We start from the raw sequence: 72089 nt of genomic DNA, 5'->3' as shown, positions 1-72089 counted from the left end.
TCTTGCCATTCCCCTCCGGCGTCCCTGGACCGGCTGGACGCTACGCTCCACCATGTTTCCCAGCAGCCTAAGGGCGCGCGCGTGGCATGGCCCCGAATCAAGTACCAGCAGTGGCGCGAACCTCAGGGGCGTCCCCCTGAGGTGACGTCATCCTCACCGGATATTTAAGGTCTCTGAAATCGCTAACGAATTGAGTTAGCAAAGGTTTACCGGGCTTTCCTCCAGGTATCGGCAGATGGGATTCACTCTCCGCATACCTTGCTACTCTGCCTCCTCGGACTTACCAGGGGTACCCGCTCCTCAGGGGCCTCGCTTTCTCTTTTGCTTTTCAGATCGCAGTCTGGAACCGGTACTTGCTCCTCGAGGGACCTCGTTCCCGGACTTCCTACTGAATACTACTTCTGCCAGGAAGTCATCACTGCCTACAACATCAGTGAGTTACCATCTCTTTCTCAGAGTGTTCCCTGGAACCAGGTACTCGCTCCTTGAGGGCCTACTTCATTCCAGCCCCTGGGCTGCTTCTAAGAGATTATTGTGTGAGTGTTACCATCAAGGTTCTGTTCCTGAACTCATTATATTCAGTTTCTTTACAGCTCAGTTATCCAGGATTGCTGTTACAGTATCTGAGGGACTACAGCCCAGCCGGGCACTTCAGCTCACTACTGTCACCTCTGATGTTTAGATATACTGTTTAATAAAAGAACTAGTGTATGTCTGTCTCCGTACTCTGAGCTTGACCGGTGGTCCCTCTCGGGATCTTCCCCCGGGGCGAGGTCATCTGCTACCGGCCCAAGGATCCACCACAACTACCACGACCACTAACAGCCACCTCTTCTCCAAGCTGAAAAGTCCTAACCTCTTTAGTCTTTCCTCATAGGGGAGCTGTCCCATCCCCTTTATTATTTTGGTCGCCCTTCTCTGTATCTTCTCCATCGCAACTATATATTTTTTTAGATGCGGCGACCAGAATTGTACACAATATTCTACAAATACATTTTTCTGAATAAGTTATTTATTATCTAACTAAGTGACTCGTTTCCTAAGGTGCATTTGGCCATTTACCACAAGGTAAACTGTTTTTGGTATGGTAAATGGGATAATGCACAGTATTAAAATACTCCACGTTATTCAAAGTGCGGTCTCACCACGGAGTGATATAGAGGCATTATGACATTTTCCATTTTATTCACCATTCCCTTTCTAATAATTCCCAACATTGTTTGCTTTTTTGACTGCCGCAGCACACTGAACCACTATGATGCCTAGATCTCTTTCTTGGGTGGTAGCTCCTAATATGAAACCTAACATTGTGTAATTATAGCCTGGGTTATTTTTCCCTATATGCATCACCTTGCACTTATCCACATTAAATTTCATCTGCCATTTAGATGCCCAATTTTCCAGTCTTACAAGGTCTTCCTGCAATTTATCACAATCTGCTTGTGATTTAACTACTCTGAACAATTTTGTGTCATCTGCAAATTTGATTACCTCACTCATCGTATTTCTTTCCAGAACATTTATAAATATATTGTAAAGTATGGGTCCCAAAACAGATTCTTGAGGCACTCCATTGCCCACTCCCTTCCACTGAGAAAATTGTCCATTTAATCCTACTCTCTGTTTCCTGTCTTTTAGCCAGTTTGTAATCCACGAAAAGATATCGCCACTTTTTATTTTTCCTAGAAGCCTCGTATGAGGAAATTTGTCAAATGCCTTCTGAAAATCCAAATACACTACATCTACTGGTTCTCCTTTATCTACATGTTTATTAGCTCCTTCAAAAAAGTGAAGCAGATTTTTCCTTGGGTAAAGCCATGCTGACTTTGTTCCATTAAACCATGTCTTTCTATATGTTCTGTGATTTTGATATTTAGAACACTTTCCACTATTTTTCATGGCACTGAAGTCAGGCTAACTGGTCTGTAGTTTCCCAGATCGCCCTGGAGCCCTTTTTAAATATTGGGGTTACAATGGCCACCCTCCAGTCTTCAGGTACAATGGATGATTTTAATGATAGGTTACAAATTTTTACTAATAGATCTGAAGTTTCATTTTTGAGTTCCTTCAGTACCCTAGGATGCATACTATCCGGTCCAGGTGATTTGCTACTACAGGTTCACATGCGCGTGCCAATGCGTACACGTTATAAAATTGGCGCGACCATGTGCTCACCAGGAACTGTGCACACATGGACGCACGTGCGCATCTTTTAAAATCTACCCCTTATCCTCCCTGAAAATTGACTCCCTTTTAGCCTGCATTTCTTTAATAGTTTATTTTATTTTATGATTCTTACAAACACATACATAAAGGCGACCAGGGCGACCAGGAAGGTGGAGGATCTTCATCGGATGACGTACGAGGAGAGATTGAAGAATCTAAATATGTACACCCTGGAGGAAAGGAGGAGCAGAGGTGATATGATACAGACTTTCAGATACTTGAAAGGTGTTAATGATCAAAAGACAACGACAAACCTTTTCCGAAGGAAAAAAATCAGCAGAACCAGGGGTCACGATTTGAAGCTCCAGGGAGGAAGATTCAGAACCAATTTCAGGAAGTATTTCTTCACGGAGAGGGTGGTGGATGCCTGGAATGTCCTTCCGGAGGATGTGGTGAAGACCAGAACTGTGAAGGACTTCAAAGGGGCGTGGGATAAACACTGTGGATCCATAAAGTCAAGAGGCTGCCAATGAAGAGTGGGTGACTCGCCAGAATGATGGCTACTGCCTGGAGTCAATACCCTTATTAAATAAACATACACAGGCTTACGGTGACTCCAACATCGCTCTAAGCTTCAACAGCAAGAGGAAATGTGGAAAAAAGGATTCACACTCACAAAGAGGGGAGTAGCTGGCTTGTTACGGCGGTTACTACCCCAAATCAAATAAGCCTGATACTTCACTTTCAATGCATATACAGCAAAGTTCTCTGATTCAACGGCAGGGGAGAAGAAAAACTGATACTTCACACATCCAGCAGAGCTCTCTGCTTCAACGGCAGGGGAGAAGAAAAGAGGGTTCGCACTCACAAAGCGGGGAGTAGCTGGCTTGTTACGGCGGTTACTACCCCAAACCAAATGTGCCTGATACTTCACTTTCGATGCACATCCAGCATGGCTCTCTGCTTCAACGGCATGGGAGAAGACTTATACGTCATGCATATCCAGCATAGCTCCCTGCTTCAACGGCAGGGAAGAAGAAAAACAACCAATAAGGGCTAATAACATAGTCTGGGTAAAACAAATAAGCATGGGTGCAGCTTGCTTATTGCAGCGGCTACTAGCCCTAACGAATCAAGCTAGATATTTCACTTGGATGCAGCTCCATCACTGCTCTCTACATTAAAGGTGGGGGTGGAAGGGAAATAGAACCAAGAGCTAAGAGAAACAGATAAGTATGAGAGAAAATATGTGTGAAGCTTGCTGGGCAGACTAGATTTATTTATTTTTATTTATTTAACGTTTCTTTTATACCGATGACCGTTCGCACATCGCATCGGTTTACAGTGAACACAAAACCATTGGGCGGGGCCCTTACATAAAACAGATAATATACTGAACTAGGAAACATATAAATTGAAATTAGGGGGGAGCCCTTACATCAAAACTATTTACATCAAAACTATATACAGAATTAGTGCACAGTACCAAATCGACAAGCATAGAGGTGGTCATATCAGGAAATCCGAGTAAGGGTAAGGGTAAGGGTAAGGGTCGGAGGGGGAGTTATGTAATAGGGGGTGTGATGGAGTAAGCTTGTTGGAAGAGCCAGGTTTTAAGTTTCTTTTTGAAAGTGGGGGTATAGGTCTCAGTGCGAATATCATGGGGCATAGAGTTCCATATCGTGGGGCCGGCCAGAGAAAAGGCTCTGTTAATAGTGGAGGAAAGCTTAAAGGATTTAATAGATTGGGCTTGGAGTGTTCCTTGGGGTGCTGGGCGTGTAGGTCTCTTGGAGGTACGGGGTACGAGGGGGGGGTTGAGCCAGTTGAGGTTGGAGTTTAATAGACTTTTGTGTATGATTGAGAGAGTTTTATAAAGAATTCGTGACTGTATAGGGAGCCAGTGTAGTTCCATAAGTGCGGGGGTGATGTGATCTCTTTTCTTTGTGTTTGACAGGATGCGAGCGGCGGCATTTTGTAGAAGTTGGAGTGGTCTAGTGTGAATTGCGGGAATGCCAAGTAAGAGCGCATTACAGTAGTCAATCTTTGAAAAGATAATAGCTTGAAGGACTGTACGGAAATCATTGAAATGTAGCAAGGGTCTGAGCTTCTTTATTGTTTGCAGTTTAAAGTAGCAGTCCTTTATAATGGATTTGATGAATGGTTTGAAAGAGAGGTGATTATCAATAATAACTCCTAGGTTGCGAGTGTGAGGTGGGAAGTTAGTAGCAGAGTAGGCAGGGGGGATGACCGGGGGTGGCTGCTTATTCGATATGACTAAAAGCTCAGTTTTGTTGGAGTTAAGCGCTAGGTGCATGTCCTTTAGGAGCTGGTTGATAGAGGAAAGACAGGATTCCCAGCTGTGTAGAGCGCTAGGTGCATGTCCTTTAGGAGCTGGTTGATAGAGGAAAGACAGGATTCCCAGCTGTGTAGAGCCGTTTGGATGGTGTCCGAGAAGGGGAAAATGATTTGTACATCATCAGCATAAATAAAATGCTTGATGTGTAGATTAGTGAGGAGCGTAGTAAGGGGGAGCATGTAAATGTTAAATAAGGTAGATGAGAGTGAGGAACCTTGGGGAACACCTTGGGGGAGACTGATGGGGTCAGATTCATTATTGTTCATAGTGACAGTGAAAGTACGATTTTGGAGATATAATTGAATCCAATCAATGGCCTTGCCAGTGACCCCAATATTTCTGAGTATGCTGAGGAGGACATCATGATTAACTGTGTCAAACGCAGCTGAGATGTCAAGTAATGCGATAAGATAGGATGATCCTGAGTCAGTTCCTTTGATAAGGGTATCGTGTAAGGAGAGGAGCAAGGTTTCAGTACTTAAGTGCTTCCTGAAACCATATTGGGTAGGAGGGAAGATGTTATTTTGTTCCAGGTGATCAGATAGGCGTGTGTTCACGAGCTTTTCAAGCACTTTAGCTAGTAGGGGTAGGTTGGACACTGGTCTGTAATTAGAGAGGGTGGTGGGGTCAAGGTTGGGTTTTTTGAGGAGTGGTTTCACTATGGCTTGTTTCAGAGCATTGGGGACAATGCCATGTTCTAGGGAACAGTTAAGAATATTTGAGAGGGGTTTGGCGATCACATTGTGTATAGAAAGTAGGAGTTTAGAGGGGATAGTTTCAGAGGGGTGAGTGGAAGGTTTCATTTTCTTAAGTATGCTTTCTACTTCCAGGGAAGATGAGGACTCAAAAGAATAAAGGGAGCTAGGGGAGTTGATGATGGGAAGAGAGATATTGAGGTTGTTGTGTGAAAATTGAGCTGTGATGGACGATACTTTGTTTTTGAAAAATTGCGCTAATTCATTACAGCGGTTTGTGGAGGGTGTAGCTGATTGTTGTGTGTGTATGGGAGAAGTAAGGTTAGCGACCATAGAGAAAAGAGCCTTGGGGTTGTATTGCAGCCCATTTATTTTATTGGCGTAGTATTTTCGTTTTGAGTGTTGAATAGAGTTTCTATAATCATGCATACGTTGATAGTAGAGAGTTTTGGTTGCGGGGGATTGGAGTTTGCGCCATGACCTTTCCGTGGCTCTGAGTTGGATTTTGAGATTTCTAAGGAAAGGAGTGTACCAGGGTTTCCTATTCTTTCTGTAAGGGTTGATTGTTTTTGTTATCAGGGGGCAGTGCACATTGGCAATGCTGCGTGTGCAGTTCACCCATGAGGATAATGCGTTATCTGGTGAGGATAGATCAATTTGTTTGTCTAAGTCAGAGCATGCTAATGCAATGGTTTCTACATCGCATGCTTTGCTGAATCTAAGGGAAATAGGCTGTCTGGGCGTGGATAGAGGGCTTTGAGGGAGCGATAGTTTGGTCTCAATCAATGAGTGATCAGACCAGGGTACTGATGTACATAGGGGGGGACTGTTCACACTGATGGGCGAGTTTATAAAAATCAAGTCAAGGGTGTGGCCAGCCTTGTGTGTGGGGGAGTTTACTATCTGTTGGAAGCCCATAGCTTCGAGCGAGGCCAAGAAAGCTTCACAGGCCGGTGACTGTGGTGAGGTATCTACGTGTAAATTGAAATCTCCTAGGAGGACTGTGGGTAGGTCTGGCGAAAGTGAGTTTGTGAGGAATTCAATCAAAGGAGATGAATCTTTCTCTAGAAGACCAGGGGGTGTGTATATAAGACAGAGTTGGAGTAGTTTAGATTTGAAATATCCAATTTCGTATTGATGGGGGATGTCACATCTATGAGACACTAGGTGGAGGTCCTTTTTTATAGCCAGGAGTAGGCCGCCTCCTCTCTTCTTCTTCCTCGGGATTGAGAAAATATCATAAGTATCTATGGGTAACTGGTTGATAAGGGGAGTGTCATGTTGCTTGAACCAGGTTTCAGTGATTGCGCATATTTCGGGATTAGAATCAGAGAGAATGTCATGTAGAAGATGGGTTTTCTTTTGAAGAGATTGTGCGTTAAAGAGGATGATAGAAATGAGAGATAGGCTGATAGCTTGAGTGCGAGTGATGGTGCGTATAGGTATGAGTCTTCTGTTTTTGTGATTGTTTTTATGGTTTGGGGTTTGCTGCATGGATGTAGTGGGACTGTAAGGGTAGAATACTGTTTGATATGCTACAGCACAATGCTCGATGAAAGGAGGCATTGTGGTCCAAAAGTGTAAGGCTAGTAGAAGGGTTAGAGGAATACAGGGATGGAGGTAGAGACAGGGTTAGAAGCGTACAGGAATGGCAGAAATACAGAATAGCATTCAGGGTTACAGAATAGCATTCAGGGTTACAGAATAGCATTCAGGGTCCAACAACGATACATATATAGGTATGAGTATCGTTACGTGAGCAACGGCAACAGTAAGGCACCAATAACATACAGAGTACACAATCAATCTTGTTAGAGAGACAACCAGGCTAGCGCAGGGAAATATATGCTGTTATCCTGACTACTGTAGGGGGAGGGAGGAGAGGGGTGGTTCAGCGGGAAAAGTGGAACGGGAATTTAGCCAAGCGGGGAGGTCTGATCTAGACAGATATATACTTCAATATTTCTTACACTCTGACTGCTTAGAAGCGTCACCAGTAGTTGGGCTGGTCATCTGGGAGATAGCTTGTGGGTTCCAGTACAGTAGCGATGCAGACACAACGTAGTTGTAGACAGGTTGAAGCCGTTCGGGCACACTTATATATCATATGTTCTTCTGGGCTGCCTGAAGGTGCTGCTCGAAGGGGCGCTCAAAGGGGCAGGCCCCTTTGTCGCGCTCCTTCGGCGCGCGACGCTGGAGCGTCTGTAAGTTTAAAGGGCCTCTGTGCCCTTTCCTATTGGCTGCCGGTGAGTATGGGTAGGCGGGCCTTCCGCGCGTGTTTTTTCCGGTCGGGACGGCGGCAGGACGGAGCGGCAGGCCGCGTGGTCGGCCTCGGACCCGGCGGGGGCAAGGGAGAAATTGAGTGGCCTTACCCCGATGGGTCTGAGGCGCCGATCGCGCAGGCCCTCCCTCTCTCTGGATGCCGTGCTGTGGAGCAGGTCTCTGCTGGAGCTGCTTGCTGCGCCGAAAAGAGGGAGATCGCTGGAGCGTCTGTAAGTTTAAAGGGCCTCTGTGCCCTTTCCTATTGGCTGCCGGTGAGTATGGGTAGGCGGGCCTTCCGCGCGTGTTTTTCCGGTCGGGACGGCGGTAGGACGGAGCGGCAGGCCGCGTGGTCGGCCTCGGACCCGGCGGGGGCAAGGGAGAAATTGAGTGGCCTTACCCCGATGGGTCTGAGGCGCCGATCGCGCAGGCCCTCCCTCGCTCTGGATGCCGTGCTGTGGAGCAGGTCTCTGCTGGAGCTGCTTGCTGCGCCGAAAAGAGGGAGATCGCTGGAGCGTCTGTAAGTTTAAAGGGCCTCTGTGCCCTTTCCTATTGGCTGCCGGTGAGTATGGGTAGGCGGGCCTTCCGCGCGTGTTTTTCCGGTCGGGACGGCGGCAGGACGGAGCGGCAGGCCGCGTGGTCGGCCTCGGACCCGGCGGGGGCAAGGGAGAAATTGAGTGGCCTTACCCCGATGGGTCTGAGGCGCCGATCGCGCAGGCCCTCCCTCGCTCTGGATGCCGTGCTGTGGAGCAGGTCTCTGCTGGAGCTGCTTGCTGCGCCGAAAAGAGGGAGATCGCTGGAGCGTCTGTAAGTTTAAAGGGCCTCTGTGCCCTTTCCTATTGGCTGCCGGTGAGTATGGGTAGGCGGGCCTTCCGCGCGTGTTTTTTCCGGTCGGGACGGCGGCAGGACGGAGCGGCAGGCCGCGTGGTCGGCCTCGGACCCGGCGGGGGCAAGGGAGAAATTGAGTGGCCTTACCCCGATGGGTCTGAGGCGCCGATCGCGCAGGCCCTCCCTCGCTCTGGATGCCGTGCTGTGGAGCAGGTCTCTGCTGGAGCTGCTTGCTGCGCCGAAAAGATGGGCCATTTGGTCTTCTTCTGCCGTCATTTCTATGTTTCTATGTTTCTATGATAGTCACCAAATAATTTAAATTTTAGAAAAAGGAAAGAAGGCTCCAGGTCTATCTGCATTGCTCTCCCCTCAAATAACTTTTGAGTGTAATATCTCGTCCTACCTCCTCCTTGATCCTTGGCAGTTATCTTTCCCTCCGTCTCTCCAGGTCCATAGTGGCCCTTTATCCCTCCCTCTCTTGCTACCTCTGTCCAGCATGATTCCTGGGGGTTCTATCCTTCTCTCCCCTGATAGGCTGCCATCTATTCTCACTCCCCTGTCTTCCTCTTAATCCTTTTCTTCTTTCATTCCTATCTCATTCCTTCTGCCCTCTGTCTTTCCCCTCATACTGTTAACCCCAGTCTCATTTCCTCCTTTCATCCTTTGAGTCATTCTACTCACTTTTTTGGTGCAGCTCTCCTCTCCTCTCTCTTTGTCAGGCTAGGGCAAAGCACATGGCAGTAGTGGGAAATGTTTCTCACTGCTGTGATAGCCCAGCTTTCCTCAGTATACAGAGGCTGAAAAGGTTCTGATAGCCGCATTTGGCCACTCTCTTCCCCACATCCTCATGAAGTGCAGCAGTGTGGTTTACAACCTGTCTCTCTCTTCCCCATCTCTGCTAATCATGTGGGTAGTATGGTTTGAGACTTCTCATGGGTGTAAACAGCCCCTCTCTCTACTCCTGGTCTGCAACAATGTGGGGTAAAGGTTTGGGGACATAATATTAATATTATTCAAAAACAGAAAATTTCTAATTCTCCATTAAACCCCTGTTCTGGCTCATTATTTAAATCTTTGGGCCCTTTAGTCAGCAGCTTTCTATGTAATCTGGTTAATCAATCTCTCAATGAAGGTTTTTTTTCCCGACAGCTTGAAACAAACTGCTATCTTACCCATCCCAAAGAACAAATCTAAAAACCTTTCAGATGTTACTAATCTCAGACCAATTGCCCTCCTACCTTCTTTAGTGAAACTAATAGAATCTATAATTGGTAACTATCAATGGATCTCTGTTTGGTTTAAGGAAGACTACAATTTTGGCTTCATTGAAGTGAGGAGCCGCAAAACAGTGTCCTGCATGGCAGAGTATAGAGGATCCAAATGAGGGAGGAACGGAGAGGCAAAGGCTTTGTATAATACAACCGATAGCCCATCCAAGCCCGGTGCTTTCCTGGACTGGAGTGAGGATAAGGCGAGTTGTATTTCAAGTTGGGTGATCGGTTTGTCAAGCATTTCTCTATTCTCTGGTGTTAGAGATGGGTGATTTAGGGAAGAAAGAAAATTGGATATAAGAGAGGGATCTTTATGGGACTCTGAGGCCTAGATGGACAGGTAGTAATACTGAAACTCTTGAAGAATTTTAGCTTACATGGAGAGCATTGTGCCAGTTTTAGACTTGAGAGCTACAATTCGTTGGTGATCTTTGTGGGTCAGGAACAACATTTTACAAGGTTAGGATGTTGACATGTCAGCAATATTTCTAGGGGTCAGTGGCTGTTTCAGCAACAAAATGAAAACTTATAGGAAGAGATGTGAGGAGATGAAGTTTTAAGCAGCCATCTTCCTTGGTGCTCACTAGCACCTCTCCCCCACCCAAAGATTGTTTAGATGTTGGCATATTCAAGTAGCATCAGCTTAGAGATGTATAGGAGGTAATTCTCAAAAGCCTGCATTGTTGCAAGGTACATGTGCAGTTTAGTACACACCACATCTACAGTGTATGTGCATACAAAACAGCCATCCACTTTGCACCTGCTAGTTTTACTGACTGCTGATTGGGCTTGTATATATTTTGAAATTAAATGTACATTTGCTGTTTTTCTTACCCCATTTAAATGAAGTCCCGGGAATCCCTGTTTTTAATCCAGATGAAAGAACACACATTGGGAAAGCCTGAGTGTAATTTTAGCTACTCTGAAGGGGAGTGGGCAATTTCCAGTCATGACGATCTACTCGGCCAAATAGCTATTTATTTGGGTAAATGTCCTTGCAAATTGTCCTCATAGAGGGCAATCTTCAAATAGCCTGTATAGTTTTAAAGTTCAGGGGGGGAGGGCTTTCAGCATGCATACTTTTGAAAATGCCATTTACATGCACTGTCTTCCTCCCCCAACCTAAAACATTGCTCCAGGAAAGACTCCTCAGGATTCCTCTAAAAGTATGCATGTTGTGAAAAACAACACTTTTTTTTATCTGGCTATTAGAATTTGGCATTGGAAGCATTTGCTTATGTGGCCTATGCCTAAATCCGGACCTGGTTATCCATTTCAATGCAGCTAGATGTTTTAAAAATTGTTATGAGAACCGGCTGCGGAGGCCCACGGCCGGCCTCCTTCACTCACCAGGGGTGAGTGATCCTGGCCAATCCCGGCTGATCCTGGCTGATCCTGGCCGATCCGGGGCAGACGCATCCTGCCCCGTGCTGAGTTTCTGCCGCTTGTGCGGCCTTCCCAGCACAGCTAGGGCTGTCCGGCTTCCTCTGCTTCCCGGCAGCCTTAGGCGCACGCGTGAACACTCATTTACCTTTAAAGGGACACCCCCTGGGCAGAGTTTTCCCATAACTTGCACCACTGCACTGCAACCGTAGCTTCGCCCTTTCAAATAGTCTACAGGAAACAGCCATTTCTGCACTTGCCTCTGCCTCTGGCCGTTCCTTCTCTGGCTGCCCAGATGATGGCGGAAAAATTAAAGGAGCTTTGGACCCACACCCAGCAAATGATCCAAGAGGCTGCCCAATCGGCCAAGAAATTCACCAATCATCACTGTCGACTGGCACCTCAATTCCGCCCAGGAAAGAAGGTATGGCTTAGCACCCACCACATTCGACTGAGGGTTCCGACCATGAAATTGGCTCCGCGCTTCATTGGGCCCTTTCCCATTCTCCGACAACTAGGACCTGTCACGTACCAGCTTCGCCTACCACCCTCTCTGAAAGTCCACAGCTCCTTCCACGCGCTCTACTAAAGCCTTTGGTGTTGTCATGGCTCTCTCGGAAGCCTCCCAAGACAACTGCAGTCTCCGTGGAAGAGGAGACTACATACCAAGTCTGAGAAATCCTGAACATCAGGAGAAGAGGCCGAAGATGGGAGTACTTGTTATCTTGGGAGGGATTCGGCCCAGAAGAGAACTCCTGGGAGCCCTCAACCAATATCCTTGACAAACGCCTACTCATTCAATTCCTCGCGGATCACCCTGACAAACCTCAACTCTCGGGAAGGGGGCTTAGAGGAGGGGGTACTGTTATGAGAACCAGCTGTGAAGCTGTCCACGGCCAGCCCCCTTCACTCACTGGCTTTGCACTGGCATTCTGGCGGTCTGGGAACACTGGTGGTGGCTGCGGGCCACAGCAGACGCATCCTGCCCTGGGTCAAGCTTTCGCCACTGGCACGGCCTTCCCAGCGCAGCCGGGGCCATACGGCTTCCTCTGCTCCCGGTAGCCATAGGTGCACTCGTGCCACTCATTTACATTTAAAGGGACACCGCTGGGAGGTGCCCCAGCTCCATCCCTGACCTCAGCCTATATCTAGGCAAGGCCTGCTAGTCCTTGCCATGGCTTCCTGGCTCCTGCTCCAGTTTGAAGGATCTTGTTATCTTGTTCCAGTTCTTGTTACTGACCCGTTGTATCCTTGCTCAGATCCTTGAACCTTGCCTGGACCACTGACCTCGAGATTCGCCGCCTGCCCTGACTCATGCTTGGACTACGAGACTTGCCGCTTTCCCTGACCCATGCTCGGACTACGGATTACGAGATTTGCTGCCTGCCCTGACCCACGCTTGGACTACGGAGTACGAGACTTACCACACCTGAGACCCCCATGTAAGTCCAGCCGGCCCCGGTACCCAAGGGCTCAACCTGCGGGGAACGAGGGTTGGTAGTGTTGAAGCCCCAGCGGGGTCTCAGGCTCTCCCTGGCCTCGCCAGGTAGGGACCTGTGGGGCTCCTCCTCACAGGTGGTGCCAATGCCCCTTTGGCCCAGGGATCCATAATCATAACAAAAATTGTCCTCCTTGATTCTAAATGGAAAGTATAATAAACATTCAAGACTAATCAGAGAAAATTCTTTTCACTCAATGCACAAATAAGCTCTGGAATTTGTTGCCAGAGGATGTGGTTAGTGCAGTTAGTGTAGCTGGGTTCAAAAAAGGTTTGGATAAGTTCTTGGAGGAGAAGTCCATTAACTGCTATTAATCAAGTTTACTTAGGGAATAGCCACTGCTATTAATTGCATCAGTAGCATGGGATCTTCTTAGTGTTTGGGTAATTGCCAGGTTCTTGTGGCCTGTTTTGGCCTCTGTTGGAAACAGGATGCTGGGCTTGATGGACCCTTGGTCTGACCCAGCATGGCAATTTTTTATGTTCTTATGCTCTTATAGAGCTTGATATTCAAAATTATTTATCCAGATAACTCACCAGTTATCTTGATAAATGCTGATTTTTTAAAATAGCCAGCACTTCTCCAAATACATTTTTCTGAATAAATTATTTATTATCTAACTAAGGGACTCATTTCCCTGCTGCATTTGGCCATTTACCACAAGGTAAACTGTTTTTGGTATAGTAAATGGGATAATGCACAGTATTTAAAATACTCCACGTTATTCTGCCCTGGCACCATGAGTGCTAATCAGCTCATTAGTAACCTAATATATGCAAAACAAACAACGCAGCTTGCCTCAAAAATCACAAGAGACTTTATTTGATTCCAAGTTAGTTAAAACCCAGGAGCTTTGGGTCCTAATGCTCCTGGGTCCATGTCTTAAAAAAGGGGACAAATCACTCCAAGTCACACCCTAGTGTGAATAAGACCCCTGCCACCCCTGGAGGTAGCCAAAGTTGCCAAAAATGTCTTCTTTTTTAGAACCCCCAGGTGCAGGCCCCATCTCCAAACCTATTATACTTGCCCTGGTGGTCTAGTGGTGGCCGAGAACACCCACTAGGCTTCAGACCTGGCAGTGGCCATTTTCAAAATTGGTGCTGACTAGCTGATAGCTAGTTCTATCACAGGAAGTGGCAGTCAATGCCATTTTGGAAAATGGCCACTGCTGGGTCCTGAGCATAAGGGGCACTCCTGGCTCCCACTAGACCACCAGAGCAAGTTTGGTAAATCCAGGGTTGGTCAGGAGGTGGGCTAGGGTGGGGGGAGCAGTATTTTGTCAAAGGGGATGGGTTGGGGGTTATGGGCAGGGCCTTCAATGGAGGTTCTAAAATTGAACTTATTTTTTAGAAATTTTGGCTACCTCCAAAGGCTGTGGGGAGGGTGGAACTGTGGGTCTACAGAGACTTCTGGGGTCTTATCTACACACTTGGTGCCAATAATCTCCTATAAGTCAATAAGTTGGTTACACAGTCTAGGGGTCACCATTGTGTAAAATGTTAAGCTGCAGCTGAGCTGTGGTATTTTTCCCAGTGGCATTTTATCAATGGGGAAAATGTCGTGGGGCTTACTAAGCTAAGATAGTGATTTCCACAGCTTAGTAAACTCCACAGTATTTTATCCTCTAAGAAAAATCACTGCTTAATAAAAGAGAACCTGCGTTAGCTGGATAGTAACTCTGTCCTAAATTACTTCTGCCCCATCACCAACTTATCTGACTAACATTTAGCCAGAAAACATTGGAACCGGTTAAATGCAGGCCGCTGAGCACTTCTGGATATTTAAATGGTGCCATTTGTCCGGCTAAGTCCATACTTAACCAAACAAATGGTGCAGAATAATGAGCTCTATAAAAATATAATAATCAATATAACATAAATACAATATAAAACAAAATAAGGGGATGATTTTATTCTATTTAAATAGCATTGGCACATTAATAAATTTGACACAGAAGTGAATCAAGCAAATCTCAGCCTGGTTTGCTTCCATGAATCTGCTGTATTTGTGGGAAAAATTCTACTGCCATTCTACTGTTTTGTTACTTTAGGCATATAAATTGTTTATGCATGTAAAATCATATTTATGTGCATAAAATTTATTTTCCTTGTAAATGGGCTTTTTGAAAATTATACCATGGGATATAGGCTTAAAAGTGTGCTTGAAAGTGATTTGGTTCACACTCTCAAAAGCAAGTACATAAATTGCATATGGGCACAATTACACCTAAATGGATGTAAACGTGTGTGCATATGCCACATGAGGATATGCACATACCCATTAATTAAATTTTCATACAGGTGTTACAGCAATAAGTCTGCTTCAGACTACATGAATTGTTATAAAATTACCCTCTTTTGGCATACACAAAAGCATACATATAAAAATGTATTTGAGGAGGGTAATTTTCAATAGCTCAGCACCTTGCCACAAAGTAGGTGCACCAAATATTATGCCTGTACTTTATAAAATGTGCACAGAAACTGCACAATTTATAATTTAACACATATCTTTACTCCAAAAGTACACACAATGAGGTGAATTTTAAAAGCACGGCTTGTGCCAAAATCAGGAAATGTGCGTGCACATATGACATGCATGCATCGGGCAGATTTTAAAAACTGCCTACATGCGTGCGCATCTCCCGATGCACGAATATTTCACTATGATTCAAAAAGGTGTGTGGCATGGGCATGGTTTTGTCAGGGCGTGGGCATTCTGGGGTGGGGCCAAGAGATGTGTGCACAAATATTTACGCAGCTGGGCGCGCACGCAAGTGCAGTGCCATGTAACTCTACTTCTGCTATGGAGGAGGTATAAGTCTTAAAAAAAATACCATCCCTGAGGGGTTTAAAGGGACTGGGGTAACTGGTGTGCATGCAAGCCTGTTGCAACCGTTGCTGCCCGACGGCTTCACTCCACCTACCTTTCTTTTTCTGCGACTCCTCCTGCTCCCTGTGGACGTCTGGCTGCTGCGGCATCTGCTTGCCGTCCTATCCGGCGACCCAGACCGACTTGGGCGCTGCTTCCCACCGTGCTCCTCAGGTTCCTTAGGGCGGGTGCGCTGCATGGCCCTCAGTCTTATTTCCTCTATGGCGCGAATCACAGGGGCATGCCCCTGTGATGAGGTCACGCTGCCCGGATATTTAAGCCTATCGTTGTTTGCTAGCCGTTGAGTTAGCAAGGGAATCCCTACGGATGGGATTCGCTCTCCATACCCAGCTACTCTGCCTCCAACTTCTATTGGACTCTTTACTGCTAACGAGGTACCCGCTCCTCGGGGCCTCTCTGCTTCTTTCAGGTGCTATCAGGAACCGGTACTCGCTCCTCGAGGGCCCATGTTTCCTGACTCGCTGCCTGCATCTACCATCTTTTCTACTTGGAAGACTTCACTAACAGTTTCCATCTGTGAGTACTACTACCATCTACTCCTCAGAGCTGTTTCCCTGGAACCAGGTACTCGCTCCTCGAGGGCCTGCCTCCGTTCCAGTGCCAGTGCCATCTCTTACTTGGAACTGCTGCGTGAGTACTTGCCAACGAGTCTCTGCTCCCAGGAATCTGGTACTCGCTCCTCGAGGGCCAGCTCTCACTATCTCGGGGCTTCTCCATACTGGGGACTCTGTGAATGTCTTATTGTACTCATTCTCTCAGTTCTTCTCACTACAGCACTGCTACTGGAGAGTCCGCTGTTCCAGCGCCCTGAGGAATACTAGCCCAGCCGGGCTCCATCTTCTACTCACTACTACCACCTCTGGTGGCTTCATAAACTGTCTAAATAAAGATATAATCTGTGTTTGTGTGTCCAGAGCTGAGCCTGACCTGTGGCCCCTCACGGGACTTCCCCCCGTGGGCGCGGTCAGCTGCCACAGTGTCCAAGGGTTCACCCAAACCCTAAAAAACATAACAAAGCCATTAAACCAGGGGGAGATTGGAGCACCTAGCTCCACACTGGGTGACCTAGTGGATGAACTGGTAAATCTGGTCATGGCACAGACACGTGCCAATTATAAAATGTCCCCACTTGCGTGACTCATACCCGATGTGTGCGACTGTACATGCCTAGTTGCAAAATAGGGCACATATAAAGTGCACCAAGGCTATTTTATAACATGCACATGTATGTGCTCATTTGTTATAAAATAGCTGTATCCCTGGGTCTGCGCCAATGCACCTGCATCAATGTGCGCCGACACACACCTTTGAAAGATACTGTCTTTGAGGTCGATTTTAAAAGCTTTGCTCATGTAGAAATGCTCATGTATATGCATATGTGGGCCCCATGCAGGCAGTGCAGATTTTTAAAAGCCACAAATTACATGTGTATGTGCCCATGCACAAGTGGAAAATAAGGGGGTGGAAAAGGGGAAGGGAATGGGTGGGGCAGGGGTGTTCTGGGGCGAGGCCAACACTTATGCGCAAAACTCTGTATTTTAAAGCTGAAAAATGCAGCGGGTGTACAACAGATATCTTTACTGCTGCTCCTGTTGAGGAGCAAGTCTGTAGATCTCAAATTTTAGGGCTTATAAGACAGGGTGAGGGGTTCAGGTCAATTGGGCGGCATGCAGGATGAAGAAGCAGAGGTCTGAAAGGCCTTGATATTAACTGGACAAACTGGTGGACTAATTGAAATGCTGGGAAAGTGCCTCTTGCGAGCATGTTTTAAAATCCGCTTACATATGTACATAAAAGCCAACAAAGTCCTATGCAAGACATGCGCGTGCTAGCTGTGCTTGAGTAACCTCTTAAATAGAAGCATACTTGCGTACAGGTCAAGAGCATGCACGATTTAAAATTCCAGTGTTTCTTCGCTCGCGTTCCCGATTCATGCTTCTATGGGCGCACATGCGCTCATTTTAAAATTACAGTCTAATCTGTTTTAGTACATGAGTTTATGCCAGTATAGAAAGATGCACACATATTTTGCACATGACATTATTGGAACATGTGCACATAATAACCCTCAGTTTATTGTTGCGTCCTTCAGTCTCAGAAGGCTTTGACCTCTGTGCCTCACCTTTCTTCCTTCTCTCTCCTCAAGCCTTGGGAAGCTGGCTGCCAACGCGTCCTCATGCTGCTCTCTCTGGCATCCCCGGATCGGCAACGGCGACGGCGTTCGCTATGTTTCTCCTAAGGGCCTCCTAAGGTGCGCGCGTGCACATGACCTACGTCTTTATTCACATCATGGCGGGAACCTCGGGGGCGTCCCCTCCGAGTGACTTCAGCACATCCTGGTATTTAACCTTCCCTTCGTTTGCTAACAAACCAAGTTAGCAAGGATTGGATAGGATTGGAATGCTCTGGTCTAAGCTGCTCTGCCACTTCCCAGCAGCTGCTGGAAGCTCTCTCTCTACTCTTTGGGGTAATTCATCGCTAACCTGGGTACCTGCTCCTCGGGGGCCCTTCTTCTCTCTTTCAGGTGTCTATCTGGGAAACTGCATACTCACTCCTCGAGGGCCTGCATTTCCTAACCTGGTGCCTGTATCTGATCTGCTTCTGCCTGCCAGGATCTTCATCAATACAGCCAACTGCTCAGTGAGTACTAACACTCTCAGTCTGTCTCACCTTCAGCTTCAGTGCTTGGAGTCTACATCTGAGTTCTGCCTCTACTACCCTGTGCTGCCTTTCAGCTACCTAAGTGTGGGACTGGTCTGCTCTGCCGAGGACCCCTGGACTGCTTCTACTGAGTTGACTTCACTACTGTCCAACCCGGGCAGTACCATCAAGCTGTATAATAAATACAAATTCTCTGTGTCTGCGTGTATAGAGTCTAGCCTAGTACTGTGGTTCCTCACGGGGCTCCTCCCCGTGGGAGTGGCCATCCCCGCAGTGCCCAAGAATCCACTTCAACACCTCAAAACAATAACATTTATGCATTCAGGCAGGTATTTTGTAACACTGATTGTTGTAAGTGCATATCTCACTTATAAAAACATTTACAGTATGTGTGTACTTCCAAGCACCGGTCTGGTTTCACTTTCACCGGTTGACTCACAGCTTAACCAGTTCACTTACACCCTCCACTATTTTACCCACACTCTTCATCACTTTATCCAGTTTCCCCACCCAAGAACTGCAGATAAAAAGAAGTCAAATTTAATAAGTTTGACTTGACTAGCTGCTGTAAAAGCTTGCAACGCACGCGTGATGATGTTTGGTCATACTCCATTGATAAAAAAATAAACAGGTGAATTTCCAAAGGAGTTATGCATGTAAATGTAATATACTATTGTAGCAATTTTCAAAAGCAATTAACCTGCATTGAGTGCACTTATCATTTGTAAAACCTATTGATAATTCAATGGCAAATATTGTACCGGTTTTCAAAAGCTCACTTACATAGGTAAACTGCATTTTCACAGGTAAAACACATTTTAATGCATGTAAATGCTTTTGAAAATTAGGCCCATAAAAAGTATGTGTCCTTCCAAAACACGGCCTTAAAACCCCTTCTTTGTTCATGCACACTTTTCCACATGGTAGCCCGTGCACGTCTGACCTTCTAAAAATTTGCTTTCTATGCACAGAGACTACTTACATGCATATATGCTGATTTTATGCTCACCACCACCAGGCAAGTCTTTGAAAATGATCTCCTATGAAGTGAATTTTGAAAAGGGCTCCATGTGTATGTAGCACATTTATACTAGTTTATAAACATCAATAGCACATGCATATTCTCATATATACATTTTATAAGGGAAAAGGGGACAGTCTAGGGACATTCTGGGGGATTCAGAAGTATGTTCAGTAGTTGTTATAATTGTAAGTGACATACTTATTTGTACATTTTTACACCTGCTATTTGACTGGAGCAAGTGATATCTGTCTTGTCTTTGTGGGCAGATTTTGGTTGTGAGATCTGGGAGAACTCATGAGGATTCAGGGTGAAGTTCTGAAGAGTCTAGGTGAACTGGCAGAGGTATCAGTGAACTGGTGATTCTAAAGACATGCGTAAATAAGTATTTTCAAAATGGTACACACACCTCTGCATTTAATTGTGGGTGTTTATTTGTACCACATCACAATTATTTTTATTGCAAAAAATATACGCACACATGGGTAAAGAAAATATGTGTTTTTCTTGCATTGGAAGCATTCATGTGTATTGGAATGTATGCATATACTTTCAGAGCAGAAACACATGATATTTTATAAACTGTGCATCCACCTACGTGTCCAAATGCTGTATTGCAGACAGATTTGAAAGTTAGGGTCCCTGTGCATAAGTAACAACTTGAAATGAAACAAAAAATGAAACAAAAATCTGCAAGGTAAACAAATGAATAACATTTTTCCAGTGCACACCCCTAAATTTCATTGCAAAATAGAGCAGTTTGCACAAAATCTGTGGTGGATTGGAAATTACTCTGGATTTTATCACTTTGTCAGACTTCTATGCCAATCTGCTGTAAAGGTTGTATGAACTGTGCCATTTTTAAGGGGCTTTTCCGACTGTTCATTTTATGACAAAGTCCACTGACAGTTTTAAAACTGTGGACATCACACCAAATTTCAAAGAAAAAGTACTCTTGTGCTTTCCTTGTAAAACATGCTATGAATTACAAAGTACCCTCAGGCTTTGGTACTCGCTTTTTGTTTAGGTAGGATTTCTACAGAAAACAGCACAGAGATTGTATTTTCAGTTCTATGAAGGTAATTTTCAAAAGAGTTAAGCATGTAAATGTAACATATTTTGGACCTTATTTTCAAAAGCATTTATACATGCTTAAAACTGGGTTATACGTGTGTAAAAGGACTTTACTTATGTAAGTGGGCTTTTGAAAACTGCTACACTATATACCATTCAATTGTCCATAGGTTTAAGTACACTTTAAGGAAGTAATTAGCAAAGAAGTTATGCATCTAAATATAACATACTATCCAAGCAATTTTTAAAAGCCCATTTACTTGCTTAAAGTGTACTTACACATTTAAACCTATGAACAATTCAATGGCATATAATGTAGCAATTTTCAAAAGCACGCTTATATAGGTAAAGTGCATTTACACATGTAAAACTAAAACCCAGTTTTAAGCATATAATTCCTTTTGAAAAATACTCCCAATGCATATAATTTTCTGATCCCACCCAAAATATGTACCCGGGAACACTTCCCTTAACAGTATGAATATTTTGGGATGGCAGTTTTCAGACTGTCAATTTAAATGTGTAAATTGCTTTTTATCCTTGTTAATGCTTTGGAAATTGCCCTCCAGATATAAATTATAATGACGTATAATGCTGAATTACATGTTTTTGTCCAATTTATCTGCAAATCTAATTTTGCAAGGTTCAAAATCTTTGAACCAAGGCACATAAACACTAGTACTTGCTATGTAAACAATTAAACATGGTACTTAGCCTATGCTTAGTGCTTATATCAAGACCTTACCTCTCACTCATTCCCTGTGCAGTTTACATAAGTATTATTGAGCTTTGTATCTTCAGATGTACAATTTTCTTGAAGAACATTTCATCCCCCTATGAGGATTTGAACTCCCAGTCACCTGGATTTGAGTGTTGTATGACTGATAAAGATGTCATGCTGTGTTGCACAAGAGTATTTGCCACTGGATATGTATCACCCTATCAGCAGTCTCTTACAGAACTGATGATTTTGCTGTTTATTCATAGGGAAGATAATTAATGACTAGGCCTAATCACATTGTCGTATTATTTGCAGGGGCACTGGAGCTCAGCAGAACTGAAATGCAAACAAACAGTCCTTATCCTGCTTTAATTAACAATTCTGAACCAGGCTGTGAGAGTGGCACTGTCAAGTAGCTCTTGGGTGATTTACAACACCCCTTCACTATGTTCACACCACTTGCATGCAAACAAGTATAGCCATCTAAGCTATCTGTTCATTTTAAAATATGTGCTGCCTTGTTGACTACAAGAATGTCCTTATCTTTGTGTATGATTTAATGGAGACAAATATTGAGTTTAGGAGGTTGGGGAATATACACGATAACACTTTGCCAGACCTTGCTCATAAGGTCATCATAGATAGGAAGCCATTTTTTAAAGTCTCAGCTACAGTCAATGCAAGCTATTGAAAATTATGACTGACTGCAGGACTATTTTCCATTTCCTCTATGCCTGAATATGAGGGAGGAATGGCCATGCCAGGGTAGGTAACTATATTCCTCTTTATTTTATCGTAGCATGTACCCATAGACCTTATCCCTATGAGGACTGTTATAAAATGATCCTATATGAGCATAAATTTATGACTATGAGTAAGTTTTAATGCAGACTTGACCCCACATGTTCAAAGCAAACTTAAGTTAGCTTTGAAAACATTTGGGTCATTGCCCTTCACAAAATAACCTGCACAGAATTACACCTGTTCTTCCCAGGGCATAACTTAGTTATGTGCATACTTTAGAGAATAAAATGTATGCTAAGTCTCATCTCTGCCCCCTCGGAATGCCTATCCCCAGTGCACATAAAAGTGTGCATGAAATGAGCTTGTGCACATAATGCTACATCCACTGAGCCTCAGACAATTTTATAAAGCCATTTATATTAGGGATGTGAATCGTTTTAGGACGATTAAAATTATCGTCCGATAATTTTAATATCGTCTTAAACCGTTATGGAACACAATACAATACAGATTCTAACGATTTATCGTTATAAATCGTTAGAATCGTGAGCCGGCACATTAAAACCCCCTAAAACCCACCCCCGACCCTTTAAATTAAATCCCCCACCCTCCCGAACCCCCCCCCAAATAACTTAAATAACCTGCGGGTCCAGCGGCGGTCCGGAACGGCAGCGGTCCGGAACGGGCTCCTGCTCCTGCATCTTGTCGTCTTCAGCCGGCGCCATTTTCCAAAATGGCGCTGAAAAATGGCGGCGGCCATAGACGAAAAAGATTGGACGGCAGGAGGTCCTTCCGGACCCCCGCTGGACTTTTGGCAAGTCTCGTGGGGGTCAGGAGGCCCCCCACAAGCTGGCCAAAAGTTCCTGGAGGTCCAGCGGGGGTCAGGGAGCGATTTCCCGCCGCGAATCGTTTTCGTACGGAAAATGGCGCCGGCAGGAGATCGACTGCAGGAGGTCGTTCAGCGAGGCGCCGGAACCCTCGCTAAACGACCTCCTGCAGTCGATCTCCTGCCGGCGCCATTTTCCGTACGAAAACGATTCGCGGCGGGAAATCGCTCCCTGACCCCGCTGGACCTCCAGGAACTTTTGGCCAGCTTGTGGGGGGCCTCCTGACCCCCACGAGACTTGCCAAAAGTCCAGCGGGGGTCCGGAAGGACCTCCTGCCGTCCAATCTTTTTCGTCTATGGCCGCCGCCATTTTCGGCGCCATTTTGGAAAATGGCGCCGGCTGAAGACGACAAGATGCAGGAGCAGGAGCCCGTTCCGGACCGCTGCCGTTCCGGACCGCCGCTGGACCCGCAGGTTATTTAAGTTATTTGGGGGGGGTTCGGGAGGGTGGGGGATTTAATTTAAAGGGTCGGGGGTGGGTTTTAGGGGGTTTTAGTGTGCCGGTTTTTCGATTTTTCGATTTTTTGATTTTTAACGATTTTTAACGATTTTTCACGATATTTTACCCCCCCAAACGGCAACAATACGATTCCCTCCCCCTCCCAGCCGAAATCGATCGTTAAGACGATCGAGGACACGATTCACATCCCTAATTTATATGCCTAATATAGGGCTTTATGCATGTCAATGATTTTCATTACATTTCTCAAAACTAGTAAAAGTATTAGGGATGTGAATCGTTTTAGGACGATTAAAATTATCGTCCGATAATTTTAATATCGTCTTAAACCGTTATGGAACACAATACAATACAGATTCTAACGATTTATCGTTATAAATCGTTAGAATCGTGAGCCGGCACACTAAAACCCCCTAAAACCCACCCCCGACCCTTTAAATTAAATCCCCCACCCTCCCGAACCCCCCCCCCCCCAAATAACTTAAATAACCTGCGGGTCCAGCGGCGGTCCGGAACGGCAGCGGTCCGGAACGGGCTCCTGCTCCTGAATCTTGTCGTCTTCAGCCGGCGCCATTTTCCAAAATGGCGCCGAAAAATGGCGGCGGCCATAGACGAAAAAGATTGGACGGCAGGAGGTCCTTCCGGACCCCCGCTGGACTTTTGGCAAGTCTCGTGGGGGTCAGGAGGCCCCCCACAAGCTGGCCAAAAGTTCCTGGAGGTCCAGCGGGGGTCAGGGAGCGATTTCCCGCCGCGAATCGTTTTCGTACGGAAAATGGCGCCGGCAGGAGATCGACTGCAGGAGGTCGTTCAGCGAGGGTTCCGGCGCCTCGCTGAACGACCTCCTGCAGTCGATCTCCTGCCGGCGCCATTTTCCGTACGAAAACGATTCGCGGCGGGAAATCGCTCCCTGACCCCCGCTGGACCTCCAGGAACTTTTGGCCAGCTTGTGGGGGGCCTCCTGACCCCCACGAGACTTGCCAAAAGTCCAGCGGGGGTCCGGAAGGACCTCCTGCCGTCCAATCTTTTTCGTCTATGGCTGCCGCCATTTTTCGGCGCCATTTTGGAAAATGGCGCCGGCTGAAGACGACAAGATTGAGGAGCAGGAGCCCGTTCCGGACCGCTGCTGGACCCGCAGGTTATTTAAGTTATTTGGGGGGGGGGGGTTCGGGAGGGTGGGGGATTTAATTTAAAGGGTCGGGGGTGGGTTTTAGGGGGTTTTAATGTGCCGGTTTTTCGATTTTTCGATTTTTCGATTTTTAACGATTTTTCACGATATTTTACCCCCCCAAACGGCAACAATACGATTCCCTCCCCCTCCCAGCCGAAATCGATCGTTAAGACGATCGAGGGCACGATTCACATCCCTAAAAAGTATACATGTAACATGATTTTTCATATACTATTGTGCATACTAAGGAAATAGCCTAGTGGTTAGAGCAGTGGACTGTAAACTAGGAGACCAGGGTTTGAGTCCTGCTGTCACTCCTTGTGACCTTGGGCAAGACACTTTACCCTCCATTGCCTCAGGTACAAAAACTTAGATTGTAAGTTCTCTGGGGATAGAAAAATACCTACAGTACCTGAATGTAAACTGGTGTGATATCTCAATTGAGATCAAATATTGGTAAATAAAATAAATAAGGGCAGACATTCTGGAAGGCAGAGTTTGGACTTTCACTCGTACTTTTTTTTATTTTCAAATGTATGCATGTAAATTATATCACACAGGTTATGCCCTGTGAACAGCAAGGGCAATTTAGAGTGTAGTAGCAGCATAAGTTTGTTTTAAACGTGTGGCTCAAAGTCTGCTTTTAAAACTTATACATATACTTTATCCCAACCAGCAGAGTTATAAAATTAAACTCTTTATGCTCATAAAAACCAGTTTCAGTCTTGTCCAGTAGCAATAGATTCAGTACAGTCCACTTCAAATACCAGACAAAACATCAGTTCATATGTTCATCATAAGAACCAATCTTCCTTCGGTCACTCTTTCTTCATCCATAAAAGGAACATTTATAAATTATCTGCTACTTCTAGCAGTAAATATACAGTCGTTCATCATTTTGCTATAGGCCATTATTGCACGCTTTTCGGAGTTATCGCATGCGATAAAACTATAATGCACACAATAACAGTCTATTACAAATCATGTATGGAAATTAAAAATGTATTATTAAACAGGGAGGAGTTTGGATGGGGTTTAAGGAGATTAGGGGCTGCCAGTGCTGAATGCAATAAACTATTATACACTAGCACGGGCAATTTTGCAGGAAATAATTACACCTTTTCCCAGGGTGCTACAGGGGTGACAATGTCTAGTGCAGCTGATATCGACACATACGATAATGCAATGCCACGTGTGTTACCTTGTGTTGTGATGTGGCCGGCTGCTCCTTTGCTTCCCCACACCCCTTTTTCTACCGTGGTTATAGCAAAATGCATGGCGCAAATGCAATTTTTTAAAATTTATTCAAAGGAGCGGGATCAATGAAAATGAGGGGCATTATTGTTGCGTCAGAGGTGGACCCTTGGGCCGAGGTGGGGTTGATGCAACCCATAGGTAAGGACCTACTGATCCCCACCGTCGGCAGGTGGAGTGGGCTGAAAGGCAGAGGCCCCTGGAGCTTCACCAATACCAGCCCTCGTTCCCTGCAGGTTGAGCCTTTGGGTGCCGGGGCTAGCAAAACTTAGGTGGGCCTCTGTGTATAGTTGCAGGAGAAGTGGGTTCAGCCCAGAGACAGCAGTTCAGGGATGGTACAGTTCTACTTTGGACTGGATAATGCCCTGGAAACTTGGGCACCAATGGAACAAAGACAGACAGAGGCCGAATCATGATGAATCTTCATCCAGGAAGTAGACAGAAGAAGCGTCCAATGGTAGGCTTGTGTCAGGGCGGCAGCAATCCAGAGGCAATGGCAAGCAAGGCTGTGGTCTGATCACAGAGATAGTCAAAAGCATAGTCAAGCAAAGCTGAGGTCTAATCACGGAGATAGTCAAAAGCGTAGTTAGACGAAGCAAGGGTCTGGGCTGGAGATAGGCTGTATCGTAGTCAGGTGAAACAGAGTTCTGGGTCTGGAGATAGCCTGAAACGTAGTCAGGCAAAGCAGAGATAGGCTGGAGCATAGTCAGGTGAAGCAAAGTCAAAGTCCATGTAGTCAATCTGAAGCATAAGCAGAACAGGAACAAGAAAACAGGAACCAGGAACAACAAGGAGCAATAGCGCAGGTAAGAAACAAATCTCATAGTAGCAACGAGTACTCGACCAGCGAGGAGTCCTGTTGCAAGGCAATGCTATGGAACAGAACCTCAGCTTAAATATTATGAATAGTTTGACTTCATCATCCGGGGCCGCGGCTAGGTTGCTGCCACGGTCCTTACATAAGGATCAGCGATGCGCATGCCTAGGGAGGGGCACAGTGCAAGTGGTGGTGTCTCTCCACGGGCCACGCAGAGAGGCCTGACGAGTAGTGGCATCAGGACCAGAAACGCTGGAGACTGTAGCAGGACCGGAGATACCGGGGGAGGCCCGAGGATGTAGCTGGCGGCCCAAAGCCACCAGTGAGGAGGAACCAGCGGCTGGAGTCCTTCTGGAAAGGTGAGAGGGCCATGCCATGGGTCTGCTGTGGATGGTAACCCCAGATGGGCACGATGGTAGTTCAGGAGGAGGGTTTTGTCCAGGATGTTCTGGGCTGGTTCCCAAGAATTTTCTTCGGGTCCGTAATGCTCCCAAGAAAGGAGGTATTCCCACCGGTGGCCCCTACAGCGGAATTCGAGGACTTCATGTACCTTGCACATTCTGTCAGTCTCAGCCACAAGTGGAGGTGGTTCAGGAGCCTTTCAGGCAGGCCAGGATAGAACCACAGGTTTTAAGAGGGATGAAATGTGATATGTATTCCCAGCATAGGGGGAAGCCGAAGCTGGTATGTTACAGGTCCAATATGTCGGGTGACCATAAAATGTCCAATATACCTTGGCGCGAACCTTTGGGATGATATTCTGAGTTGGATATACCAATTACTTAACCAGACTTTCTGCCCAGGGAGGAATTCAGGATCCGAGCGTCGGTGACAGTCAGCAGTTCTCTTGGCCTGGGAAGTGGCTTGACGTAAGCGCAGATTCGTCTGCTCCCATAAAGTCTTGAGGGCATCTGCAGTAGCCTGTGCTGCAGGGGATGGTTCTGACAATGGTATGGGCAGCAGTGGTCGTGGTTGTTTTCCATAGACAATAGAGAACGGTGACGTGCCTGTAGCAGCGGAGATGTGGGAGTTGTGAAAAACCTCTGCCGAAGATAAAAGTTCGGACCAATTGTCTTGGCGGTCATTGATGTATGCGCACAAAAAGGCCTTGAAAGAGCGATTCATTCGCTTGGTTTGTCCATTATCTTGGGGATGATAGGCAGTTTTTAAACTGATATTAATACCAAATTTTCAGCAAAGAGCGCGCCAATATCTAGCAACAAACTGTGGACCTCTATCTGAGATAATGTCCTTGGGTAGGCCATGAAATCTAAAGATATGATGAAAAAATAGGCATGTGGAGCGGATGGTAGGCCTGGTAGAGGGACAAAATGAGCCACGTTTGAAAATCAGTCTATGGTTACCCATATTATGGTATGACCCTTTAATGGAGGCAAATCCACTATGAAATCCATAGGCAAGTGGGTCCACGGTTCCTCGGGTGCTGGAAGTGGTTGCAGAAGACCGCAGGGTCGATCGACTGGGGTTTTTTGCTGTGCACAAGTGTTACAGGATTCGACATAAGCTTTAGCATCAGAGTCCATAGTGGGCCATTAGAAGAACTGCTGGAGCAGTGCCAAAGTTCGTGCTCGTCCTGGATGACCAGTGAACTTGGAATCATGTGCCCAGTGAAGAACTGTTTCTCGAAGTCATCGGGGCAAAATGTTCTTCCCAGCAAGAACTGGGTGAGTAGCAGGCAAACAGATACAGGCTGGGTCTATTATGTGACTAGGTTTTTCCGGAGTATCTTCAGGCTCTAAAGAGCGTCATGGGGCAGCAGCCCAGAGGTTTTTATCGTTTGGACAGTAAACAAGCTCAAAATTGAACCTGGAGAAGAATAGAGCCCATTGAGTTTGAGAGGCGTTGAGATGTTGAGCCTGGCTTAGATGTTCCAGGTCCTTTGATCCATGAAAGAGATTTCTTTGACCTTGACGAAGATGTAGTAAGCTAGTGCTTGCCACGGCATACCGCCCTGGATCATAAAAGGTCCGTCAAAACACAGCCACTAATTGAGACAACTCCCTTAGAAGGGAGTCTGAGCATTCCCACAAGGGGAAAACAAAAGCCAGCGCCTTCCCCTCGAGATGGGATAGGATAAAGGTGACTTTAGTCAAATTGTCCTGAAAGATGAAGGTCTGCAGAGCAAATTGCATATAGCACTGATTTATGAACCCTCTGCAGAGTCTGGAGTCACCGTTGAAATGTGGGGGCGCTGGTAGGGCCAGCAAGGCTTGAGGCATCGATGGTGATGGCTGTGGATGAGAAGGAGCCGGGGTAGACACTGGATCATTGGTAAGCGCATCAAGCCGGGCATGTAGGCGATCCATGGAAGAGGCCAGTGCCTCTCAAGAATCTGCTGCTGTTCTTGTACCTAGGATGCCAGGCATGGGATGGCCTGGAGGGCACGTGGCTCCACCAAGTCCATGGCCTATGCAACCTGATGCATTGGAGGTGGACTCTTGGGCCGAGGTGGGGTTGACACAACCAGTAGGTAAGGATATATGGGTCCCCACCTTCAGCAGGTGGATTGGGCTGAAAGGCAGAAGATGCTGGAGCTTCACCTATACCAGCCCTCGTTCCTCGCAGGTTGAGCCTTTGGGTGCTAGAGCCAGCAGGACTTAGGTGGGCCTCTGTGTATAGTTGCAGGAGAAGTGGGTTCAGCCCAGAGACAGCAGGCAAGGGCTGGTACAGTTCTACTCTGGACTGGATAATGTCCTGGAAACTCTGGCTCCAGTGGAACAAAGGCAGACAGAGGGTGCTCGAACAAAGGTAGGCTGAAGCCTGATGAATCCACGACCAGGAAGTAGACAAAAGAGGTATCCAATGGTAGGCTTGAGTCAGGGCTGGCGGCAATACAGAGGCAATGGCAAGCAAGGCTGTGGTCTGATCACGGAGATAGTCAATAGCATAGTCAACCAAAGCTGAAGTCTGATCACAGAGATAGTCAATACCGTAGTCAGACGGAGCAAAGGTCTTGGCTGGAGATAGGCTGTATCGTAGTCAGGTGATGCAGAGGTTTGGGTCTGGAGATAACCTGGAATGTAGTCAGGCAAAGCAGAGGTCTGGGACTGGAGATAGGCTGGAGTGTAGTCAGGTGAAGCAAAGTCAAAGTCCGTGTAGTCAATCCAAAGTATAAGCAGAACAGGAACAAGGAAACAGGAACCAGGAACAACAAGGAGCAGGAGTGCAGGGAAGAGACAAATTTCTTAGTAGCAATGAGTACTCGACCAGCGAGGAGACCTGTTGCAACGCATCGTTATGGAGCGGGGCCTGAGCTTAAATACTATGAATAGTTTGACGTCATCATCCTTCCCCGGCTAGGTTACCGCCTGGTCCCTACATAAGGATCAGTGATGCGCAAGCCTAGGGAGGGGCGCAGTGCGAGTGGTGGCGACTGTCCATGGGCCATGCGGAGAGGCCTGATGAGTAGTGACATCAGGACCAGGACCGCTGGAGACTGTAGCAGGGCCTGGGGGAGGCCCAATAACATAGCTAGCTAAGACTAAATACCTGGATGGCATGACTTCACTCGAGGGAGACGCCCCCGAGATTCCCGCCATGACATGGATAAAGACGTGGGTGGCGTGCTCACCCTAGGAGGCCCTCAGGAGAAACATGGCGGATTGCCTTGCCATTGCTGTTCTGGGGACGTGGGGAGAGCGGCATGCAGACGCGGTGGTAACCATCTTCCCAAGGTTAACGGGGAGAGCAGAGAGAAAGGTGAGGCACAGAAGTCGAAGCTGTCTGAGACCGATGGACACAACACTACACCCCTTCAAAGGGCCCCCTCCAGACCCCCTACCTGGTCTAGGTTCTTGAGGATGCAGTCGGTGGAATTGACAAAGCGTCTCTTGGCCCATGATATTAGCCAAAGTTTCCCAAGAGTTTTCTTCAGGTCCATAACCCTCCCATGACAGGAGGTATTCCCAAACTCTGTGTTGCGGTCCCGGATGCGAGTGCCGCGACCGGGACCTTACTTTCTGTGTCGGGCTCCGGTTCGGGGGGCGCCACGGTGGGCACCAGGTTCCGGTCTCGATTCCGAGCAGCTGCCACATGGTGCTGGCGGGCCAGCGGGATACATCCTCGGCGGCATCTCCACTGAATTAGCCCCTCCTCCCTGGGTGCGCGCGCGAAAGGCCAGGAGTTAAAAACCCTCCTCCCTGGATGTGCGCGCGCACGAAAGGCCAGGAGTTAAAGGGCCTTTCCTGCCTTGGGCGCCTTGCCTCCCTTTCTGATGTTAGATGCCCCGCCTCCGTTTATGAAGTCAGACGCTGGCAAATACTTAAGGCTGGTGTCTGTCTCAGCTTATTGCCTTGCAACAAGTTTGCTTATCATTACAGTATGCCTCTGAGTTCCTGCTTGTAATTATTCCAGTTGCCTGCTTCAGTTCCAGTCTTGATCCTGGTTCCTGTTCCAGTTGCCTGCTTCAGTTCCAGCCTTGATCCCGATTCCTGTTCCAGTTGCCTGCTTCAGTTCCAACCTTGATCCCGGTTCCTGCTCCAGTTACCTGCTTCAGTTCCAGTCCTGGTTCATGTCCGCCTTCGGTGCCAGCCTTGGTCCTGTTCCAGACTTGTCTGCCTTGACCTCGGATCTTCTCATCGGATTCTCCTTTCGCCTAAGTCCCAGCGGCCCGGCTCCTACGGGCTCCTCCCGGGGGAGCGCGGGCTTCCAGGGTGAAGATCCTTCTCTTCAATCTGTCCAGTATCTGCCTCCCGGCCTTTTCCGCTAGACGGGAGACTATTTCCATCTTCTCCGTCAGGCTGGCCTAAGAGTCCACTAAACCACTAACAGTTTGCAAGACCATGGACTCGGCGAATTTTTCAGGTCTCCAGGCAATCCCCGGAATTGCCCACCGTGTGCAGCAACAGCAGCATTGCATGGATGTTCTTGCAGCGACTGTAGAGCGACTTGCTAATTGTCTGGACGCCATGCCAGATCCAGTGCCTGCTCTGCCACCGGCTTCAGCTGTAAACATTGGTTCAATTACTCAGCTACCGGCGCCGTCACGTTACACTGGAGAGGCTAAGACTTGCCGAGGTTTTCTGAACCAATGTTTTATATGATTCACGCTGCTTCCTCAACAGTTTCCTACCGATGCCGTAAAGGTGGCGTATATTCTGTTGTTGCTTGATGGGAAGGCTCTAATTTGGACGTCTCCACTCTGGGAGCGGAATGATCCCTTGCTCAGTAATTTGTCGCTGTTCATCTCCAATTTCAAGTTAGCCTTTGATGACCCGGCTCGCTTAACCACCGCTACCTCTGAACTACTGCAATTACGCCAGGGTTCCCGCTCTTTAGCAGATTATGCCATGGATTTCTGCACGCTTGCTCTGGAAGTTGGGTGGCGTGATGACAGCCTCCGGGCTGTATTTATGGAGGGCCTGTCCGGGCATATCAAGGACGAGTTGGCCGCCCGCGATCTTCCAGAGGATCTCAACGGCCTCATAGATTTGGCTGGTCGTATTGATCGTCACCTCCAACAAAGGGCAAAAGAACTAAAATCCACTCGACGTACCCCATCTTTAGCTCCTGTATTCTCCAGACCAATATCTTCGGTCCCCTCTCCAGGAGCAGCATGTCCTGATTCTGCTTCTGAGGAACCCATGCAGTTAGGGAATACTCCGCTTACTGCAGAGGAGAGACAGCGCCGCTGTACTCTAGGCTTGGGCCTCTACTGCGGTCAAAAAGGCCATTTCCTCGCTCGCTGCAAAGAGCGTTCGGGAAACGCCAGAACCTAGGAGGTCGTGAGGAGCTCCTCATAGGCTGTGCTGGTACCGCTCCTCAATGTACTGTACCCATCACACTCGAATACCCAGGGGGATCATTGGAGACCCTCGCCTTTCTGGATTCAGGAGCAGGGGGCAACTTCATCCTGGAGGATTTGGTACGCCAGTTACAGATCCCCACTCGGCCTCGGGAGGTGCCGCTGTGGATTACCTCCATCCGGGGAACACTTCTTCCAGGGAGAATCTCTGCTTCCACAATACCCTTGACTTTATGCACCAGGGCGATCAACTCAGAGGAGATTGCCTTCCTTGTTCTGGAGAAGGTCATCCACCTTGTGGTGTTAGGCCTACCATGGTTACAGAAGCACTCTCCGATTATCCAATGGGACACATTACAGATCGTGAAATGGAGCCCCTTCTGCTTTGCTAACTGCCTGAAGGTTCCGAGAGTGTCCGTTCTCCCTCTCTTGCACACCACCATCGCTCTACCTGCACCATATGCCGACTTCTACGACGTATTTTCCAAGACGAAGGCGGAGATCCTGCCTCAACATCGGCCATTTGATTGTGCCATTGAGCTTTTACCAGGAACGACACCTCCTCGGGGAAGAGTATATCCCTTATCACTACCAGAGTCTCGGGCAATGTCCGAATACATCTCGGAGAACCTGGCAAAAGGATTTATCCGACCTTCAAAATCTCCAGCAGGGGCGGGCTTCTTTTTTTGTAGGTAAAAAGGACGGGTCGCTAAGACCATGCATTGACTATCGGGGTCTGAATGCCATCACCAAGTGGGATCGTTATCCACTCCCACTGATTCCTGAACTCCTGGATAGATTTCAGGGAGCTAGGATCTTCGCAAAGTTGGACTTGCGGGGCGCATATAACCTTGTCCGTATTCGACCAGGGGACGAGTGGAAGACTGCCTTTAACACCAGGGATGGGCACTATGAGTACCTCGTCATGCCCTTCGGACTATTTAATGCCCCGGCAGTATTTCAACATCTCATGAACGAGGGTACTTCGTGATTTACTGAATACGTCTGTCATCGTGTATCTGGACAATGTATTAATCTACTCACGGGACTTGTCTTCTCATCGCCTACATGTCCATCAGGTATTACAGTTACTCAGAGACAATGGATTATATGCCAAGTTGGAGAAATGCTGCTTTGAGAAAGATTCTCTTCCCTTTCTGGGATACATAGTCTCCGCCACCGGATTCAAGTTGGATCCTGAAAAGGTAGCCGCCATCAGAGACTGGCCCCGGCTGAGGGGGCTAAAGGCGGTGCAGCGTTTCCTCGGCTTCACAAATATCTATAGACATTTCATTCCACACTATTCTCGTACCGTGGCTCCTCTCACTGCCCTAACTCGGAGAGGTGCTGACGTGGTGGATTGGCCTGATTCAGCATGTCAGGCGTTCGAAATCCTCAAAGAGGCTTTTCTACTGGATACGTGTCTTCGTCACCCTGATCTGCTTCGTCCATTTGTCGTAGAGGTGGACGCATCGAACATCGCGGTGGGAGCTGTGCTTAGTCAATGCACTGACTCCGGTCAGGTCATGCCATGCTCATACTTTTCCAGGAAATTCTCTGTTGCCGAGAATAATTATAGTATCGGGGATATGGAGTTACTAGCTATCAAGCTCGCCTTTGACGAGTGGAGACAATGGTTGGAGGGAGCTATCCATCCCGTTACAGTATATACGGACCACAAGAACTTGGAGTTCCTGTCCCAAGCCCAACGCTTAAACTCTCGACAGGCCCGCTGGTCTCTATTCTTCAACCGCTTCAATTTCACACTACGCTACCGGCCGGCTGCTAAGAATCTTCAAGCAGACGCACTTTCGCGCTCAACGGACCTGGAGGAAGAGCAGGACCAGCCCCAATACATCCTAGACCCCACAAAGATCAATCTTTCCGGGACCACTGTATGTTCTCTTGGTAATATGGTGCTTCCCCGATGGTCTCGAAAGGGGGTCTTGCTCTGGGCCCACAACTCCCTTACGGGGGGTCACGCTGGCCATGATAAGACTCTTGACTTGGTAAACCGCTTCTACTGGTAGCCAACCTTGAGGAAAGATATCCGCGCTTTCGTAGACTCCTGTCCCACCTGTGCGATACAGAAGCCGCGGATGGGGAAGCCTTGGGGCCTACTCCAACCATTGCCCATTCCAGTGGAACCATGGACCCACATCGCCACCGATTTCGTGGTGGACCTCCCAGCCTCAGAAGGGAATACAGTCATCTGGGTAACTATAGACAGGTTCTCCAAAATGGCCCACTTTGTTCCCCTGTCCCTGTTCGTTGGCTCTCGAACTAGCCAGCTTGTTCTCTCATGTCTTCAGGATCTACAGTCTGCCCCAGGACATTGTCTCTGATCGTGGGCCTCAGTTCACCGCCCGGTATTGGAAGGCATTATGTAAGAAGTTCAATGTGCAACTCAATCTGTCCACCGCCTTTCATCCCCAAAGCAATGGGCTGACGGAGCGCACCAACTGCTCCTTGAAGACTTTTCTTCGCTCCTTCATCAATGTAAGACAGAATAACTGGGCGCAGTTATTACCGTGGGCAGAGTTCTCGTAAAACAACCATTCTCATGCAGCCACAGGCAGTTCACCCTTTTTCATCGTTTATGGAAACAGTTATGACTACCTCTACCACTGCCGCTTCCTAGTGCAATTCCAGTAGTACAAGCATCCGCCCAGCAATTGCAATCTCTGTGGACGTCCATCCAAGAGAGACTCGCCAAAGCAGCCAGGGCCATGAAAAATTGGGCAGATTGTCACCGACAGCCGGCACCCATCTTCCTTCCCGGAGATCGAGTGTGGCTCAGCACAAAGAACATTCAGCTCCGGATCCCATCCCGGAAGTTGGGCCCGAAATACTGTGGCCCTTTTCGTATAGCTGAGAGTGTGGGGGCCGTTTCTTACTGGCTACGCCTACCCTCCTCGATGCGTATACATAATGTATTCCATGTCTCCTTGTTAAAACCTCTCATCCTCTCCAGGTACCATCATCAAGTTCCTGATGCGGTGGATCCTTCTGTGCCTGATGAGCCCACCTATCAAGTTCGGGAGGTTCTGGATGACCGCTTCCACCAACGACGATGGGAATATCTACTTGCCTGGGAGGGTTGTGGCCCGGAGGACAACACATGGGAACCAGCTCGTAACATTCTAGATAAGGAACTACTGCTCCAATTCCATTGCCAGCATCCCAGTAAACCTGGGCCTTCTAAGAGGGCGCGTAAGAAGGGGGGTACTGTTGCGGCCCCGGTCGCGAGTGCCACGACCGGGACCTTACCTTCTGTGTCGGGCTTCAGTTCGGGGGGGCGCCGCGGTGGGCACCACGTTCCGGTCTCGATTCCGAGCGGCTTCCACGTGGCGCTGGCGGGCCAGCGGGATACATCCTTGGCGGCGTCTCCATGAGGGAGACGCCGTCGCCTCACTGAATTAGCCCCTCCTCCCTGGGTGTGCGCGCGCGTGAAAGGCCTGGAGTTAAAGCCCCTCCTCCCTGGGTGTGCGCGCGCGCACGAAAGGCCAGGAGTTAAAGGGCCTTTCCTGCCTTGGGCGCCTTGCCTCCCTTTCTGATGTTAGATGCCCCGCCTCCGTTTATGAAGTCAGACGCTGGCAAATACTTAAGGCTGGTGTCTGTCTCAGCTTATTGCCTTGCAACAAGTTTGCTTATCATTACAGTATGCCTCTGAGTTCCTGCTTGTAATTATTCCAGTTGCCTGCTTCAGTTCCAGTCTTGATCCTGGTTCCTGTTCCAGTTGCCTGCTTCAGTTCCAGCCTTGATCCCGGTTCCTGTTCCAGTTGCCTGCTTCAGTTCCAGCCTTGATCCCAGTTCCTATTCCAGTTGCCTGCTTCAGTTCCAGTCCTGGTTCGTGTCCGCCTTCGGTGCCAGCCTTGGTCCTGTTCCAGATTTGCCTGCCTTGACCTTGGATCTTCTCATCGGATTCTCCTTTCGCCTAAGTCCCAGCGGCCCGGCTCCTATGGGCTCCTCCCGGGGGAGCGCGGGCTTCCAGGGTGAAGATCCTTCTCTTCAATCCGTCCAGTATCTGCCTTCCGGCCTGTTCCACTAGTCCGTAGACTATTTCCATCTTCTCCGTCAGGCCGGCCTAAGAGTCCACTAAACCGCTTTAACACTCTGTCTCTCTTTCTTACATCAAGGATGGCATCAACCTTGTACTCAATGTCTTCTTCTGCATCAGGTGTCTTGGTGGAAAACTCGCTAAGGACAGGCGGTTTCAGTAGTGAGACATGGAACGCATTATGAATCTTCATTGCTGGAGGAAGTTTCAGATTATACGTGAGTGTCCCCAGACGTCGGAGGATGGGAAAGGGTCTGACAAAGCATGGAGCAAAATGAGCTGATGGTAGCTTGAGTCTTAGATGTTTGGTAGACAGCCAGACCTAGTCACCAGGCTGGAATTAAGGAGCCTTGCTGTGGTGAGTGTCATAGCCTTTCTTTGCTCATTGTCCTGCCTTTTGGAGCATCTTTTTATTCTTTCTCCAGAGTGATTGAATGTCATCAGCAGTAGATTGAGCTGCCGGGACGACACTGAAAGTGAAAGTGATAAAGATGGTAAGGGTAGTCGTCCGTAAACCACTTCAAATGGTGTTGATCCAGTAGATGTTGCTGGATGAGAGTTGATGGCGAATTCAGCCCAGGGCAACAGTTCAGCCCAGTCATTTTGACATGAACCAACATAGGCTCGAAGGAACTGCTTGAGTGTTCTGTTCATTCTCTCAGTTTGACCTTTCGACTGAGGATAGTATGCAGAGGTGAAGTCGAGAGTGATGTCAAACTTCTTACACAAAGCCTTCCAGAACTTTGTTGTATATTGAGCTCCTCTGTCGGAGACAATGTGTTTTGGAATGCCATGTAAGCGAAAGATGTGGGTGATAAAAAGTTTAGCAAGCTCCATGGCTGAAGGCAAGCCAGGGAGAGCCACGAAGTAAGCCATCTTAGAGAAATGATCCACTGTAACCCAGATGGTATGGTTACCTCCAGAAAGTGGTAAGTCTACTACAAAGTCTGTAACAATGTGAGTCCAGGACTCATCTGGTACTGGTAAGGGATGAAGCAGGCCCCAAGGACATCTGGGCGGAGGTTTCTGTCTGACACAACTGGAACAAGAAGCAACATAGGCGAATGTGTCTTCCTTCATGGTGGGCCACCAGTAGTACTTCTGAAGTTTAGACAGGGTTCTTCTTTGACCAGGATGTCCAGCCAGTTTAGAATCGTGAGCCCATGCTAACAATTTCTTTCTTAGGTTGCAGGGTACAATGGTCTTGCTCGGAGGTAGCGGATGTTTAGCTAACAGAATAACACTCTTCAGATTGATGATAGACTGGAGTTCATCAGGTACGTCTTCAGAGAGAAATGAATGAGATAGGGCATCTGCTCTGACTTTCTTATCTCCAGGGCGATATTTCAGCACAAAGTCAAATCTGTTAAAGAACAGGGACCATCTCGCCTGTCTATGGTTTAGGTGCTGAGCGTGTCCGAGGTACTCCAGATTTTTGTGATCAGTAAAAAACAGTGATCTGATGTTGTGCACCTTCAAGCCAGGGGTGCCACTCTTCGAATGCCATCTTTATTGCCAGTAGTTCTTTATCCCCAATGCCGTAGTTCTTCTCCGCTGGCGAGAAGTGACGGGAGAAGAAAGAACATGGATGCAAGATCTTAGAGTCACTGGTCTGGCTTAGCATGGCCCCTACGCCTACATCCGAGGCATCGACTTCCACAATAAAAAGCCGTGTTGATTCCAGATGGCGAAGGCATGGCTTACTCGAGAAGGCGACTTTCAGCTTCTGAAATGCTGTCACAGTTTCTGTAGACCAATTGGCGACGTTGGCACCTTTCTTAGTCATTACTGTCAGTGGAACAGTTAGTGAACAGTAATTCTTGATGAATGTTCTGTAGTAGTTGGTAAATCCCAGAAACCGCCTAAGAGCCTTTAGACCGGTGGGTTGTGTCCATGTTTGAATGCTCTCAAGCTTCTGAGGGTCCATCTGGAAGTCTTGATTAGAAACAATGTACCCTAAGAAGGGCACGGATTCCTTATGGAATTTGCATTTAGACAACTTGGGTTATAAACGGTTCTCGCGAAGCCTCTGCAGTACTCTTTTGACATTTTCCTGGTGGGTATTCAGATCCTGGGAAAATATCAAGATGTTGTCCAAGTACACAATGACACATTGGTAGAGTAGATCACGCAGAATTTCGTTCATCATGTTTTGCAAGACAGCCGTGGCGTTGCACAGGCCGAAGGGCATCACCAGGTATTCAAAGTGCCCATCCCGGGTATTAAAAGTCATCTTCCATTCATCACCAGAGCAGATGCAAATGAGGTTGTAGGCTCCTTTGAGATCAAGCTTGGAGAATATCTTGGCTCTCTGTAGTCTATTGAATAGCTCCGAGATGAGTGGTAAGGGATAGCGGTCCTTTACAGTGATCTCATTTAGACCTCTGTAGTCAATGCATGGACGTAATGTTCCGTCCTTCTTCCCCATGAAGAAGAAGCCTGCACTGGTAGGAAACTTGGAGGGTCTTATGAAGCCTTTCTGAAGATTCTCCTGTATGTACATAGCTTTATTTTCTACTATGGAGAGAGGGTAGACCCTTCCTTTGGGTGGTTCTGTGTTAGGCTTCAAGTTGATGGCGCAGTCGTAGATTCTGTGTGGAGGCAGCACGTCTGTGGCTTCTTTGGAAAATACATCTTGAAAGGATGCATATTGAGGCGACAACCCTGGCAACAATGGGGTAGTTGGCATGTAGGGTACTGGAGAGACCTCCATCAGACATTTACCATGGCAATCTGGGCCCCAACGTGAAAGCTCCAAGGTGACCCAGTTGAATTGAGGCATATGTTTCTGCAGCCATGGTAGCCCCAGTACTAAAGGGTGCATGGCCTTCTCTAGCACAAAGAAGGAAATAGTCTCTGTATGAAGAGCTCCGGTATGTAAGTTCACTGGTTCGGTGAGCATGGTTACTTCACTGGGTAAGGGCTCCCCATGGATAGAAGATAGGAGTAGTGGAGACATCAAGGTAGTGGTGGGGATCCACAAATGTTCCACAAGACGTCTCAATATGAAATTTCCTCCTGCCCCAGAGTCCACTAAGGCAAGGGTCTGGTATTCTAGAGGTCCGCAGATTAAGGATATAGGAAGAGAGAGTGGAGGAGAGGATGCAGTTAGACATAAGAAGAGTCCTCCCACAGGACTTAGGTCTGCCAGTTTCCCGGACATATAGGGCATGTTTGTACAGCATGACTAGCTTGTCCACAATACATGCATAGTCCCAACCTCTTTCGCGTTCTTCTCTCTTTTGAAGTCAAGTGACTGCGACCTAATTGCATTGGTTCTTCGTTGCCAGCAACTGGACCTGAGTGAATAGGCCTGGGCGTAGACTTAACTCGAGTCTCTCCCTGAAGTGGCCTTCTGGGACTCTTGGCCTCTTGAACCTTGTCACGAAGTCGGCAATCAATTCTTGGTGCCAAATTCATTAATTCTGCTAAGGTCTCAGGCATCTCTCGAGCCGCCAGCTCATCTTTCAACCGGGAGCTCAGTCCTTCAAAGAAGATGGTCTTCAGGCATTTAGGGGCCTAATGTAATTCTGACACCAACATCTTGAATTCTATGGCGAAGTCTAGCAAAGGTTTATTAACTTGTTTCAGATGAACAAAAGTAGATCCTGCTGTTGTGTACCGGGCAGGGTCATCGAATACTGATCTGAACAGTTCAAGGAACCCATCAAGATCATGCAGGATAGGGTCATCGTGCTCCCACAGCGGAGAGGCCCAAGCCAACGCTCCTCCGTCCAGATAAGACAAGGTGGTCTTGGCATAAGCTGTAGGAAAATGATTAGGTTGCCGAGAAAAGTGCATGCTACATTTCCAAACTTCCCCTGAGAAGCGTGTTGGAGCACATAGAGGTACAGTTGTCTTGACTGTCACTTCTGGCTGTGTAACTTCTTTACCTGTGGTGGTCGGTGCATCCATCTGTGCATGCAACTGGTAAAAGGCAGCAGTCAAGTTGTCCAGCGAGTTCTGTTGTTTAGAGATTCGGTGGGCCAGGCCTGGAATGGCCTGCAATGCAGTGAGCTGAGCCAAATCCATGGAGTTAGCAATCTATTATAGTTTTGAGGTGTTGGAGTTGATTCTTGGGTACTGTGGTGATGACCACTCCCACGGGGAGGAGCCCCGTGAGGAACCACAGTACTAGGCTAGACTCTAGACACGCAAACACAGAGATTTGTCTTTTATTATACAGCAGAGTGATACCACCAGAGGTTGCAGTAGTGAGGTAATCCAGAGGTAGCAGTCCAGGGGCCCTCGGCAGAGGAGACCTGTCTCGCAATGATAGTATAGGGAGTGCAGGATGCAGGTTCCCAGTGCTGATCTATAGATGAGACAAACTGACAATGTTAGAAAACTCACTATGTTGGTAGCTGTATAGATGGAGATCCCAGCAGGCAGAAGTAGTTGAATACAGGCACCGAGGCAGGGAGAGGAGGCCCTCGAGGAGCGAGTACCTGATCCCTGATAGGCACCTGAAAGAAAGCACAGGGCCCCCGAGGAGCAGGTACCCAGGTTAGAGAAATACCCCGAAGGGCAGAGAGAGCTTCCAGTGGCAGCAAGGAAGCGGCAGAGTAGCTTAGACTGGACAATCCAATCCTTGCTAACGCGAATTGTTAGCAAATGAAGGGCAGTCTAAATACCCGGATGGCGTGACGTCACTCGAGGGAGCCACCCCCGAGTGTTCCCGCCATGACGTGGATAAAGACGTGGGTGGCATGCACACGCACACCCTAGGAGGCCCTCAGGAGAAACATAGTGAATTGCCTTGCCATTGCCGTTCCGGGGACACCGGGGAGAGCGGCGTGCAGACACGGCGGTAGCCATCTTCCCAAGGCTAGTGGGGAGACAGAGAGAAAGGTGAGGCACAGACGTTGAAGCCGTCTGAGACTGACAGATGCAACACATAGTCAAGCAAAGCTAAGGTCTGATCACGGAGATAGTCAATAGCTTAGTCAAGGAAAGCTGAGGTCTGATCATTGAGGTAGTCAATAGTGTAGTCAGATGACGCAAGGGTCTGGGCTGGAGATATTCTGTATCGTAGTCAGTCGAAGCAGAGGTCTGGGTCTGGAGATTGGCTGGAGCGTAGTCAGGCGAAGTAAAGTCAAAGTCTGCCACGGACGGCACGTGTAACAATTATTGCACTTTTTTAACACCAGAAATAACTACAAAGTTTTTCCTGGCATTAAGCTGCATGATATCACTGAAACACAATTTGCACTAAAGGAGAAGGAGAGAAAAAGACAGTGAGAGAAAGAGAACACCTCTTTATAAGACTTTCATAATAGTCAACAATTTATTTCACTGTAGGAAGGCCAGCTAGTAACTCGAGGTGAGGCTTTGGTATTGGTCTAGGGTTTTGGGGCCAGATATGCAAGCAGAGTGAGACATACGAAGAATAGCACAGTTGATCTTGGGGAAGATTCGATAAAACCTCACCTCGAGCTATTTGCTGGCCCTCCTATAGTGATATAAATAGTTGATTATTATGAAAGCCTTATAAAGAAGTTCTCTCTCTCTCTCTCGCAGTAGCTCTAAGATTATCATAGCCAAGCCCCTTTTCTTTTTCCTTATTGCAGGCATTTTTCATGTGAAAATTATCACATTTTGATAAATCTAGGCCTCAGACTGGCAGTCTAGGATCCGTACCAAGTGTGCTCAATTTATCTATAGGTCTTCTGTGCATAACTGTCTCAAAGGCTTTGCTAAAATCCACAAAATCCAAGTACACTATGTCTAGGATTCTCCCTTGATCCAACTCTCTGGTCAACTAATCAAAGAAATTGATCAGATTCTTCTGACAAGATTTACCTCTGGTAAAACCATAGTTCCTCAGATCTTGCAATCCATTGGATTCCAAAAATTGCACTATCCTTTGTTTTAGCAGCATTTCCATTAGTTTTCTCACCACAGAGTTCAGACTAACTGGCCTGTAGTTCCCAGCCTTTTCCTTACTTCCACTTTTATGAATAGGAACCATATCTGCCCCTTTCTAGTCCTCTGGAACTACTCAAGACTATAAAGAAGCATTGCAAAGGTCAACCAAAGTTGCTACCAGGACATCTCTAAGTTCTCTTAGTACTCTCAGATACATCCCATCCAGCCCCATTGCCTTATCTACTTTAAGTTTAGTTAGCTCCTTATCAACTTATCAACAACTTTATGAAGAGGATACTTAAAGGAATATTTTTAAACAAAATCCAGAACACTTTTGAAGTTTAAATGATAGACATTTCAGAACTAACTGGATTAAGATGCCGTTGAAGTGTTAATTCCGCATCAAACTTTCCGGTCCCCTCCTCCCCACCCAAAAGAAAATCCTTTTTACATTATCATTGGAATATCTTTTATGATTCACTTATGTTTTCTGGTGAAATTATCATTTGCTTATTCTACTCTGACCTGAGGGAGAGAGTATTAACTAGTTAAGAAATGTATTAAGTTCATCCAATAAAGAACTATTAAAGAAAAAAAAAAAAGATGGTACCTTATATATTCTTTTTTATTTGTTAACCTTTATTTCTGCATATTCAAGTGGACTATTGCATAATTTTTATACTGCAAACAGAATTTAGTAGCCTGACTTTGGAAGCAATTATTATTTTTCTTTAATTCTCTACTTATCATGATTTTTTTTTTTTCAAAAACCACAGCGTAATTTCAGCTCTGTATAATGACTTTTCCCATTAATGGTGCTCTGCATGGCAGGCTGATTGCAATATCATATTGTCCCTATGGAAGTTACATTCAAAAGACCATTTTATAACCTTCATTGAGTGTGTCCCTTTTTTTCCTTTGTAAATAAGGTGAATGCCCCTGTTTTTACACCTTCACAATGATTTTTATTTGTATATTCATGAATCATTTTGCATGAATGATTAAAAATAGCAGCAGGTTTTCCGAGACTCAAGTGCAAAGTTTTCAGCATCTGAATGGACTGAAGAAGGAAATACCCTTTGCCATTTTAATAGTATACAGCAATGCAAATAAAATCACTAGAATATTTTTTTGGATTTAGTGATTGCTTAATGACAAAAGAAATATCCCCATTATTTAAAAAGTATTAGTTCCTTGTATTGCAGATTATTTGTAGAACTTCAACGAATCATTTTTTTTTAAAAACATAAGCTTTCTCTTAGTACTAAAGAGCAAGTTAGATGAAAATAAAAAGTCTTCACAAGTAAAATAAATAAAATAAAATCATAATCCAAACAATAGGTCAGTAGATCAAAGTACATGATGATTTATGAGGCTTATAAAGATTTCATAGCAACCCAAAGGTAGCATCATCAGACCTTTTTAATCCATGTACAATTTACCCAGATGTCTGGTCAAGCTTATTATGTGATAACAAAACCAGTCTAATAAGAGCATAACTATAAGGGTTTTATACTAATAAACATTTGATTTAATACCCAAGTTAAATGTGTTTTTACATGTTAAATGTGTGCATAAGCTAATGTTCATGTACAACTACTGTTAACACATATTTTTATATATTCATTAGTGTTACTGCTAGTTCCACAGCTTTAATGCTAATGCTCATGCAAATGATTATTATGCCTTCTTTGAGGTCAATTTAAAAAAATGCATAGGGAACTGGTAAACTCGCAGATACTTTTATTGTGGATTTTGTACCAATTTTCAAAAGAAAAGTACTCACATTCTGTAGCTTTGCAGTTCCCCAAGGAAAAAGAACTTACAGAAATGTTCACCTGCTTTTCCTGGGGGATATTTTTTTCCTGTCAAAGCAACATGCATAGCTTTGAAAATGCAAAATGATATGTGCAGTTGTTTCCCCTGGGCTAAACCTGTCCCAGGAACATCTACACGAGAATGCAAGTCAAAGTTTCACAACATGCAAACTTTTACCTACATACTGAGTGCTCAATTTTTGAAAAGTCATTATACCCATGCAAGTAGCCATTTACACAGGGAAATATTTTTTTGAAAATTGCTTTCCTCTGGTTTAACAATGAATGGGCCTATGAGGGGTGACATTAGTCTCTTAATATAGAACTCTTATGTACTATATCTCAGAAGGTATAGCTAAGAATCCTGCATTGAGTGGGCCATTGGGAAATGCATCCTTCATCATTTTAAAAGTAAAAATAAAAATGGTTTAAACAAAAGCAAAGGCATTGGAAATTCTGAAAACTAAAATAAGCAAATTAAGCAATAATATAAAAAATAATGTTTAAAAACAAATGATCAAGTTGATATATATATATATATATATTGATTGATTGATTGATAGACAAGTCACTGGTGTCTGTAATGTAAATAGCATCAATAAATAATTAGGATAAGAGAATATAAAGCAAGATTGGACACATACAAATTATTTCTCATTATTGATTTCATTGGCATGCAGCTGAACTTCATTATCTGACTCTCTTATAAATTAACCTTGCATGAAGAAATACATTTGCTAGAGGAACTCAAACATTTCCTATACCTTTAGTTTCCATATAATAGCTGCACCCATGGAGACATAGCAGGCAACCAAGACCTCATAGATGAAGGACAGGCTCCTGTGATCCTTACCAATCTGCTACACAGCAATATTACTTCTAATGGTCAGGACCTCAGGCAACTTTCAACCTCTCTGCCCACTTAATCTTCAAATTCTCGTTATATTGGTGGAAATGCAATTCCAAATAGAGATGAGTGAACAATCTGAGGTCAAATTCAGTCCAGGCCAATGTCAGCCTGGATCAACCTGTTCGGATTTTGCCGGCTTTCCCCAGCTTTGTTTGATGTGCCAACATTTTCCACAAATACATGCCCCTGAAATGACCTCTTATTTTTATGTGATTGAAAATATGCAGGTTGTGAAAGTATGCATGCATTTTTAGGCAACTGAACAACTATGTGTGTGAATTCAGCTGATCTATCCATGTAACTGCTTGTTATATACTGTTATATATCTGTCTAAATATTTTTTCTTAAAAAAATAAGGAAACTTCTTTTAATTTGGAAATAATTAACAGTTTTAAACAAAAACAATCTTTGTAAATATTAATATGAATGTAAAGTTTCACATCGGTAGTTAAGAATATTACAAAGAATGATGATATTAGGCTAGACAGAGTAAATCAAAAGAAATGTAGGAAACATTTTTTTTTTCAAAGAAAGGATGATCGACACACAGGATTGTCTCATAGTTGAATTCATAGGGGAGCAAAACAATATCAGAATTCAGACAACATGGCACAAGTACAGAGGATTTTCAATGCTTTGATAGGGAGAATAAGACAGAGCTCAATGAGGGTCTGTCATATGACAGTAGCTAGGGGGAAATGGGCAAACTAAATGATCCTTTTCTGCCATCATATTTTGCATTTCCACATCAGAATACTTCTTCACTTTGGGAATTTGTCAAGAGTTCAGTGGGCAAAAAATAAGTGATTTATAAAAGTAAGAAGTAGTGGTCCACGATAGTAGAGATGTGAATCAGAACCGGAATCGGTTCGGATTCCGGTTCCGATTCACATGTGGGGTTTTTCCATCGGGCCCGATCGCGTTTTGTTTATCGGCTGCGCCCCAGCCGATAAACAAAAAACCCACCCCGACCCTTTAAAAGTAACCCCATAGCTTCCCCCACCCTCCCGACCCCCCAAAAAACTTTTTACAGGTACCTGGTGGTCCAGTGGGGGTCCCGGGAGCGATCTCCCACGATCTCCCGCTCCGGGCCATCCTCCCGCTCCCGGGCTGTCGGCTGCCACTAATCAAAATGGCACCGATAGCCTTTGCCCTTACCATGTGACAGGGTATCCGTGCCATTGCCCGGATCCTGTCACATGGTAGGAGCACTGGATGGCCGGCGCCATCTTGTGCTCCTTCCATGTGACAGAGGCTGACCAATGGCACTGGTAGCCCCTGTGACATAGTAAGGGCAAAGGCTATCTGCGCCATTTTGAATACTGGCAGCCAACGGTCCGAGTGCAGGAGGTCGCTCCCGGACCCCCGCTGGACTTTTGGCAAGTCTTTTGGGGGTCAGGAGGGTCCCCCAAGACTTGCCAAAAGCCCCTGGTGGTCCAGCAGGGGTCTGGGAGCGATCTCCTGCACTCGGGCCATCGGCTGCCAGTAATCTAAATGGCGCCGATAGCCTTTTCCCTTACTATGTCACAGGGGCTACCGGTGCCATTGGTCAGCCCCTGTCACATGGTAGGAGCACAAGATGCCATCCAGTGCTCCTACCATGTGACAGGATCCGGCTAATGGATACCCTGTCACATGGTAAGGGCAAAGGGCCCTCGGCGCCATTTTGTTTAGTGGCAGCCGACGGCCCGGGAGCTGGAGGATGGCCCGGAGCTGGAGATCGTGTGAGATCACTCCCGGGACCCCCACTGGACCACCAGGTACCTGTAAAAAGGTTTGGGGGGGGGGGGGTCGGGAGGATAGGGGAAGCTAAGGGGTTACTTTTAAAGGGTCGGGGTGGGTTTAGGGGTTATTTTTGTGTGCCGTTTTTCCCGCCCTCCTCCAAAACGATAAGGGAACCCCCACGATCAATATCATGGGGTTTTCCTATCGTTTTGGGGGAGCCCCCAATTTCTGACGATTTTGAAAATATCGACGATATTTTCAATCGTCCGAAGCCCGATTCACATTCCTACACGATAGATATCAGTGTCATAGAATACACATTGTGGTCCATACTGAGCAAGCCAATGAGTGGCCAAGCTATCCAGGTAAAGTTAACCGGATAACTTTTAACAGGATACTGAGCAGAACTTACCTGCATAAGTGTTCCGCTGAATATATCTGGATAACCTGAAAACTTGCCTAGCGCTGACCAGATAAAGTTAGACTGTGCTCCCCTCTCTCCCCCCATAAATGCCTCTTGAACTGCTTTTCTACCTGGGTAAATTTTGTGCAGGCCACAAGTTGCCCAGACAAAATTAGGCAGGGAGTGGGGGAGAGGAAAATATTCAAATCTTGGGTTTGATCTGGCTAACTACAAAATTTAGTGAGACAAACTCTTTTAATACTGACTTCATCACAATAGTCACTTTTTCTTTTAAATAAGAAAGTCACATTTCAAAGTGCATTACATATGTCCATTAGAGATGTGAATTGGAACCGGAATCGGTTCGGTTCCGGTTCCGATTCAAATCTTATCATTTTTATCATCCGGCCTGATTGGTTTTTTGTTTATTGGCTGCGCCCGATCTGATAAACAAAAAACCCACCCTGACCCTTTAAAACTGACCCCTTAGCCTCCCCCACCTTCCCGACTCCCCCAAAAACATTTTAAAATTACCTGGTGGTCCAGTGGGGGCGCGAGGAGCAATCTCCCACTCTCGGACCGTCGGCTGCGCTAATAAAAATGGCGCCGATGGCCCTTTGCCCTTACCATGTGACAGGGTACCCATGCCATTGGCCGGCCCCTGTCACATGGTAGGAGCACTGGATGGCCGGCGCCATCTTTAAAAATGGCGCGGGCCACTGACGCCCCCACTGGACCACCAGGTAATTTTAAAACGTTTTTTGGGGGGGTCGGGAGGGTGGGGGATGCTAAGGGGTCAGTTTTAAAGGGTCGGAGTGGGGGTTTTTTATCGGGCCATCGGCGCCATTTTTATTAGTGGCAGCCGACGACCCGAGAGGGGGCGATCGGTCCCGGGGCTTCCACTGGACCACCAGGTGATTTTAAAACATTTTCGGGGGGTTTGGGAGAGTGGGGAAAGGTAAGGGATTAGTTTTAAAGGGTCGGGTGGGTTTAGGGGTTGTTTGGTGTGCCGGTTTTCCCATCCCCCCCCCCCCAAATAACTCCCGTTAGTGGACACAAACCCGATTAACAATTTTCCACGATAAATCGGGGGAATTTCTATTGTATCGCACTCTTTAATGATTTTTGACGATTTAAAAAGTATCGGATGATATTTTAAATCGTCAAAAAACGATTCACATCCCTAATGTCCATCAAGCTCTGTCTTTTCCCATTTCATGCTGTTTGCGTATGAAACATTAAAAACTATCTGTACTCTGACTTTCCAATTTCCTAAGTTTATGTTCTGGAGATAGAACCTGTTGCGAACCTGTCCGCGGACCCCATCTCGCAGTCAAGCTCTTACATTCCTCCTCCGTGGCCTGCTGCCTGCTGACGCGGCTGGCACACCTCTAAACGACCCAAGGCCACTTTCCTCTTCATGGCTGAGCTGCGCTGCTGACTCCACCTTCAGCGGGACATGTTTGCTGGATTTGTGTTTCCTGTTTTTCAATAGAATTTTTTCTCTAAGTCTTGAACTCACGTTCATATTTTTAAACAATTTTGTCTAATGTTTGGACTCATGTCTCCAGTTCTTGAGCATGACCCTTTTCTCCGAATTCCTGGAATTATAGTTGTTTTCATTCAGAATTGTGTACTAACTGCTTGTCTCGTTTCAGCATGTCTGGACTCCTTGACCCACAAGAGGCGCCTGCATCTGTTATGGTTATGAGGTGTTGGAGTGGATTCTTGGGTACTGTGGTGATGGCCACTCCCATGGGGAGGAGCCCCGTGAGGAACCGCAGTACTAGGCTAGACTCTATACATGCAGACACAGAGAAGTTGTATTTATTGTACAGCTCGATGGTACTGCCCGGGGAGCGGGCAGCAGTAGAGGTAACCCAGGGACGTAGTCCAGGGGTCCTCAGCAGAGGAGACAAGTCTCACACTCGAGTAGGTGATTGGCAGCGCGGCGTAGCAGGGACAGGTCCCGGATGTAGACACAGAGCGCTGAAGCTGAAGATGAGACAGACTGAAAGGGTTAGTACTCACTGAAGCAGAAGCTGTATAGTTGAAGGTCCTGGCAGGCAGAAGTTGTTCAATGGCAGGCACCAGATTAGGGAGAGCAGGTCCTCGAGGAGCGAGTACCCGGTATCCCAAGATAGGTACCTGAAATAGAGCAGAAGGGCCCCCGAGAAATGGGTAGATAGGTTAGTGAAGAAATACCCTGAAGGGCAGAGAGAGCTTCCTGCAGCAGCTGGGAAGTGGCAGAGCAACTTAGACTGGAGGCAATCCAATCCAATCCTTGCTAACTCAGTTTCAGGTCGATCCAGTAAAGTGTACTCCGTCAGAGCGCACTGTCACCCTGCTCTGGACGCGTGTTTTCCCTTACCCCTTATTCAGTAAGGGGAGGAAAACACGCGGCCCACCCGCGGCACCTAATAGCGCCCTCAACATGCAAATGCATGTTGATGGCCCTATTAGGTATTCCCGAGCGATCCAGTAAGTAAAATGTGCAGCCAAGCCGCACATTTTACTCTAAGAAATTAGCGCCGCCCAAAGGTCGGCGCTAATTTCTTCCGGCGCCAGGGAAGTGCACAGAAAAGCAGTAAAAACTGCTTTTCTGTGCACCCTCCGACTTAATATCATAGCGATATTAAGTCGGAGGTCCCCAAAAGTATAAAAAAGTAAAAAAATAAAAATAAATTTTGAATTCGGCCCGCGGCTGTCGGGCCGAAAACCGGACGCTCAATTTTGCCGGCGTCCGGTTTCCGAGCCCGTGGCTGTCAGCGGGCTCGAGAACCGACGCCGGCAAAATTGAGCGTCGGCTGTCAAACCCGCTGACAGCCGCCGCTCCAGGCCAAAAGGAGGCGCTAGGGACGCGCTAGTGTCCCTAGCGCCTCCTTTTCCTCGTTTGCACCGCGTCGCCTAATTTAAATACTGGATCGCACGCACCGGCGAGGGGCCGGTGCGCGCGCCGGGAGAGCGGGCGTTAGTCCGCTCTCCCACGGACTTTACTGGATCGGGCTGTTTGTTAGCAAACAAAGGCCAGGATGTCCCTTTTTGGGGACGCCCCCCGAAGTTCCCGCCATGACATGGATAAAGACGTGGGTGGCGGCGCGCACACACCCTAGGAGGCTCTACCAAGAATGAACAGGGGTGCAAGATCTTTGAATCACCGGTCTGACTTTGCACAGCCCCTACACCTACATCAGAGCCATCGACTTCCACAATGAAGGGTCAAGGAGGTCTGGATAGCGGAGACATGGTTTGCTTTGAAAGGTGTCTTTTAACTTCTGGAACGCAGTCACAGCTTCCATAGACCAAATAGCAGCGTTGGCTCCCATCTTAGTCATTGCTGTTAATGGAACAGTCAATGAAGAGTAATTTTTAATAAAGGTCTGGTAGTAATTGGTAAATTCCAAAAAACATCTTCGAGTTTTTAGGCCCGTGGGTTGTGGCCATTTTTGAATACTCTCAAGCTTCTGAGGGTCCATTTGGAAACCATTGTTTGAGACAATGTAACCAAAGAAGGGCACGGATTCTTTATGAAATTCACATTTAGACAATTTGGCATACAAGCGGTTCTCGCGAAGTCTCTGCAGAACTCTTTTGACATCTTCCTGATGGGATTGCAGGTCCTGAGAAAATATCAGGATGTCGTCTAAGTAGACAATGACACATTGGTAGAGTAAATGTTACGAGCGTGACCTCCAGCAGCTGTTATGAACCGAGGGCTTGGAGACCTTCAGCTACTGTTATGAGCACGGAGGCGCGGTCTTTTCTAAAGCAGGTGATGTGAGCCCTTGGGCCACAGCATGACTCAGGGAGGATCCCCAAGACACACTGCGAGAGGTGAGCTGGTACGAGCATGGGTAACTAGGAGCAGGGCAAGGCTGAAGCAAAGACAAGGAGACAGGGGTCTGACCCTCTACCGGACCTGCATGCCCCAGGATGACCAACAATGCAATGTTGATCAATGAACAGTCCTCCGACCGTTCCAAGCCCTTTCAGACCTGCTGCTGGATATGGCAAAAGGCGGCAGGACGGACAGAGGACAAGGGCAGATGGAGTCCTTATAACACAGAAGACTTTCGACGAAGACTCAGGCGAGGAAACTGTAGACGAAGACTCAGGCAAGGATCAAGGCACTGTAGATGAAGGCAAAGGGTCAAGGCACTGTAGATGAAGGCAAGGATCAAAGCGCTGGGTTGAAACTGCGATGCAGCGTGCTCTATACAGTCCACCCGCGGGACTGGTCGCGGACCATGCTGGGCTCAAAGCAGAATCTAAGAGAGATAGTGGAAGCTGATACCAGAACATGATGAAGATACTGAAGAGGCCTGCACCGGGGCACACCCTACACAGTCCACCACCGGGACTGGTCACGGACCACGCTGGTGTGGAGCAGGTTCGAACAGAGTCCTTGACATGGACGAATGCGAAATGCAATAGGCTCCGAAGACCGGGACAAGACTCAAGCACAGGATTCACGATTCTCAAGGATTAAAAACTTAGGACTGAAGCAGAAGTCTTCCAGAGGGTTGCACTGAGGAGATGAGGATGCCCTAAGTACCGTGAGACACCCTACACAGCCCTCCCATGTGAGTGGTTGTGGACATGACAACAGCATGCCAGGAAAGTAGACATCAAGGAACCAAGGCATGGAGGCAGAGGCAAAAACAAAGGCATCAGGAAGGACATCGGACATCAGGAGGTACAAGCGAATGACATCAGGAACACAAAGACATCTGAAGACATCTGAAGACATGGACGAAGGACATCAGGAACCTGAAGACATCTGGAGGCACGGACGAAGGACATCAGGAACATGAAGACAACTGGAGACCTGGACAAGGGACATCAGGAAAATGAAGACGAAGCCATCAAAGCAGAAGAAGACCATTGAAGACCTGGACCGGAGAGAAGACACAGCCAACTGTGGAACCCGATCCGAAGTCCAGGAGTGACTGAAGAGGAACCCTTATATATAGCTGAAGCAAGAAGTAGTCATCAGGTGGAGCCCGGGGCATATCCGGCCATGGGCCCTTTAAATGAAGTGAAGAGGAGCGTGCTGGCACCTAAGAGGAAGGCAGAAGAGAAGACAGCACCAGGGAAAGTGGCGTCCCTCTGCTCGCTGGGGAAAGGCAGGCTGGCTGCAAGCACCGGCAGGGACAGCCTCCCTGCTGGTCGAAGACCACGGCAGCGGCGAGGACGGCTCCCTGCCATCTGAGGACCCCAGGAGGAGCGTCGGGGAGCCAGAGCAGCATCGGCCATGTGGGAAGGCTCCCGGCTGTTCAGCCCTGCCAAGCAGGGCTGAGGACATCTACAGAGGAGCCCGGAGGCAGGCTTGCCGTGAAGGAAAGGTGTTGGTGGCCCAACTGGCCGCAGAAGGTAGAGGACTCGGGCAGGTTCACAACAGTACCCCCTCCTCAAAGATCCCCTCCTCAAGCCTCTTGTCAACAGCTTGGGAAGAAGGTATTCCACAAACCATCAAGGGGCAATCAAGGATCCAAGGACAGAAGCTGGAAGTTCTTGGCGAGGAACTGTAGCAATGGTAATACTGTAGCGGACGTCATGATGAAGAATGTTGAAGATCCAGGCAAGACGTAAACAAGACACTGAAGACATAAAACAAGCAAGGCACAAGATTGCAGGACAGCAAACTTGCATCTCAGATTCTGTAGATCAAGGTGGCAGAGTTCAAGGGCAAAACATCTAGGATGAACAGAAGGCATAGACAAGTATTAACTTGGAATGATGACTGGTTTTTGGTTCAAGGAAGTCAGAGCAAGTGTGGCAAATAGATAAGCATCATCTTCATGGTGGTAGCAAGGAAAAGACGAGGTAGACTTTTAAGCTGGATTCTATAGCTGTGACAATGGAACTCCAGGAGAGTAAGTAGACAACTTACTAGCGCCAGCTGTTTTGGGATGGCGGTGGTAACAGAAGAACTCTAATGGAAGACCGATGCACATAGCACAGAGGATGGAGAGTTTAATACCAAGGGAAGCCTCTCAGTGAAGGTTGTGACCAGGAGGCCCACAGGATCTTCACCATTGGAAGCCCGAGATCCCGCCGGGAGGAGCCCTTGAGGATCCAAGCCACTTGGACTTAGAAGCGGGCACCTGGGGACGAGTATATGATGAGAATTCCAAAGGAAGTGAGTTGAGCAGGAAGTTGGAACCAGAAGACCCACAAAATCTTCACCATTGGGCCCGAGATCCCCCCGGGAGGAGCCCTTGAGGACCCAAGCCGCTTGGACTTAGGTGGAATCTGCGGAAGGCAGAAGTCTGAAGCTGAGCAGGCCACAGAGACTAGAAGCTCAGGATTGTTGCTTCCTGGCTGGCATGGCTGAATAAGAAGAGTCATTACAGATTGGTACGAGAGCGCATCTTGGGAAATCCATAAATACTTCAGGCATTCACAACATAGGGAAGTCACTCTCAGACTTGATGGTCAGTAGGTGTCGCTATAGTACTTATGCAAGGGACTGTTTGCTGAAGATGATTGCTCCAATGACTGTGAAGATGTAGTCCCTTAGGACAGGATCAAGGAGCCATAACAACAGATGGAGCTTCAAGAGACATGCTCGAAGACAGCAGAGAATTTCATGGATATGCAGTGAATCTCCACAGATGGAGAGTCGAATGCAGGAAATGGTGGATGTCCTTGCAGAAGTGAGTCACTGGTGGAAGGCTCCGGGGATGAAGAATACTCAGTGACTTCATTGAGCTGTACGGTAAGCTTCCTGGGATGATGAACTGAAGATAACCACATGGGTTCCTTTGGATCCATGGAAGTAAGGTAGACTCATCTTGTGGTGTCAAGGAAGACAAGGTCTCTTCAAGAAGATCAGCAGCACGGTAGTGTAGACATAGTAGAGTACTGGAAGCTGGTAATGTAATTCTTAGCTTAGCAGCGAGGCTAAACGGCAGAGTGGATGACTGGATCAAACTGTGGATTCAAGGTGATTCGCAAGGAGGTGACATCTACAAGGAACCAGAAAGTAGTCCATACCTGGACTACTTTTTGCGGATATGAAGAGAGACTTCTAGTTGAAGATGGCTCCTATTGCAAGCACTAGGACAATGCAAACAGGAGCGGAGTCAGAAGCAGAGAGACGAGGACGAGTTTAGGGTGCAGGTGCCTCCTGCTGGTCGTAAGAACCCTAGGCATGAACTGTGAAGAGAAACTTCAGGCTGAGGACTCCAGAGCCAGCACTAGGCCAGTGCAAGCAAGGGATGACTAACGGAGATGAAGTGAAGACAGGTCACGGGTGCAGGCACCTCCTGCTGGTCGGGAAAAACCTAAGACCTGGGGTGCTGTAAAGTACACTTCGAAGGCACCTACTCCCTAAAGCTTGAAGATTCTCGATGTTGAGGGTGCTGGTTGCCAGATGTGGAAACTGGGTGCAGGTGCCTCCTGCAGGTCCTGCAGGTCAGGAAGGAGGAATAGCCTAGTGGTTAGAGCAGTGGACTATGAACCAGGAGACCAGGGTTCGAGTCCTACTGTCGCTCCTTGTGACCTTGCGCAAGTCACTTTACCCTCCATTGCCTCAGGCAATGGAGGGTAAAGTGACTTAGATTATAAGCCCTCTGGGGATAGAGAAATACCTACAGTACCTGAATGTAAACCGGTGTGATATCTCAATTGAGATCAAATATCGGTATAATAAATAAATAAATAATATGAAACCCAGGGAGCTGGACCTCATCAGAGTGGGAAGAATGGAGATGAACACTGGAACTGTGGCAGGCGTCTCCTGCCATTTGAAGAAGTTCCAGGACGTGTGAACACAGAGATGGTCTGAAAACAGATGCCTCCTGCAGGTCGTGGGACCCAGACAGCTGAAGCGGAGAAACAGCAACAACAAAAAATTGACTAAAGCAAGCATTAAATGTCCAGGAAGCTAGGAGCAAAAAATTCTGGGCAAAAATCAAGTTGAAGGAAGTCCAGAAACTGAAAAAAAAATTTCCAGGCAAAAATCAAGACCAAAAAGTCCAAAGAAAACTGGAGCCCATCGGGCACAGCTCACTGAGCTCATGGCCTTCAGATCCTGTATGAGCGCAACCTCTGGCAGCTGTTACAAACCGAGGGCTTGGAGACCTTCAGCTACTGTTACAAGCACGGAGGTGCAGTTGTTTCTAAAGGAGGTGATTTGGGCCACGGCATGACTCAGGGAGGAGCCCCAAGACACACCGCAGGAGGTGAGCTGGTATGAGCATGGGTAATGAGGATCAGGACAAGGCTGAAGTGAAGACAAGGAGACAGGGGTCTGACTCTCTACCGGACCTGCATGCCCCAGGATGACCAACAACGCAATGTTGATTAATGAACAGTCCTCCGACCCTTTCAGCCCTGCCGCTGGATACGGCAAGAGGCTGCAGGCCGGACAGAGAATGAGGGCAGACCGAATCCTTAGAACACAAAAGACTTTGGATGAAGACTCAGGCAAGGATCACGGCACTGTAGACGAAGGCAAGGATCAAAGCGCTGGGTCGAGACTGCGACGCAGCGTGCCCTACACAGTCCACCCGCGGACTGGTCACGGACCACGCTGGGCTCGAAGCAGACTCTAGGAGAGATAGTGGAAGCTGATACCAGAACATGATGAAGATACTAAAGAGGCCTGCACCGGGGTGCACCCTACATAGTCCACCTGCAGGACTGGTCATGGACCACGCTGGTGCGGAGCAGGTTCGAACAGAGTCTTGACATGGACGAACGCAAAATGCAATAGGCTCCGAAGACCCGGAGAATACTCAAGCACAGGATTCACGATTCTCAAGGATTAAAAACTTAGGACTGAAGCAGAAGTCTTCCGGAGGTTTGCACTGCAGAGATGAGGATGGCCTAAGTACCGTGAGGTGCCCTACACAGCCCACCCGTGGGACTGGTCGCGGACCATAACAATGGCATGCCAGGAAAGTGGACATCAAGGAACCAAGGCATGGAGAAAACAAAGGCATCAGGAAGGATGTGGAACCCGATCCGAAGGCCAGGAGTGACTGAAGAGGAACCCTTATATATAGCTGAAGCAGGAAGTTGTCATCAGGTGGAGCCCGGGGCATATCCGGCAGTGAGCCCTTTAAATGAAGTGAAGAGGCGCACGCCGGCGCCTAAGAGGAAGGCAGAAGAGACTCCCTGCCAGTCGAAGACCCCAGCAGCGGCGAGGATGGCTCCCTGCCATCTGAGGACCCCAGGAGGAGTGTTGGGGAGCCGGAGCGGCATCTGCAGCGGCCCTGCTCGGCAGGGCTGAACAGCTCCCGGCTGTTCAGCCCTGCCGAGCAGGGCCGAGGACGTCTACAGAGGAGCCCGGAGGCAGCGGCAGGCTTGCTGCGAAAGAAAGGTGTCGGCGGCCTGACTGGCCGCAAGAGGTAGGGGAGCGCGGGCAGGTTCACAACAGTAAATCACGCAGAATATTGTTCATCATGTTTTGGAAGACAGCCGTGGTGTTGCACAAGCTGAAGGGCATCACCAGGTATTCAAAGTGTCCATCCTGGGTATTAAAAGCTGTCTTCCATTCATTGCCAGCGCAGATGCAAACTAAATTATATGCTCCTTTGAGGTCAAGCTTAGAGAATATCTTGGCTCCCTGTAACCTATCAAATAGCTCCGAGATGAGTGGTAAAGGGTAGCGGTCTGTTATGGTGATCTCATTCAGACCTCTGTAGTCAATGCACGGACGTAACGTTCCGTCCTTTTTCCACACTAAGAAAAATCCTCCGCCGGCAGGAGACTTAGAAGGTCTTATGAAGCCTTTCTGGAGATTCTCCTGGATGTATTCTGACATCGCCTTATTCTCCACTACGGAGAGGGGGTAGACCTTTCCTTTGGGTGGTTCAATATTTGGCTTAAAATTAATTCTGCGGTCATATGATCTGTGTGGAGGTAATACATCAGCAGCTTCTTTTAAGAATACATCTTGGTAAGATGCATATTGAGGCAGCAACCCAGGCAACAATGGGGTAGTTGGCATGCATGGTATTGGAGAGACTCCCATTAAGCATTTGCCATGACAATCTGGACCCCAACGTGAAAGCTCCAAAGTGGTCCAGTTGAATTGTGGCATGTGTTTCTGCAGCCACGGTAGCCCAAGTACCAAAGGGTGCACGGCCTACTCTAGCACAAAGAAGGAAATAGTCTCTGTATGAAGAGCACCAGTACGCAAGCTCACTGGTTCTGTAAGCAGAGTTACTTCACCCAGTAAGGGCTCTCCATGAATAGAGGACAATAGTAATGGAGATGTCATAGTAGTGGTAGGGATCCACAAGTGTTCCACTAGACGTTTCAAAATGAAATTTCCCCCTGCCCCAGAGTCTACTAAGGCAAGGGTCTGATATTCCAAAGCCCTGCAGATTAAAAATACTGGAAGAGAGAGTGGAGGAGAGGGTGCAGTTAGACCTAAGAAGAGTCCTCCCACAGGACTTAGGTCTGCAAGTTTCCCGGACATATAGGGCATGTTTGTACAGCATGACCAGCTTGCCCACAATACATGCATAGTCCCATCCTCTTTCGGAATCGTCTCTCTTTTGAAATCAAATGACTGCGGCTCAATTGCATTAGTTCTTCTTCGCCAATAGCAGCCCCTGGGATTGTAGGCCTGGGTACAGACTTGACACGAATCTCTCCCTGGAGTGGTCTTCTGGGAGTCTTGACCTCTTGAACTTTGTCACGAATTCGGCAATCAATCTTTGCTGCCAACTTCATAAGTTCCACTAAGGTCTCAGGCATCTCACGAGTCACCAGTTTATCTTTCAATCGGGAGTTCAGACCTTCAAAAAATAGGGTTTTCAGGCACCTAGGGTCCCAATGTAATTCAGAAGCCAACGTCTTTAATTCAATGGCGAAGTCTGGTAAAGGTTTGTTACCTTTTTTTAGATGAACCAAAGCTGATCCTGCTATTGAGTACCAGGCAGGGTCATCAAATACTGACTTAAACAGTTCAAGAAACCCGGCAAGATCATTCAGGATAGGGTCATTGCACTCCCACAGCGGTGAGGCCCAAGCCAGCGCTCTTCTGTCCAGATACGAAAGGATATGGTGGTCTTGGCATATGCTGTAGGGAAATGGTTAGGTTGCAGAGAAAAGTGCATGCAACATTGATTAATAAATCCTCTACACTTCCAAACTTCACCTGCGAAGCGTGTCGGAGCAGATAGAGGCACTGTAGACTTGACAGTCACTTTTGGCAGTTTAACTTCTTTACCTGCGGCAGCCGGTGCATTCATCTGTGCGTGTAACTGATTAAAGGCAACACTCGAGTTGTCCAACAAATTCTGTTGTTCGGAGATTTGCTGGGCCAGGTCCGGAATGGACTGCAAAGTGGTGAGCTGAGCCGAATCCATGGAGTTAGCAATCTGTTATGGTTATGAGGTGCTGGAGTGGATTCTTGGGTACTGTGGTGATGGCCACTCCCATGGGGAGGAGCTCCGTGAGGAACTGCAGTGCTAGGCTAGACTCTATACAGGCAGACATAGAGAAGTTGTATTTGTATATTATGTTTATTAAAGATTTTTCAATAACATTCAACAATCATATGAACAAGTTTCTTGTAACAGAACCCACCCTTCCCCCACCCTCCCTTCCCCCCATCCCTCCCAATCCCCTGTGAACGTATTTGCAGTTTCTTTCCGAAGTTGGCCATAAGGGTTGGCAGGTGGATCGCTGTGGTAAGCGGGGAATATCTCTTCCATCAAAGCGCTGCAACTCACACTCCTGGCGTTGTGCCCCCGCGACTTGTAGGTACAGTTGAAGTTTGCCCTGGAGCCCACAGATCATCACGTTGTCGAACCCTAGGACTTAAATATGTCGTAAAAGCCTTCCAAGTTAATATTGTACACACAGATCTCTTTGGCTCCGTCTTTGTCAAAATAACATGTTCCATAGAACATAATCGTACCATCTTCTTAAACCAGTATTCATGGTTTGGGGGGTCTGTGGCTAACCACTGTGACAGGATTACTTGTTTGCCTAATAGTCCTGCCCTCAGAATGAAAAACCTTTCCGACTGAGATAACGGGGCAGGCAGGGAGTTGTCCATTCCAAAAAACCAGAGGTTGGGATCTGGCGGCAACTTCCTTTTCAAAATTTTTTGACAGGTATAACACAGTTGTTTCCAGAATTTTGTTATCTCTTTACATTCCCAGAAACAATGCATGTATGTACCTTCTACTGTGCCACATTTGGGACACCCTGGGGTCTGCGCTATTTTCATTTGATGGGCTCTCTGGGGGGAGATATGACACTGCCAAAGAAATCTGTACTGGGTTTCCTGTAACAGCGCATTCTCAGATAAGTCTGTCAGTTCTCGAAAACATTGCAGGAACTCGTCGTAAGTTAAAGAAAACAAAGACCAGGATTGCCATCTAGCGTTCAGGGCCTGAAGTGGTCGTGTATCCAAAAACCCCATAAACTCTTTATAAAAATAAGAAACCGAGGCCCGTTGACCTCTTCCCACCTGGATTACTTCCCTCATCTTTTTGATTTCTATAGTATCTGTAAAGGAGTGTGTCCCTGATCGAATAAAGTGTCTAACTTGGTTATAGGCAAACACATCTCCCTCTGGGAGAGAGTACCTTTGTTGTAGACTCGAAAAGGGGGCTACTTCTCCTGTCCGCTCATCATAAAGCTCATAAATGTATGTTAGCCCTGATGTCCTCCATCTATAAAATACCCGGCTGGTTTTCCCTGGCAGAAAGAGGGGGTGTCCCGTGATTGTAAGTAATGGCGTAAGGGGAGTTGGGACTTGTCCCAATTTACAAAAGAACCGCCATGCCTTCCTACACGTCTGCCATAGTCCTTGCGTTTTAATGGGGTTGGGGATCATGTTACATGTAACAAAGGATTTAAAGAAGGGACCCCATACCACTCTAAAAGATATATATGTGGGGTGATAGTGGCCAGTCCAAAAAGCCAATCTTTGACATAACGTATGCTACACGCTAAGTTATACCAAATCAAATTGGGACACCCTAAACCTCCCCCGTCCCTGGGCCGCATAAGCGTCGCCAAAGGTATGCGAGATTTTCGGCCCTTCCATAGAAAGGAACGTAATGTTTGTTGAAACCGAGAGTGATCTTGTTTAGTTATCCATAAGGGGGCCAGTTGTAGGATATATAATGAGAAGTTGTATTTATTGTTCAGCTCGATGGTACTGCCCGGGGAGCGGGCAGCAGTGGAGATAACCCAGGGAAGTAGTCTAGTCCAGGGGTCCTCAGCAGAGGAGACCATTCTCACACTTGAGTAGGTGATAGACAGCACGCGTAGCAGGGGCAGGTCCCAGATGTAGACACAGAGCGCTGAAGCTGAAGATGAGACAGACTGAAAGGGTTAGTACTCACTGAATCAGAAGCTGTATAGTTGAAGATCCTGGCAGGCAGAAGTTGTTCAATCATAGGCACCAGATTAGGGAGAGCAGGCCCTCGAGGAGCGAGTACCCGGTATCCCAAGATAGGTTCCTGAAATAGAGCAGAAGGGCCCCCGAGGAACGGGTACCCAGGTTAGTGAAGAAATACCCCGAAGGGCAGAGAGAGCTTCCTGTGGCAACTGGGAAGCGGCAGAGAAGCTTAGACCAGAGGCAATCCAATCCAATCCAATCCTTGTTAACTCAGGGCTAGATTTATCAAAATGCAGTAAGTATCTCAGCAATAACGCATGCGATAGAAAAATGGGCATGTCTATGTTAATGAAGTCCATTTCTGCTTCGCAAAGAGAAATTTTGCATATCGCGGTACTTATTGCAATGTGCGAAGTAGCTTCACACATAGCGAATTGACTTCGTTAGCGAAACGTTATCGCATTGAGCAAAATGTCATCGCGTTGAGTGAAACGCCATTGCATTTCACGATAATGTTTCCAATATAAAAGCACACTTCCTGCACCTTCCCCTTTGAGGGTGTGTTAGTGGTTGGAGGTGTAGGAGATGAGTGCAGTTTATTGGAGAGCGTTTCATCGATTACTGAGAGAGTTGTACTGTTTCTTTGTTGTCCCTTGTGTCCCAGAATCTTTTGTCTTCTGTCATATTTGTTGGAGTGCAAGTGGTGCTTGTTCCGTCTGTCTATTTGTGTGGAGGAGTGGTGGAGGAGTGGTAGAGGAGTGGAGTGGTGGAAGAGTGAAGGAGTGGTGGATGAGTGGTGGGAGAGCGGAGCGGAGGAGGCGTGGGAGAGAATGGAGCATGAGAGAAGTGGGAAGAGAGGTGAGAAGGGGAGTGAGGATAGTAGAGGGAGGAGGAGTGAGAGGGAGTGGGAGGAGGAGGAGAGGGGTGGCAGGGGAATGAGAAGTAGGAGTAGAAGTAGGGCCAGGGCTAGCTGTTAGGAATCGGAGAGTGGACCCCTGTTCCGAGGTAGAGTCAGCACTGCCGAGAAGGATGTTAACCCTCGTCAGTCTCTACCGTCGGATGGCAAGGCTTGTTGAAGATGTTGAGATGAAGGCTTCACCCTGGAAGCTCATGATTCCCCCAGGAGGAGCCCATAGGGACACAGCCACTGGGACTTAGGAGACTCCCTGAAGAATGAAGATGGTCTGGATGCAGGCGCCTCCTGCAGGTCATGGGTTCCAGACGGCTGGAGCCTCCAGCAGGTTGTGAGAAGTCCGGGAGTATACATTGAAGAATAGTCCCAATCCAGTCCAAGGGTCAAAGTCCAGAAAGAGGTTGAGAGCCGGTCCAGGAGCAGATGGCAGAATGGTCCGAAGCCAATCCAGGAGCAAAGAAGGAGAAGGGTCCAGAGCCAGTCCAAGTCGAAACCAGAAGATCACCACCACTGGTCCGAGGGTCAGGAGCCAAAGAATCAGTCCAATGAGGAGAAGAGCAGAAGCGGTGCAAAGAGTGGATCTGGAACACCGACACAGGAACCAAGCACAGAGCCTCAATACCAAGGCAAGGTCTGAGTGTCAGACCTTGCCTTAAGTACAGGAACCAGGAGGCAGAGTCCCAGGAGGAGCCATGACCATTTCCTGTCATGGCTCCTTTAAATATCTTCTTCAGCCGCGCGCGCGGCCCTTAGCTGCAACAGAGGGGGAGGAGCCAGCCCGGCCGAGAGGAACCATGCGGCCGGGCTGGGCAGCAGCAGCAGTCCTGCAGGGAGGTCGAAGAGGGCTGCCTGCCACCGCAGGAGCCTCCGGCAGGACACGACGCTCAGGTGAGCACTATTGCTGCGGCCGTCAGCCCGACCCGAGTCGCAACCCGCTGAGGCCGGCAGCCATGACACCTGGTCCCGGTCGCGGGCTGCCGTGACCAATGACCCTAACAGTACCCCCTCCTTTAGGCCTCCCCCTAGAAGGCTTGGGTTTTTCAGGGTGTGCAGCGTGAAAGTTCGTGAGAAGAGACTTGTCCAGTATATTCCTAGCAGGCTCCCAAGAATTCTCCTCAGACTCGAATCCTTCCCACGATAGAAGACACTCCCATTTTTTGCCTCTTTTCCGGATGTCCAGAATCTCATGTACCTGGTATATGGTCTCATCCTCAGCCCTATGCTGTGATACTGCGGGAGCTGTCCGAGAAGGCCAACTGAGGACAAACAGTTTCAGAATGGACACATGGAAGGAGTTATGAATCCTCAAGGTGGTCGGTAAACGGAGTTGGTAAGTTACAGGACCAAGCTGACGTAGTACAGGAAAAGTTCCAATATAATGTGGGGCCAACCGCATGGAAGGGCCTCGCAATCGGATATGGCATGTGCTAAGCCATACTTTCTCTCCTGGACAGAACCGTGGAGCTGCTCGTCGATGCTTGTCAGCGAATGTCTTGGCGGAATGGGCAGCTTTTCGGAGCATGCGCTGGGTGTGAATCCGGAGCCACCGTAACTGTACTGCGGTAAGCTGAGCTGCTGGTGATGGTACCGGTAATGGCAATGGTAGAGGCAGCCTGGGGTGTCGTCCAAATATAATCTGGAATGGAGACGTCCCTGTTGCGGAGCAAACATGCGAGTTATGAGAGAACTCAGCCCATGAGAGAAGCACTGCCCAATCGTCCTGGCGGGAGTTGACGTACATCTGAAGAAATTGCTTTAATGCACGATTAGTGCATTCCGCCTGTCCATTAGCCTGTGGATGAAATGCAGTGGTGTAATCCAGGGAAATGTTAAATGTTTTGCAAAGATTGAGCCAGTAATGGGCCGTGAACTGAGGGCCACGATCAGATACGATATGCTGTGGGAGGCCATGGAGATGGAAAATATGAAGCATAAACAGTTGGGCCAGGCGAGGAGCTGATGGGAGGGAGGGAAGTGGGATAAAGTGGGCCATTTTGGAGAATCGATCCACAACCACCCAAATTACTGTATTGCACTCAGATGGCGGAAGATCCACAATAAAATCCGTGGAAATATGTGTCCAGGGTTTCTGGGGAATAGGTAGTGGCTATAAAAGTCCCCAAGTCTTTCCAGTAGAACTCTTGTGTTGTGCACAAGTTGGGCAAGAATCCACATATGCACGAATATCCTTGTGCATGTCGGGCCACCAATAATATTGTTGCAGGAGCGTTTGAGTCCGAGATCTGCCCGGATGTCCAGCTAACTGAGAATCGTGTCCCCATTGTAATACTTTAGTACGAAGTCTCTTAGGTATCACAGTCTTGCCCGGAGGGACTGTGAACATAGCTGAGAGGATAATGCTGGACACCTCACAAGTCATGGCTGGTAAGATCCCATGGTCCATAAAGGGCCACCCAGCAACTGTACACACCTACTGTGACAAGCACTGTGTGTGTTTGCCATTCACATGGAATGACCCAAATACAGTAGTGGATGCAACACAGAAATGCCATTAGATGATAGATACTTATTTTATTTCATTTTCATTTTAAGTTTTATTTTAGTACTAACTATTTTAACCTTTTAATTGTTTAAGGTTACCTATTGTTGTAAACCGCTTTGGTCAGTAAGTTTTTACTGGAAAACGGTATATAAATTTGTTTAAATAAATAAATAAATAAATGATCACTCTGTAATCTCACAAAGTGGTCCTCTGATGGAAAACAGCTTGACAGCTTGTAACGCCATATATACTTATGATGTTTTTATTTTCTCTTCTGTTTCCACAGCTCGCCTTCAGGAAAGCCCGGGTCCCAGCCAGGAATTGCCAGGACCCAGCTAGCAAGGGCCATCTGTCAGCCAGCCAATCCCTCTCATGCAGCATCCCTTACAGCTCGATGCAGAGACACAGGTGGAGCAGGAGGAGCTGATACCCTCACAGGAGTACCCACCATTCACCGGCCTGAATGTCTCCCTGGATATCGACACCTTCATGAAGGACACAGCTGGCTGGAGAGGAAGAACCAGCAGCCCTACGCACTCCTCAGGCAGTGAGGGGATGCCAGTGCTGAGGCCCCATGGGATATCAACCCCATCTAGCCAGCCAACACTGACATATTCACCACCTCCTGCAGCCCCTCCTGCAGCACCACCGGCAGCACCACTTGCAGCCACCCCTGTAGCACCACCTGACGCTCCACCGGCAGCAGCAATGGATCGGCCCATGACAACCTCGCAGGGCCTGCGCTTGGGAGCAGAAATTCAATACCTGCGTTGGGTAATGCAGAGACAGAACAGGATCCTGCAGCATGGGATAGCTTCCAGTTCCCAGGATGCGAGCACCATAGCCGCTGCCGTCACCACCATGACGAACGTACTCAGCCACATCCTGGAGCGCATGCCCTACCAGGCATTGGAATCCTCCTCACTGGCGTCAACCCCCCACAGCAGTCCAGGACGGGGACGAGGCCGCAGGGGTCAGACCTCCAAAACAATGCCACCTCCAAGAGGCAAGGGCCCACGTGGCAAAGGGCCCTAAAGTTGATCCCATGGTTAAATAACCCCTTCCCTCCAGTTACTCTGTGTGGGCCCTTCACAGAGTACCTGTGCCGTCGAGATGGAAGGAAATGGATGCGCGTGGGCCCTTCACAGAGTTCCTGTGCCGTGGAGATGGAAGGAAACGGATCAGCGTGGGCCCTTCACAGAGTTCCTGTGCCGTTGAGATGGAAGGAAATGGATGCGCGTGGGCCCTTCACAGAGTTCCTGTGCCATCGAGATGAAAGGAAATGAATCATCATGCGCTAGCCTCTTCTCATTTGCTCCAAGATCTGGCTGCCTGCTGCGGGGTGTCTCCTCTTCTCATCTGCTCCAAGATCTGGCTGCCTGCTGTGGGGTGTCTCCTCCTGGGCCTCCTGCTCCCATGCTGCTGTGTCTTCATCTGCTCCATCACTGCTGCTGCTGGACCTTGTGCTTGTTCTCCTGCTGGCTGGTTGCTGGAACCCTGCTGCCCTGGCTCTCTGGCTGTCCTCTACCAGTGTACTCTTTCAACATGGACAGTCTGGGCCCTTTGCTGGAACTCTGCTGCCCTTGCTCTCTGGCTGTCCTCTACCAGTGTACTCTTTCAACATGGACAGTCTGGGGCCTTTGCTGGAACTCTGCTGCCCTGGCTCTCTGGCTGTCCTCTTTCAGTGCACTCTTTCAACATGGACAGTCTGGGGCCTTTGCTGGAACTCTGCTGCCCTGGCTCTCTGGCTGTCCTCTTTCAGTGCACTCTTTCAACATGGACAGTCTGGGGCCTTTGCTGGAACTCTGCTGCCCTGGCTCTCTGGCTGTCCTCTTTCAGTGCACTCTTTCAACATGAACAGTCTGGGGCCTTTGCTGGAACTCTGCTGCCCTTGCTCTCTGGCTGTCCTCTACCAGTGTACTCTTTCAACATGGACAGTCTGGGGCCTTTGCTGGAACTCTGCTGCCCTGGCTCTCTGGCTGTCCTCTTTCAGTGCACTCTTTCAACATGGACAGTCTGGGGCCTTTGCTGGAACTCTGCTGCCCTGGCTCTCTGGCTGTCCTCTTTCAGTGCACTCTTTCAACATGAACAGTCTGGGGCCTTTGCTGGAACTCTGCTGCCCTGGCTCTCTGGCTGTCCTCTTTCAGTGCACTCTTTCAACATGGACAGTCTGGGGCCTTTGCTGGAACTCTGCTGCCCTGGCTCTCTGGCTGTCCTCTTTCAGTGCACTCTTTCATCATGGACAGTCTGGGGCCTTTGCTGGAACTCTGCTGCCCTGGCTCTCTGGCTGTCCTCTTTCAGTGCACTCTTTCAACATGGACTGTCTGGGGCCTTTGCTGGAACTCTGCTGCCCTGGCTCTCTGGCTGTCCTCTTTCAGTGCACTCTTTCAACATGGACAGTCTGGGGCCTTTGCCTTTAATCACATTGTACAGCATCATAACCTTATCTCTTACCATCAGTACTGTAGCAGGGGTGCCACGTCCAGTTTCTACATGTCCTTTGTGTAACCATGATTCTGCTCTATGTCTACACTGTTATGCCTGTATATGTAATTTGGCTGTTTCCATATATATTATGTACAGGTTCATAATGACAGTGCTGTGCAGTGAAAAGGAATTATTGTACGATGTGTCATCACATGTCCTTGCAGATTTTGAGTACCTAACACATTGCCATGTATGTCAGCAGTTGAATAGTACAATCTGTTAATAAAATGCACACTGCTTTAGTAACGTTTCATCATGTGTCTATGCTGTGCTTGTGGTTCATGATTGTTAAGGGTTGCACATGGTCGACGTAATGCTTATGGGGCTTTAAAGCTCCTGTGTCACACAGCTGTGTACATAACATGCCAACACTTCATATAGTGTGCTGTTACCTGCTGGGTGTCCAAGGCAATTATAAAGGACTTTCAATGTGGGTACTCTATACATAATGTCAAAGGTAGCAAATGTGCAATGCAAGGATATGTCACAACATACAAGTAATGTTGTTGTAAAACAAAGTACTATAGGTAATAGTGAGTGCTAGTAAGAAGGCATGCTGTGTGTCACACTGCATTGCGAGCTTTGTACATTGCCAGACACAGTGTGACAAACAGGGTGCATAGAATAATATATACCTTGCAAGTGGTGGTACATGGCATGTTCCATGAGTCTAACCTATTTAAAAGCAAGCCAATTCTGCTGTCCATACCTTTTGGCCATGGGAGTGTGCCATCTCACTGTTCGTATGACAGTGGAATTTACAGCACAGGAACTATCTGTCAACGATCCAGTACGCAAACAACATGGCCGCTATGCAGATCCACATGGGTGTACAATATGCCCTTACACTGTATGTAGTACCTGTATCTGTAGCCTTCCAAGAGATAGCTTTTTATTGACAACTTGCTATGCTATTAGTGTGTAACATTAAACAAAGGTCACATGCCATCGTAGTAATGTAGACCGTACGTTTAGCACTGCTTAAATACCATTCACGGGATATTGTGCTCATTCACAGCACAATTCATAGCAGTTGTCATGATAATGCATTACGTTCCATATTATGCATTATGGTACTGGCCATCTGCATACAACTTTTCTTGGGGAGTCTGTACAGTAGGTATAAGGGAAGCCTTATTACAAATATACGTAACACACCCACAAGGGAACCCATCATAGGCATGGGAGTCTGACAGTACAGGTGTTCCTGATACAGAGCTAAACACCATTGTGCTACTTGCCACCTCAGCAGATGCTGATCCACACAGTACTGATGTAGGCCTGCTGTCCATGTGTGGGAAGGCAGTTTAGACAGTGTAAGACCACTCACTCCAACCACAGCTAACTTGAACACAATGGTGGTGTAAGGTATGGTATTCCATACACAGATTTTGTAAACGGGATATCCAGGCGTCCTCAACAACTTTACATAGGGTACCAGTAGCATGATATTGTAAAGGCTCGCAATATCATATAACCTATACAGAGCTGGTGTAGGCTGATTATGTGAGGCCTGCAAATCGGAGTGGTGCTGTGTTGCTGTGGGGTATGCTATGGCCATACCGTCTGCTCAGACATAAATACATATTCAGAGCGACAGCTGTAGCACTATCCCGGTGTGTGGGGTGTGAGTGCATGGCCATCCATACACACAGAAAGCTCATCAGGCACCTTTCTATCTACATGCATGCTGGGAATATGGCTATTACAACTATTTGGGGTGAAAGCTGAAAATATTCATTATGTACTGACACTCTCCAGGCTGCACCACATGCACACAGGCATGTGCCTTCCAGTTCAGTATATAAAGTGGCAGCATGAATAGCAACGGTATGTGAATGATGGAGTGGGCAAGGTACACATAAACAGTAAATGATGTGACTACGTACTAACACTTGCGGACCAACCCTTGCTGTGGTCGTTAGTGCAAGCTAAGCCAATATACCGGATGGTGAGTAACACATCAATATATAACACTGGGTCCGGCCCCATCTCTGCACCTGCATGAACAGCACATTCACCGAGTGCTGTCATTGGTAGTAGAAATGGAATGGTAAATTATGAAACCATAGTGACCCTAGTACATAGTGGTACAGTGTCTGAGGGCCCTGGCCTACAGACACCGTCTAGCATCCAAACGCACACTAAACTGTAGGTTAGTTAAAAACCTGGAACCGGATTACCTGCTATACCCTTATGTTCACTACGCATACAGGCAGACATTCCTAAAGCAGCAGGAACCGCACACTACAAGTATCCGAGTGATCATGCTGCACTCGGAACTCCATAACATACGTATCACACACATGTATGTTATGACAACTAGAGATGTGAATCGTGTGCCAGATCGTCTTAACGATCAGATTCGGCTGGGGGGGGGGGGAAATCTGATCATTAAAATATGTGAATTGGAATCGTTTCCGATTCCAATTCACATCGCTAATTTTTTTTTTTAGGGAGGCCCGCGCCGCTAAAAAAAAAAACCCCACCCGACCCTTTAAATCGACCCCCAACCTCCCGACCCCCCCAAAACCTTTTAAAATTACCTGGTGGTCCAGGGGGGCCTCGGGGAGAGATCCAGGGGGGCCTCGGGGAGAGGAGAGATTCAGGGGGGCCTCGGGGAGAGATTTCCCGTTCCCAGGCATCAGCTGTTCTAAAAAAAAATGGCGCCGATGCCCCTTTGCCCTTACCATGTGACAGGGTATCCGTGCCATTGGCTGGCCCCTGTCACATGGTAGGAGCACTGAATGGCCGGCGCCATCTTTAAAGATGGCGCCGGCCATCTTTACTCATCAGCCCCTATTATACTATACTCTATAATAAGGGCTGATGAGTAAAGATGGCCGTCTTTACTCATCAGCCCCTATTATAGAGTATACGGCGGCGGCCATCTTTAGAGATGGCGCCGGCCAGCCAGTGCTCCTACCAAGTGACAGGGGCCGGCCAATGGCATGGATACCCCGTCATATGGTAAGGGCAAAGGGCCATCGGCACCATCTTTATGAGTGGCAGCCGACGGCCCGAGAACGGGAGATCCCTCCCGGGAACACCACTAGACCACCAGGTAATTTTAAAATGTTTTGGGGGGATCGGGAGGGTGGGGGAAGCTAAGGGGTCATTTTTAAAGGGTCGGGTGGGTTTTTTTTTTATCGGGCCATCGGCGCCATTTTTGAGTGGCAGCCAAAATGGCGCCGATGGACCGAGAGCGGGAGATCGGTCCCCGCGCCCCCACTGGACCACCAGGTACTCGTAAAAATTTTGGGGGGGGTTCGGGAGGGTGGGGGAAGGTAATGGATTCGTTTTATAGGGTCGGGGTGGGTTTAGGGGTTGTTTTGGTGTGCCGGTTTTCCCCGCCCTCTCCCTCCCCTGATTTACTATTTTTCACGATAAATCGGGGGAATTTCTATTGTATCGCCACTCTTAACGATTTTTGACGATTTAAAAAATATCTGACGATTTTTTTAAATAGTCAAAAAATGATTCACATCCCTAGTTCTTACACACAGGCTCTCACTCTCTCAAAAACACACACACACACACACACACACACACACAGGCTCTCACTCTCACATGCTTTCCCTCACAAGCTCCCACCCACACACACACAGGCCCCATGCTCTCTCTCTCACACACACACACCCAAGCCCCCCAAGCTCTCTCTCTCTCACACACATACATCATCCCTCAATGCCCATGTCCCAGCAGTTTCACAATCACCCCTCATTGCCTATCCATCCCCAGCAGTCTTACAATCATTCTCACTGCAAACATTGTTCCTGCTCCTTCCCTTTCTCCCTTCCCTCTCACTCACTCCCCCCTTCTCTCACTGCTCTTCCCTTTCCTTCTACTCACTCCTCCTCCTTCTACCTTCATATACTCTTTTCCTCTCACTCCTCCTCCATTCCCTTTCCTCTCACTCACAACTAGCTCCCTACCCTTTCACTTATTCAGTTCGGCTCCCTTTTCCTCCCCTTCATTCTCAGAAATAGGGAGAGAAGGGAAGGAAGGGGAGCTGAGCACCGAGGCAGATGGAAAAGGAAGGGATGGGGAGAGGAGGCCGAGGGAGTGAGTCATTCCCACTGTCCTACCTTCCCTTTCACAGCCTGCCTCCCGCACCTCCTGAAGCCTGTCAAGTCACCAGGGTACCATCTCCCATTGGAGATGGTACCCTTGCGGGCCACTCTACACCAGGCAGCCGTGGTCCTCTTCAGCCTGCAGGGGTGGGACCAGTGGCGTAGTCAGATCTGATATTTTGGCAGGGCACAAGGTTAACCTGGGTGGGCAGTAGGCAGAGGGTTTTGAGCATGCTAGTTCTACTGTTAGAAATAAACTCTTCTCCCACAGCAGTCTCTACCGCAATGTCCCACTCTCTACCTTTAAGAAAGAGAGAGAGACTGCAGGAGATGAGGAATTGAAAGAGAGAGACTGTTGGGACAGGGTGGTGGGGATGAGATGACTCTCATCCCTACTCCATCCTCAGTAGTCTCTCTCCCAATTCCTGTTCTACTCCAGCAGTCTCTCAAGTTTCAACCCCCCTTCCCTTTTCCAACTCCAGTCCTCAAGAGCCACAAGCAGGCCAGGTTTTCAGGATACCCACAATGAATATGCATGAGATAGATCTGAATGCACTGCCTCCATTGTAAGCAAATCTATCTATCCATATTCATTGTGAACATCCTGAAAACCAAGCCTATTTTTGGCTCTTGGATCCAGGGTTTGCCATCCCTGCCTTAGGGCCTATCCTGTCCCCAGCAGTTTCTCTCGCAAATCCCCTTACAATTCTGCTTTTGTCTTAACTGAGTGCACTGCTGAGCCTTCCCAGAGGTGCTATTTGCTATTTAGCAGACTCAGGAATTGGATCAATAGGGGCCCTGCCAAAATACTGGTAACAGTGGAACTAATTGTCATTATTCTCCCATTCCTCTGAGAATGAGCCTGTAAAAACATAATTGATCATACTTTTAAATATAAAACTTTAAATAAATATTCAAATTCTGGTATCACTTCAGTATAAGCAACACAGATTCTCTCCACTGCCTGGCACATTGTAAAGTAATACAAAACCCACTCATAACATATAGAGCAAATTTAGCAAACCACAACAGCACTAATTCCCAGAGCTCACACAATGAGGACCCAGGGTCAGTGCTACCTCTTTTGCTGCCCTGGCCAAACCATTACTACGTTGTCTCCCATGCAACTTCTTTCTCAGGCTTCTGAGTGTCTGGACATTGCCTACTGGAGACCAATGCAGTTGGTAGCAGGTTACCAGATTTCTGATGGACGAATCTGGGACATTTGCTTTCTGCAGTAACAGCAGCGAGCAAGTTTTAGTGTCATGGGGGAAGAGGGTGGTCCAGTGAACATTCCCCACAAAAACTGTAGTAATCTACCCTTAAAAACACGTAAAAGTACATATTGTGTTACCACAAAATATTTCATACCCAGTATATAAGCCTCAGGACTGTAAAGTTTGCCCTTTATAAAATAAAACTAATGATGCACCAGAAAAAGTCAAATCAGCAAACAAAATCCTACTATTCCCAAAATATAAATTTTGTGTAGCAGACATGTTTAGATAAGAGACTTTGAACTGGGTCCTAGAATATTTTCAATAATCAGTTAAAATAGTTCAGGCAGCCTCCAGGATACTCGGGCTTTACAGTCTGGCTCAGCTGTCTGCCAAAGGCCCCTGCAGATGCACAGTTTGCACAGTAAGTTGTGCAGGCTCTTCAAGGACCAGGACCCCCTCCCCCCACCCAGCAAAAAGGCAGCACAGTGAATCCTGTAATGGGCTCTAGAACATTATACTCTTCCTACTGCGAAATAAGAACAAGCCAGGCTGTTAGAGATCCCTACACAGACCCTGCACGCTATCAGAATCCATCACCTCAGTCACACACGCTGAACACTGACAGACCCTCACCAAATACTGAATAAGGGACCACAAACTAGAAATAGAAATATATAGACAAAAATTAAACTAGAAACCCCAAGAAGCCAGATTCTGAGAAGTGTAACTCTGGAGATACAGAAACAATGCATTTCCTCCTGTACTGAGCAAACTTATAAAGCTATCAGAGATGCATATTCATTATACTGACATATTCCAATCACTATTTTCTCTGTTTCACTGGGCATTTTATCTTTATATTCATGTTGG

General features: G+C 47.5%; 1 protein-coding gene across 2 annotated transcripts; it reads left to right on the top strand.

Moving 5' to 3' along the window:
- Positions 1–21481: 21481 nt before the first annotated feature.
- On the top strand, positions 21482–66168 carry LOC115088723 (recQ-mediated genome instability protein 1-like). Of its 2 annotated transcripts, none has more exons than XM_029596966.1 (2): positions 21482–21591; positions 63726–66168. In XM_029596966.1, the coding sequence occupies exon 2, from the start codon at positions 64722–64724 to the stop codon at positions 66147–66149; it is 1428 nt and encodes a 475-aa protein (XP_029452826.1). In that variant the 5' UTR covers positions 21482–21591; positions 63726–64721; the 3' UTR covers positions 66150–66168. Both variants share the same exon structure in this region, with proteins under 2 accessions (XP_029452826.1, XP_029452827.1).
- The last annotated feature ends 5921 nt before the right edge of the window (positions 66169–72089 follow it).

Source organism: Rhinatrema bivittatum, chromosome 3 (genome assembly GCF_901001135.1).
Source record: "Rhinatrema bivittatum chromosome 3, aRhiBiv1.1, whole genome shotgun sequence".
NCBI lineage: Eukaryota > Metazoa > Chordata > Amphibia > Gymnophiona > Rhinatrematidae > Rhinatrema > Rhinatrema bivittatum.
Note: the sequence above shows the minus strand (reverse complement) of the source record. Positions and strands in the feature narration are given on the sequence as shown.

What these genes read in the sequence shown, in the direction of transcription:
- LOC115088723 (XM_029596966.1), top strand. Translation starts at nt 64,722, where the DNA reads ATGAATCATCATGCGCTAGCCTCTTCTCATTTGCTCCAAGATCTGGCT.